Source organism: Ascidia mentula, chromosome 1 (assembly GCF_947561715.1).
Source record: "Ascidia mentula chromosome 1, kaAscMent1.1, whole genome shotgun sequence".
Lineage (NCBI taxonomy): Eukaryota > Metazoa > Chordata > Ascidiacea > Phlebobranchia > Ascidiidae > Ascidia > Ascidia mentula.
In genome coordinates, this window is record NC_138566.1 from 3,877,508 (window position 1) to 3,940,431 (window position 62,924).

General features: G+C 38.5%; 7 protein-coding genes across 8 annotated transcripts; 2 read left to right on the top strand and 5 right to left on the bottom strand.

The window, feature by feature from the left end:
* Positions 1–6,228: 6,228 nt before the first annotated feature.
* LOC145893776 (protein C3orf33-like) lies at positions 6,229–8,399 on the bottom strand. The gene is made up of 5 exons (XM_082982117.1): positions 8,266–8,399; positions 7,997–8,056; positions 7,331–7,490; positions 7,079–7,260; positions 6,229–6,882 (listed from the first exon to the last, which is right to left on the bottom strand). The coding sequence occupies exons 1-5, from the start codon at positions 8,389–8,391 to the stop codon at positions 6,568–6,570; spliced, it is 843 nt and encodes a 280-aa protein (XP_082838243.1). The 5' UTR covers positions 8,392–8,399; the 3' UTR covers positions 6,229–6,567.
* A 235-nt stretch (positions 8,400–8,634) lies between these two features.
* On the top strand, positions 8,635–15,211 carry LOC145893762 (DNA (cytosine-5)-methyltransferase 1-like). Its single transcript, XM_082982108.1, has 10 exons — positions 8,635–8,841; positions 8,952–9,179; positions 9,405–9,588; positions 9,670–9,846; positions 10,190–10,467; positions 10,986–11,135; positions 11,211–11,317; positions 11,493–11,764; positions 11,868–12,255; positions 12,501–15,211. The coding sequence occupies exons 1-10, from the start codon at positions 8,635–8,637 to the stop codon at positions 14,743–14,745; spliced, it is 4,236 nt and encodes a 1,411-aa protein (XP_082838234.1). The 3' UTR covers positions 14,746–15,211.
* A 440-nt stretch (positions 15,212–15,651) lies between these two features.
* On the bottom strand, positions 15,652–18,543 carry LOC145907800 (uncharacterized). 2 transcript variants are annotated; one of them, XM_082994938.1, is made up of 10 exons: positions 18,422–18,543; positions 18,151–18,365; positions 17,826–17,978; positions 17,623–17,701; positions 17,396–17,520; positions 16,930–17,125; positions 16,606–16,743; positions 16,394–16,528; positions 16,174–16,337; positions 15,652–16,012 (listed from the first exon to the last, which is right to left on the bottom strand). In XM_082994938.1, the coding sequence occupies exons 2-10, from the start codon at positions 18,337–18,339 to the stop codon at positions 15,908–15,910; spliced, it is 1,284 nt and encodes a 427-aa protein (XP_082851064.1). In that variant the 5' UTR covers positions 18,340–18,365; positions 18,422–18,543; the 3' UTR covers positions 15,652–15,907. The 2 variants fall into 2 exon arrangements, with proteins under 2 accessions (XP_082851064.1, XP_082851062.1); XM_082994936.1 differs by having other exon boundaries at positions 16,394–16,555.
* A 5,466-nt stretch (positions 18,544–24,009) lies between these two features.
* Positions 24,010–28,723, bottom strand: LOC145902100 (uncharacterized). The gene is made up of 9 exons (XM_082989963.1): positions 28,541–28,723; positions 28,437–28,481; positions 27,851–27,886; positions 27,685–27,795; positions 25,639–25,802; positions 25,187–25,328; positions 24,988–25,118; positions 24,767–24,887; positions 24,010–24,708 (listed from the first exon to the last, which is right to left on the bottom strand). Exons 1-9 carry the CDS (start codon positions 28,715–28,717, stop codon positions 24,559–24,561), a joined length of 1,077 nt encoding a protein of 358 aa, XP_082846089.1. The 5' UTR covers positions 28,718–28,723; the 3' UTR covers positions 24,010–24,558.
* Positions 28,724–39,669: 10,946 nt separating this feature from the next.
* LOC145887686 (protein mono-ADP-ribosyltransferase PARP15-like) lies at positions 39,670–40,738 on the top strand. Its single transcript, XM_082978861.1, has 4 exons — positions 39,670–39,806; positions 39,899–40,020; positions 40,155–40,326; positions 40,467–40,738. Exons 1-4 carry the CDS (start codon positions 39,722–39,724, stop codon positions 40,736–40,738), a joined length of 651 nt encoding a protein of 216 aa, XP_082834987.1. The 5' UTR covers positions 39,670–39,721.
* A 2,413-nt stretch (positions 40,739–43,151) lies between these two features.
* Positions 43,152–44,801, bottom strand: LOC145910552 (barrier-to-autointegration factor-like). Its single transcript, XM_082997720.1, has 2 exons — positions 44,608–44,801; positions 43,152–44,550 (listed from the first exon to the last, which is right to left on the bottom strand). The coding sequence occupies exons 1-2, from the start codon at positions 44,731–44,733 to the stop codon at positions 44,407–44,409; spliced, it is 270 nt and encodes an 89-aa protein (XP_082853846.1). The 5' UTR covers positions 44,734–44,801; the 3' UTR covers positions 43,152–44,406.
* A 5,749-nt stretch (positions 44,802–50,550) lies between these two features.
* Positions 50,551–52,847, bottom strand: LOC145913410 (uncharacterized). Its single transcript, XM_083001063.1, has 6 exons — positions 52,762–52,847; positions 52,668–52,706; positions 51,621–51,665; positions 51,480–51,515; positions 51,322–51,423; positions 50,551–50,791 (listed from the first exon to the last, which is right to left on the bottom strand). Exons 1-6 carry the CDS (start codon positions 52,825–52,827, stop codon positions 50,600–50,602), a joined length of 480 nt encoding a protein of 159 aa, XP_082857189.1. The 5' UTR covers positions 52,828–52,847; the 3' UTR covers positions 50,551–50,599.
* Between the last annotated feature and the right edge of the window lie 10,077 nt (positions 52,848–62,924).

Genomic DNA, 62,924 nt, shown 5'->3' on the forward strand with positions numbered 1-62,924 from the left:
ACCAAAATATATTTTTTAATGTCGGGTAAAGAGCGGTAGAGCTCTGTGTAGCTAGGAAAAAACATATTTTCTGTTGACAACATCGGACAGGCGCTTGACCAAAATACCAAGAAGAAAAAATCGTAGCTAGGATGGCTTTGGGATGCCCGGTGTGGTAAAAATGCATTGCAAAGTGTATTTCACTACTATAATGAGTTTGCGTTGACAATGCTGGCACTTTAATTTAAGTTGATATACGTATCGCAACCGAATAATGGAATTTAGAATAAGTTTAAGACATAATTGCCTTCAAATTTCCTTTGAAATTACAAATTTTATGTTATTGTCAATCAATTTAGTTTTATTTCGGTAGCCTGACAACTCTACCGTGACATAGTACAAATATTTTTTGGTCTTGCAGTGCAAAACTAAAAACGTTAAGAGTTTTAAACCAAAGTATGTTTCTTTATCGTTTTCAATTTTAATTAAAAAGTCGCAAAGGCCGTTCTTGGCAGATGTTTTTAATATAGGAGTCAGTTTAACGGCGTGTTCTCTCTGCAAACCCGGTCCCTGCATATTACAGGCAAGAAAACAAACTTTGAGTAATGTATAGGCTACTCCTCTGCGTCATACTCATATGTCTATTAACAGGAGTTTGTCCCCACACATGCTTTACGTAACGTTCTAACTTAATAAAAAACTAAATCTTTCCAAATCCACTGCGAAATCTAAACCCCAATGTCCTTTTGATGTTGGTAACTATGACTGCTCACATGGTATGCTTATTTGATATTTCAGTCATTGACCACCACTTTCCGCCAGACTAATGACTGACGTATTTGTTTTTCGTCACACTCTCTGTCTTTTTTCTGCAGAAAAAAATCAGGATAGGTACTCAATGTAACGCATCACGTCTTAATTAAAATACCATTTTTGTCGTAATGCAAAACTGCTTCACACTTTAGCTTATTTAGGTCAAAACATACTGTTTAAAGCAGCTGACTTGTATGCGAACTCTGGCACATATTCCTTATACAAACCCACATCTTGGTAAAAACCCTTTGCATCGACAGATTGTTGCCCCACGCCTACATCTCGGTACACAGTCTCGTGTTTCATTGACTTCCAGACAAGTTTTGGTCTCGTGAAACTGGCGTAGCCTGTCGCCATATTGTGTTTCAAAAATAGCATGTTTAACCAAAGCTTAGCGAGACCCATGAAAATAGAGTTGGAGCTCGGAATACAAAGCATGAAATGCGCAATTAAATGTAGTAAGCAAAATAATTTTGTGTAGTTCAACTAAACAATATCGCTTGAACCAGTGGGTTCACAGTGTTTATAACGCCAGCACAGCACAGACATGGGGTATTCCAATAGAACCAAACATTTGGAAAACAGAGACAATATAACATATGTGCAAAAAGCCATAATAAGAAACAATATAAATAAACAAACATTAACAACCGGTTTATGAAGATAGAGTAACCATGCTGTAATTAACACGTCAACAATAATATCAATTTCCAAATTACCATAAACTTACTATTAAAAAGGTAGGTTTCAAAACTGCGTTTCAACATAGCATTAATGCATAAACGAACGAGAAAGGTGCATGTAATCCACTTGCACAGTAACAAAAGATCCCTTGTTATCCATAAAAGCGATTTACGGAGTCTGCTGGGTAACTGAGGGCAATCATTTAATACACATTACTTACGCGCGTCAAAAAAATTAAAAAAACTGCTGTTTACTGTGCAAAAACCCTGCTGCAGTTATAACATAGCCCAAAAAATTAATTGCCCTAACCAGTTTAGCCCACCCTAAGTACTCGACCTGTGTCATTTGCGTCGCTTTCATATTACGGGACAATGCATGGCTGATACTCCAAGCAACACACCATGTTCTTAAATACCCTTCTTGTCGTCAGAAATGTTCAACACCTGTACACTTACAGTTGCGACCAGCTTCAGTGTGCTGTAGTTGTGATCATACTAAAGCACGAGCTACTTTCATAACTAGTTTAATGTGCCAGTTCTGGTACGTATTTCCCATAAACCTTTGCACATTGTGAATACGCCTTTTGGCATCTGCAGATTCTTACCCTGCATTTCTAGACCGCCCGACCGATAGGCAGTTCAGGCGCAGTAAAGCGCCTCGTTTTACTACGTCACTTCCGTTTTCCGGGCTTCGGGCTTCGGGCCGAGTACTACGTCTGAAAAGTGGCCATGGAACGTGAACCCGGCGTAGCGCTTATATCATGTTTCAAAAGAACTGCACGTTAGTCAAAGCCTCACGATGCCCGCACCAACTATTCAATAGCAGAAGTATGTAAGAGTGGGAACATAACTCCCGGTTTTAAAAATCTTCAAGACAAACAATATAGCCCATGTAACTGCTACGAAATTCATTTTGCAGTCGTTCACATTGTAACTACAATCATTCATCGGCACCGCTACGACTTTTTAATATATAACACTCTTTTGGTTGTCATGCAATTTGTTATTTTTTAATGTTTCTGCATTTTACACAGTACATTACATTTGTTTTTACCCCTTTTAAGCTTTAGTTTTTATCGCATGACCACAGACAATTCTCTGTTCCGCCTCTTATCTCAACTATAGCGCTCTTTAAATCGTTTTCATTCAAATAAGTGCAAGAAGTAGACAATGCATTAACAAACTTAACCAATGCTGTATCACATAAAAAGAGGATCAAAAAACAGTGTAGGTTAAATTCTTGAATAAATATTCTTACCACTCAGCAGGGACTCGTACATTTACCATGCTAAATAAAGTGTTTGGAATTGTTGCTGTATTACAGGCAAGAAAACAAACTTTGAGTAATGTATAGGCTACTCCTCTGCGTCATGCTTATATGTCTATTTACAGGAGTTTGTCCCCGCACATGCTTTACGTAACGTTCTAACGATAGGCATCATAATGACGTCAAGTGCGAAAACAACAGTAAATTATAATGACAGATAAACTCAGACGTGGTTCAGCACAAGTAAGTTCGCTATACACACATGTTACCCTATAAGTTACATGTTGGTACAACAGGTTACAAAAACATTGGATGACGCTTGTAGTTGTAAATTTTATCCTGCGATAAAACATAGGAAATTCATGGACAGATTTAGACACACGAAGTTTGTCTAAGATTACTGTTATTTGCCAAGAAAAGACAACGAACGACAGCGTTTTTTTAATTCGAAATACAGACCAAAACATTTTTGTACAAACTAGGGATAAGTATTTTTTAAAAGCATACTTATGCCAACGTTCTGACCTTGAACATATACCATGCTACCTATAGATCATTAACCAAGATCACTACTTCAAAAACAGTGAGGTATACGATAAAAAGTGTAAAATGTTATTTGTATGTAGAAACTAAATCTTTTCAAATTGCGTAATCTAAACCCCAATGTCCTTCTGAAGTTGGTAACTATGACTGCTCACATGGTATGCTTATTTGATATTTCAGTCATTGACCACCTTTTTCCGCCCGACTAATGACTGACGTATTTGTATTTTGTGGGCAATCATTTAATACACATTACTTACGCGCGTCAAAAAAATTAAAAAAACTGCTGTTTACTGTGCAAAAACCCTGCTGCAGTTATAACATAGCCCAAAAAATTAATTGCCCTAACCAGTTTAGCCCACCCTAAGTACTCGACCTGTGTCATTTGCGTCGCTTTCATATTACGGGACAATGCATGGCTGATACTCCAAGCAACACACCATGTTCTTAAATACCCTTCTTGTCGTCAGAAATGTTCAACACCTGTACACTTACAGTTGCGACCAGCTTCAGTGTGCTGTAGTTGTGATCATACTAAAGCACGAGCTACTTTCATAACTAGTTTAATGTGCCAGTTCTGGTACGTATTTCCCATAAACCTTTGCACATTGTGAATACGCCTTTTGGCATCTGCAGATTCTTACCCTGCATTTCTAGACCGCCCGACCGCCCGACCGATAGGCAGTTCAGGCGCAGTAAAGCGCCTCGTTTTACTACGTCACTTCCGTTTTTCGGGCTTCGGGCTTCGGGCCGAGTACTACGTCTGAAAAGTGGCCATGGAACGTGAACCCGGCGTAGCGCTTATATCATGTTTCAAAAGAACTGCACGTTAGTCAAAGCCTCACGATGCCCGCACCAACTATTCAATAGCAGAAGTATGTAAGAGTGGGAACATAACTCCCGGTTTTAAAAATCTTCAAGACAAACAATATAGCCCATGTAACTGCTACGAAATTCATTTTGCAGTCGTTCACATTGTAACTACAATCATTCATCGGCACCGCTACGACTTTTTAATATATAACACTCTTTTGGTTGTCATGCAATTTGTTATTTTTTAATGTTTCTGCATTTTACACAGTACATTACATTTGTTTTTACCCCTTTTAAGCTTTAGTTTTTATCGCATGACCACAGACAATTCTCTGTTCCGCCTCTTATCTCAACTATAGCGCTCTTTAAATCGTTTTCATTCAAATAAGTGCAAGAAGTAGACAATGCATTAACAAACTTAACCAATGCTGTATCACATAAAAAGCGGATCAAAAAACAGTGTAGGTTAAATTCTTGAATAAATATTCTTACCACTCAGCAGGGACTCGTACATTTACCATGCTAAATAAAGTGTTTGGAATTGTTGCTGTATTACAGGCAAGAAAACAAACTTTGAGTAATGTATAGGCTACTCCCCTGCGTCATGCTTATATGTCTATTTACAGGAGTTTGTCCCCGCACATGCTTTACGTAACGTTCTAACGATAGGCATCATAATGACGTCAAGTGCGAAAACAACAGTAAATTATAATGACAGATAAACTCAGACGTGGTTCAGCACAAGTAAGTTCGCTATACACACATGTTACCCTATAAGTTACATGTTGGTACAACAGGTTACAAAAACATTGGATGACGCTTGTAGTTGTAAATTTTATCCTGCGATAAAACATAGGAAATTCATGGACAGATTTAGACACACGAAGTTTGTCTAAGATTACTGTTATTTGCCAAGAAAAGACAACGAACGACAGCGTTTTTTTAATTCGAAATACAGACCAAAACATTTTTGTACAAACTAGGGATAAGTATTTTTTAAAAGCATACTTATGCCAACGTTCTGACCTTGAACATATACCATGCTACCTATAGATCATTAACCAAGATCACTACTTCAAAAACAGTGAGGTATACGATAAAAAGTGTAAAATGTTATTTGTATGTAGAAACTAAATCTTTTCAAATTGCGTAATCTAAACCCCAATGTCCTTCTGAAGTTGGTAACTATGACTGCTCACATGGTATGCTTATTTGATATTTCAGTCATTGACCACCTTTTTCCGCCCGACTAATGACTGACGTATTTGTATTTTGTCACACTCCCCGTCATTACAGTTCACGAGTGTGCCAACATATAGTTATGTTCAGTTGCTTCTAGATTCAAATTTTTGGCAAGGAATAAAACGGTCGTGTTCCTAAGACGCTTTCGTTGAAACAAATTGCGTTGACATTCATAACAATGGTTAACCCCAGAGTCAAATCTTGCCGTCACACATTTTTTGCATGACCTCCCTATTACAACCGATGGGGTTTGCTGAACCTAAATTGCCAAAAAAACTTTTGTCATGTACAAAGATAAAAAAAATTGTCATTTCTCATGTATGTATAATGCAATATATTTTCCGATAATTCTATATTTAGACAAACAATACAAACCTTAACAACTAATCGGTAATGTTATATTTCGCACATTTCTGACTCGGCAGCTTTATCGTTCTTAAACCTACATATATATTCCTTTCAAAAATCATGAAATGTAACTTCTAGTACAGCAGAAAGCTGCAATGTGGTGAAAGAACTAAATCATATTTATACTTCGGGTAGCTTTTTTTGGAAGGGGAGGGGGGTCTTTTTTCTGCAGAAAAAAATCAGGATAGGTACTCAATGTAACGCATCACGTCTTAATTAAAATACCATTTTTGTCGTAATACAAAACTGCTTCACACTTTAGCTTATTCAGGTCAAAACATACTGTTAAAAGTAGCTGACTTGTATGCGACCTCTGGCACATATTCCTTGTACAAACCCACATCTTGGTAAAAACCCTTTGCATTAACGGATTGTTGCCCCACACCTACATCTCGGTACACAGTCTCGTCTTTCGTTGATTTCCAGACAAGTTTTGGTCTGGTGAAACTGGCGTAGCCTGTCGCCATATTGTGTTTCAAAAATAGCATGTTTGACCAAAGCTTAGCGAGACCCATGAAAATAGAGTTGGAGCTCGGAATACAAAGCATGAAAGGCGCAATTAAATGTAGTAAGCAAAATAATTTTGTGTAGTTTAACTAAACAATATCGCTTGAACCAGTGGGTTCACAGTGTTTATAACGCCAGCACAGCACAGACATGGGGTATTCCAATAGAACCAAACATTTGGAAAACAGACACAATATAATATATGTGCAAAAAAGCCATAATAAGAAACAATATAAACAAACAAACATTATGATAAATTGATGAAAAAAACAACAAAACATCATCAAGCATATTGTAGTAATATGGATTCGGTCAAGGCTTCGGTTTACCTTTAAACTTGCTCATAATGTAACTGTATAGCAATCGCAAATTGGAAGAAATGCTCTTACCCAATTGCTTGGGTTGAATCTGAGCATAGCCTTCCCTAGTAGACGCGACGTAGCCCGCTAACTTGGTCGGCCCGTGCCACATGCCACGCCTCTTGCTCATTGCATAGTTTTGTGCTTTCACCATTCGGCGGGCAAGCGCAAGACCACGTTTCTGTTCAGTTAAAACTTGTGACAGTGGTTCGTACTCTACCATCCCATCTCTTAACAAGTCCATGTTGACGCATCGGTTGAAGGGCCACTAAACATAAGAAAATGCTTTGACTTTCAGGTAATCAAATAATGCAGTGTTTAACCATCCATTTTATTTTGGGCAGTGTATTTGATACAGCATCAACAATATGTCTTCTGAATACAATTTAACCTTTTCTGAAGTTGTTTAAATCCATGTCAAATACAAGCAGCAGCCACAAACAAACAAACAAACAGTAATTTACCTTGGGCGTTGACACCAGACAGTACAAACTACCATCATCCTGTTCTTCTTGGTCAACATGCCAAAGCTGAAACCACACCACAGCATTTTGCAACTTTTCCAGTTCTCTTTGTAGCTTAGTCTGCTCTGTGTCAGGCATTCTTAAACCAATCAACTTGATGGGAATAGCATTTAGGGTGTTACCTGCCATGCATTATTAGTAAATTATTATGAAGTGCCTTTAAATACACATGCATCGAATTATATAACGAACCTTCATTGACAATTGTTCGCAACCTCTGAAGTCGAATAATGGGGACATGTCTGATATAGATGGTTCCATCATGTGAAATTCTTGTGACACAACCTCGCAGAGAGATGTGTCTATTCAAGAATGAAGTGGGGATGTCAGCAATTGTTTTAAATTGTGTAAGCTAAAGAACAAGAAACATTACTTCAATACAGGAAAGTGTTTAAACTGTAAAATTGAAAAAAAAAGCATTTAAATGTAATTCAGTAACATAATTATGTTTAAATAAGTTGCTGATGCTGCCAGGTATATTTTATTGCTGGCAATGCCAGAAGGGCAGTATATAGCAATAATTATGTTTGTTGTACACTGTTTGTTGGTTTATTTACAGCTAATGGTTCTGACAGTACACAAATGACTAATGTATAATATCTCTTATGTCGAAAGGCCTTCTCTAGTCATCAAACAAGTCTTTGTTGTCAACATCTGATTACACAAACTGCAAATTATAGTTGTTATGCTTCGATGTGAACAAACAAGTAAATGTCAAGTCACATTTTGTCAAAAATTGTTTTTTTTAAAAAAAGTGCGAGAAGTAGCTAATCCAATAACAAACTTAACCAATGCTGTATCACATAAAAAGAGGTGTAAAAAACAGTGTAGGTTAAATTCTCGGATAATAGTTCTTACCACTCTTAGCTTTCTTCCAATGATTAAACATCCAACACCAAGTAGAACATATGGTGCTCTCTACAACAAAACAAAAGGAAGTTTTAAGTTTAAATGAAATGCAAAAGGTCTGTAGAATACAGCTACAACAAAATTACTTTAAATAGTCATTATTCACTTCTCCATCAAAATAGGACCTGTTTTTGTAAAGGAAATCGTATATTAGGTTAAATGAAAACGACACACACGAAGTTGATTGTAAAAAGGTTGGTATTGCAATGGTGTATTACCCTAAACCACTGCAAATTGTTGTCAATGACCGTTGTGAAATTATTATAGGAACGACTATATGGCGTTGAATCATTTCTTTCTAGTTGCAACAGTTGAAGGCTTTTACTGCGGTCCTTGTCAACCATCTTGTCAATTGAGTTTTAGGGGCAGATATTTTGCAGCAATGGTTACTGCCCATCACGATTTCTGTGCAAAGTAAACGATTTCAGGTTTTGTAACTGTACAACATTAAGTTCATTGTATTGCAACAACAACAATGGTTTTAAACTTGCTGGACGCGTTTTTAGTTATTGCTCATCGCAAAATTATTTTCTTTCTTTTTACGTCATAACATGCTTGAGTAACTGCGATGTTTTTGATATGCATCGATGCCTTTAACCCCGGATCTGGTTTGGCGGGAAATCTCTCTCTCATTTCCCGGGCAATTGCGTGGGCGTTTTTGTGAAAGTACATTGCGGCCCAGTCAGGTTTCTTTCTATGATAAGGAAATCGAGATGTCAGTCAGAGAATGCCAGGCTCTGTTTTCTCCTGGAGCATCTAAGAAAAAAAAGATTTCTTCGCCACCAGGCAAACAGGTGACTTTTGTAACATGCAACAACTATTTATACAATTGAATACGTTGCAACTTGCAATTGCTTAAGTGTTGTATCAGCAACTTGCTGCAAGGTCTTTTTCACTTTTGAAGGTGAGCATCATGGATATGTTTAATCGGAAGCCCAAAAGAAAGGCATCCCTTGATGCCTTAGAAGGAATATGTAAATCCAAAGGTAAACCACAAAATGGTGAAATAAACAGAGAGGAAAAACGCCCAAGAGTAGAGAAAGCTGCACACAGCAGCAGTGAAGAGTCAACTAACACTGACAAAGAAAACATCCAACCTGCTGCTAACCCCCTAAAAAATAACCACACTGAGGTAAGCTAATGTATAAATTTAAACCCAAAACTCTACCAACATGCATTTTTGTAACATTTTAATGACCACTACCTCCTTTGTTCTTTGAAGAACAATTAACATATTTTGTATCAAATCATGTTTACATTAAGTTTAGTATTTTTCAGGTAATTTCAATGTTGGTAGATGCCTTGCTTAGTTTTTTCTGAAACGTCAATAAATCTGTGATGTTGTAATGTTTACTAGCAAAAAGAAATTAAGAAGAATGAAACCACCAAATGTCGGGAGTGTCGACAACATTTAAATGATATAAAGTTGTTCCCTGGTGATCCTCCAGGAGCAGAAGAAGAGTTTGTTGTTCTTACCCATGAGTCTCTGGCATTGTTTGTGGGTAATGATGAAACTGGAAGACCACAACACAAGATTACAGGTTTTATTTTTAACACTTGATTTGAAAAAGGTTGCACTGAGTGTTTTTGTACTTAAATCCATGTTTGTTGTGTTTGTTTAGATTTTACTGTCTATGACAAAAGCACCCATGTTTGCTCATTTGACTCTGGATTAATTGAAAGAAATGTGGAGCTATTTTTTAGTGGAGTTATTAAGCCAGTGTTTGATGAAGACTCTAGCACTGATAATGGTGTTTGTGGAAAGAGACTGGGACCAATTAATGAGTGGTGGACTGCAGGTAAGCTTAAAATAACTCACATAACTTCACTGGTAAAACATATGATGCTTACTTACATGCCTTTAAGACACAATTGATTTGTTTTATTACGAATAAAAAAAAAATCATTTATTCATGTGATACAATTCGTGTTATTTTGATCTGTGACCAATTTTTTCAATGGAGTTCTATTATATAGTAATGTAAGATAATAATACCTTTTGTCACACAGCTGCTTGTATGTTTTAGAATAGTTGGTCATTTTATTCTTTGTTTTTTTATTTGTTATATAAACCTTATAAAAGCATGTACACATTTCAAATAAATAGTTGCCTGGTGTGCATAAAATATCAATGTTTTTCAGGGTTTGATGGTGGTGAAAGAGCATTGGTTGGTTTCTCAACTGCTTTTGCGGAGTATTACCTTATGGAGCCCTCGGTGTTGTACCGTGAGCATTGGTCTAGCGTACAGGAAAAAATATACATGAGTAAAAATGTCATTGAGTTCCTGTCTGAAAACCCAGCAGCCGCCTATGAGGACCTGGTAAATCGAATACAAACCACAGTACCACCTCCAGCTTTGGGACTTAACAAGTTTACAGAAGACTCACTGCTAAGACATGCACAATTTGTTGTTGAACAGGTAATCTAATCCAGTGTTTCCCAACCTGTGGGTTGTGACCAAAAGTTTTTTTCAGTCAATTGTTGCAAGTTTGACAAATTATGAGTCATGATTTGACTCTATCAGTGTTTTGTAGTTTTTTTTATTGTTTGTTATGTCAAAGCCACTATGTGACTTTTATGCTTGGGACATGAGAATATATACTAGTTAAAATAGAAATAGAGTTTAGAAATTAACCTAATGTTTTGTTGCAAAATGTTGGTAACATTATATAACCACATATTGAGTCACACAAAAGTCCCCGGATTAAAAATTGGTGGTTTAAACCTGATTGCATGATTGATCCCGCATGTACTTAGGAATCTTATATTTGCATGTTCTGCTCTCAACACGCATTGACAGTTTCCCAAACTTTGCAATATAATCTAAAGTTAAATATTATTCACTGGTGACAATAGTTGCGTGTGTCTGATTTTCTTTGCACATAAAACGTCTTCTCGTGGCGTCCGTGGGCTGCAAGTTTACACAATATGTCTTAGGTCGAGTCGTACGATTCGGCGAGAAGTGAAGACGAAGACTCGTTGCTTGGCACACCATGTATGCGGGATCTGATACACTTGGCCGGTGTAACTTTGGGTAAACGTAGAGCTGCTAGAAACAACGTCATAAAGGAGAAAAAGCATGTCAAGGTAATTACCAAGTCCTGTTTCTTTGTGTAATACCATTGCAAACAACAGTATTTGAGCATTTGATTTATTTTCTAGGCGTCTTCAACAAAAGCAACAACCACTGACTTGGTTGCCGAAATAATGGAGCAATTCTTCCAAGGAACCGTTGATGCATCCACAGGCAGCAAACTGAGAAGACGAAGGTACCAAGATTAGATTTTCCTAATTTTTGTGTGTTTTTTCCAGTTTGTTCAACGCACAATGCAACAAATTACAAAATAACCCATAAACAAAATTGCCTTTCAAGTAGGTATACATCTTGTCTACGTAAACTGACAGGTTTTGTTCTGTGTCGCAAACTGTTTTTCCCGCCTTTAGATGTGGGGTGTGTGAGGCTTGCCTTCGTCCAGAATGTGGCAAATGTGCAGCCTGTCGTGACATGGTGAAGTTTGGCGGCTCCGGCAAAGCGAAGCAAACATGCGTCCAGCGCAAGTGTCCAAATATGGGCATCGAGTTGGACGATGAAGTTGAAACTGACCTCGATGAGCCGGCGGCCCCTGAGCCCAAAGTATCCCCACACAAGGGCCACAAAGCGACCAAGAAAACCAAGGCCAAAGTTAGTTGGCCTGAAGAGTCTGTTATGTCGAAAGGTAAATTATGAATCGTTGCTTGTTATTGTGTGTTATTAGCAAGGCAATCTTACAATATTGCGTTGTATTTAACATAGAAAAATGTGATGTTTTTCCATGTCAGACAAGCGCGAGTACTTCGCGTCCGTTATGCTTGGCGATGAAACGTACGAAGTCGGCGACTGCGTCTCCATGTTGAGCGACAGCTCGGAAAAGAAACCGTTTATCGGTCGCCTGATCTTCCTCTACGAAGACCGCAGCGATGGAGAGAAAAAAGCGCACGTGAATTGGTTTCTCCGCGCATCTGAATCCGTGCTTCAGGAGGTTGCGGATCCCGCGGAACTGCTCTTGGTGGACGACTGCGATGACGATGTTGGTGTCGAGTGCATCCACGGGAAGGTGGAGGTTTTTCACCGAACTCCGCATCCGGATTGGCGAAATTTGGGAGGGGTCATGGACGACCGCAAGTTCCCCAAATGCGACGGGAATTCAACGTTTTTTTACCAAAAGTGGTGAGTACAGGTTTTATTGATAATTATAAATAGGATTATTACGCCAATGACCTATTCTGTATAGGTCTCTTTGCGATAGCATAAAACCATCGATGTTGTTTGGAAAACAATGTAGATCTTATAACCAATTTTTAACCATACTATTTCATTGAAACAAAAAAATACGTCACTACCCAGCATCAGCATATCATTTGTTTATCACCAACATGCATTTGCAAATATTATAATATTTTGTATGTGCTCAGGTACGACACTACCTGCGCTAGATTTCTTGATCCTCCCACGATCCCAATCCCTGATGATCCAGATTTCTGCGAGGCTTGCGAGCGGGAGTGGACGCAGCGTCGCAAACCAGTTCCAGTGGCAAAAGAGGAAATCCGCTCGGAAGGCGACAAAGTCTTCTACAAGAAAGCAACGAAGGACGGTGTTGAATATTCCATCGGAGACTCGGCCTACTTACCCGTGGAAGCATTCTCGTTCGAAAAACGGAAAACTTCGCAGAAGAAGCAGACGCCCAAGTCGGTCGATGACGTAGACGAAGATGAGTACCCGGAATATTACAGAAAAAGCAGCTACGTCAAGGGCAGCAACGACACTGTAGCCGAGCCATTCCGCATTGGAAGGATCACTTCGATTTTCTGCGATAACATCAAGAAACCGGGGTCCAAGATAAAAATGAAGGTGACCAAGTTCTACAGACCCGAAAACACCCACAAAATCCTAAAGTCGACGTACTTCTGCGACCTGAACATGCTCTACTGGAGCGACGAGGAAACGACCTTAAACTTCGAGATGGTTCAAGGAAAATGCCGGGTGGAGTGCGAATACGACCTCACGGTCGCCCCGTCCGAGTATTCGCGCAAGGGGGTCGACCGTTTCTACTTTAGCGAAGCCTACAACGCGAAGGAACGGGAGTTTTACAATCCTCCCACGCGTTCAAGACGTGCTGGTGTTAAACAGATGATCCAGGAGGTGACCGGAGACAAACCGAAACTTTCCAAACTCACAAAGATGACGAAAATCACCAAGGAAACAGCAAAGGAAAGCGAGATGGTGGAAGAGCCCGAACTTCCGTACAAAAAGCTTCGCACGCTCGACGTCTTTTCAGGCTGCGGCGGCTTATCGGAGGGATTTCACCAGGCGGGAATTTCCGAAGCGTCATACGCGGTCGAGCTTTGGGAGCCGGCGGCCCAAGCATTCCGACTCAACAATCCTGGCACGACGGTGTTCACCGAAGACTGCAACGTCCTCCTGGACATGGTGATGTCGGGCCACGAAAAAAGCCAGTGCGGCCAGAGGTTGCCCCAAAAAGGAGATGTCGATCTTCTATGCGGTGGCCCACCCTGTCAAGGCTTCAGTGGCATGAACCGATTCAACTCGCGAGAGTATTCCCGCTTCAAGAACTCTCTGGTTGTCTCCTACCTCTCCTTCTGCGACTACTACCGGCCTAGGTTCTTTCTTCTCGAAAACGTGCGAAATTTTGTTTCCTACAAAAACTGCATGGTGTTAAAGCTCGCACTGGCGTCTCTGCTGAAGATGGGATACCAGTGCACGTTCGGCATCTTGCAGGCCGGGCATTACGGCGTGGCACAAACCCGACGAAGGGCGATAATACTTGCAGCGGCACCGGGCGAGAAGCTACCTCTCTATCCTGAGCCGTTACACACATTTTCAACACGAGGTGGCAGCCTTTCTGCACAGATCGGTGACCAGCGTTACTCCAGCAACATTAAGCGACTTACATCGGCGCCGTTTCGTACAATATCAGTACGCGATACCATGTCAGACCTTCCCAAGATACCCAACGGTCACTCCAAGCTTGAGATCTCTTATCGCGGAGAGAGCGAAAGCCACTTCCAGCGTTCCATCCGTGCCGGCGGGTATCAGGCGGTGCTGCGCGACCACGTGTGCAAAGAGATGAGCCCGCTTGTCGAGGCGCGCATGAACCTCATACCCCGCATCCCGGGGTCTGATTGGCGAGATCTCCCCAACAAAATCGTCAAACTTTCGGACGGCACTTCCACCAAGCTTTTACGCTACGACTACAAGGACAAAAAGCAGGGCCGGAGTTCTACTGGTGCATTGCGGGGCGTGTGCTCATGCGCTGAAGGCAAGCAATGCGACCCCCTGGATCGACAGTTCAACACTCTTATCCCCTGGTGCTTGCCGCACACTGGTAATCGCCACAACCACTGGTCTGGTCTTTACGGCCGTTTGGAGTGGGATGGCTTTTTCAGTACCACCGTCACCAACCCCGAACCGATGGGCAAGCAAGGTCGCGTGCTGCACCCTGAACAAGATCGTGTGGTGAGTGTGCGGGAGTGTGCACGTTCACAAGGCTTTCCGGACTCGTACAGATTTTTCGGCAGCATCCTGGATAAACACAGGGAAGTGGGTAATGCTGTACCGCCACCTATGGCAAAAGCAATCGGCCTCGAGATCAAGAAATGTTTGCAGTGGAAAGAGGCTCAATTGGAGTTGAAAGCCTAAGTTTGAGACGTTACCGCTTGTCGAGCTAAATATGTTTCTACGTTTTGTGTTTGTTGCGTTGATTTCTGCCACAACTCTTCGCAGGGCAGCTTGGCTCGAAACAGCATCGCCCATTTCGCGTGTTAACAGTTTATTGTTGTAAAAAAACGATCCCACTCATCTTTTTTTTGTAATTCTACTAAGGGTGTGTTTGACAAAAGGCACTTCGCGATTCTAAACCCCTTTTTCTGTCATAGTACAGTTTTCGCACGATTGTTGGTACATGATATCGTATTTTCCTAAAAATTAAATTCTCAACGCGAGTTTTCGATTAGAGCTTCAATTCCTTGAAAGCACTTCTCTTATTTAAATGTTTCTGTCGAGTTTATTATGACGTTTTGTGTACAAACGTGCGCTTCGTAGCACATATTGAAACTCACGGTTTGGCTTCTGGCGAACACATTTCATTTGTCCCCTTACGTGTATCGCATTCACTGACATTTCCTTCCAAGTAGGATTATTAAAAATGGACATTTAGCAGAATGGTTTCATTGTTGTAAAGGTAACACATGTATTTTGGGGTATAGAAAACGAGTCTGCAGCTGCCTGTTTTCTACGTCATATGAAGAGGATTTCTTTGATATTTCGCATGTTGCCTAACAGTAGAAAAGCACAGTCTTAAATGCATGTTGGGTTTTGAAATAAAGCGTCTGCGGCAGGTGAAGTTATGCACACATGTTTTTTAACCTAAATCAGCTCAAAGACGCAAATGGAACGAGGGGTGCAGACGGGGGCCTCCTGATATTGCAACGTGTCTTTCTATTTCATAAAGTATGTTTGCACACGGACAATGAGACTGTTTTTACCTCGAGTATTTCTATTGTTTGCTCACCAAATCACATTAGTTTGTTACAATTCGAACACGCAAAGCAGACTTAATTAGCAGCATCTAAGCAAAAAACATTGAAACGCTGGAGTAGGCATTTTTACCAACTATCAGTGACGCTAATATAGCAAAGATACAAGAATGTCGAAATGCGAGTGGATTAAAAGAAACGCCCACTACCATCGAAAGATTCCAGACAGCGGCACGAAGATTAAGATGGAAAAAGGAAATATTGCACCGTAAATCAGCTGCTGTTTTGTTGACTTTTCAGAATTTTCTTAAAAGTATGGCGGAATTTCATTCATCTGATTCTTCTTCTGATGTTGTAGAAGCATATTCTATAAAACCATGGATTATTCTGTCCTTTTTTGAGATTTCTTCTTCAGTTTCCGAAGATTCGTCCTGAATCATAAGAAAATAAATTTCCTAAAATATGATGGCATAGTATTCTTATAGCCTATATCATGCACATTAAAGACAGCATGATCAGGGAAGTTCTACCACGTTAAGTAGTAATTTCTGTCATGATCTAAAAAAAACATTTTGCCCGAAAAACATATCACCGTATCACATCTTGTCCACGTCAAAGCAAGGTAGTTTGGAAAACTAAGAACCCAAGTCGCACATCGCTGTATCGTTACTCTTGTCGCTGTAGTTTCCTTTTCCATTTTACTCTCTTTCAGGTTGCAAACATGTATTTCTGCTGAGCTTGTTTTCGCCGCATCGACTGCGCAGATTTAATAATATTTGAACACTTTTTTACACAATTTTACACGTACAAACCTATATATATTTTGTCGCGTAAAGGTACAGCCATACGGATGTTCTTTAAACCCTTGTCTGTCGTGTATACGTGCGACCATTGGCCATCACGAATTGAATACCTGTCAAGCGACGTGGGCAAATTACCGGATCGACCTATACCACCAACAGCATATAAAGAACCTACGAACAAGATACAAGAACAAGCAAACAAGTGCTGAAAATCGTTCTACCTTTGTATGCAACAAGACTAAAATTTGATCTGCAACTGTCCATGGCAGTGAGCAACGTCCATTGACCGTTCGTATAACTTTCCATGCTGTTTAACCGTTGTTTATTATAACCAATGCCACCAGCAACGTATATGGTATCTGCAAACCGAAACATAATAAAATTATTGAAAACAGCTATCTTTTTAAGGATCGTACGTCTTAAGTTATGGAGATGTTTGTCTAAATTCGAAAACATCCATGTGCTATAAGTTAACTCTACAGCATGAAATGAAGAATAGATAGACAAAAACTTATTTCAAAAAACTTTTGAACAGTTGTCGTAACTGTAATAAAATGATGCTCCAGCCTTTTGACGTTTAATGTTCATCGGAGGTTCGTTTGTCCATCCGCCACCGGGTTCGTATGATAACACCTGGTTTGTCGAACAAATAGGATTCGAGTCGCGTCCACCCAAAATGTACAGCTTTCCGAAAGCGAAAAGGCAAGAGAAGTCGAATAGTCCTATTGAAAGATGTTCGCTCTGTAGGCACAGAAATCTGATGATAAACTTGTCTAGAAACTTTAACAAGTCGCACCCAACAATCAGCAAGCGACCAAAAAAGTTCACATACATGTTAATTATAAGGCAGAAAACTTTTGTTCCACTTTTTTGTGTTTCTGCCATGTTGCACTTATTACCGGTAGCATATGCTACCTCTGACAAATGCCTGCTTCGCTTCTCGCTTTAAAATTTATTTCGTACAGATCCACAGAATTACACGATATCACGCAAGATTAAACTTAATTTTACCTTATTGTATTCACTACAACGGGGAGTGTTGTTGGTTTCAGGCTTCGATCGAGTAAACGCAGACAATTCGCACTTGTATACGGAATAGTCATTGTTTATTACATACACAGTCCCAAGGTCCAATTCTGATCAAAACAAAGTTATAGAGCTATTTAATTCTGGAATATCTCATTATATTATTGCCTCTACACACACAACAATTTGAATAAAATAAACAAAGATCCAACCTGTATCCTGGTATGGCAAATACGGACTAAGAAAAGATATGACAACTTTGGATGCTTTCTTGCTGCTAATGACGAGATTCTACAACAAAAATTAACAAACACATCAGTGGATTCCTTTCATGTCAGTTTGGTTTGTTAAGATTTCTCTAAGACTTTTGAGTTTTCGAGATCCGTTTACAACAAAACTCGCTATCACTGCTTACTTCCTCTTTGTGGAGTCTTCTCAACGACGTGTCAGTAAATGAATCTTCATCCATCATTTCAAGTAACGAATCAAACTTTTCTTTTCTATCCTCAACATTGCATTTGGCCCATTCGATTATAAGTTTCATAAATTCATCAGATGAAATACGTCCCTAAACAGTATAGAGTTACGTTATAAGTGCAATACATGTAACCGCACAAATTTAAGCGGTTGCCGGTTAAAATATCAACGATATAAGTTTTGGCATAAAACGACAGCAGAAATAATACAATGCCACAAACTGTTCTTTTTTGAATGCAAAAGAATACAGGATTTCGGTATACCTGTATAAGTTTCATGAACTCTTCAATATAAGCTTTCTCAACTTTAACAACTTCGTCTGTTGAAATTGCCGAATATATATACCCGCTCCGTATTTTTTCTTCAGCTGTTCGCTTTAAAGATTCTTCTTCATATTTTTGACCGAAGAGCCACATTTCCACTCTGTTTTTGTTCGACACCAAACTGATCATGCTTCTTGCGATTTGACTTTTAAGTGCTAAATAAGACACAAGTTCAAAAACATATTTACAACAATTTGTGACGTAACTTTACCTTGTAAGCTTGGTATACACAAATAATCAGCTGTGGGAAGGAGATCAAGAAACTAACTGTCTTCCACCCACATTTCCTTCGTATAAATGAAATCGAGCACTAACGACATCATATCGTCCTTAATTCCAGTCACTGGACACACATTAGTGTACTTTTCTTTCATCTGCATAAAGATACAGTAAATTTCATACACGTTCCTTTAAGGTGGTAACAGAAAATAAATTTATAGGTCGAATAGTACAAAATTACTTTACTCATACCTCCGTGGTAAACACTTTTTGAAAAAACTCTGAGTGAACAGCGACCACGCATTTGTGAATGGTGAAATCCCTTGTACCGGTGGATATTATTGCGTCACAATGCGGCTTGTTTTCCAACCTATCCCTGCCGAAAGTTTATTCTCAGGTTAAAAAAACAACTTTTATCATTATGAAGGTATTGTGTTTCCTTTTCCTTATTGACTTGCATTTGGCGCTTGGTTCAATCAAATAAAAATACTGACGTCATACACAATGAAAAGGAAACAGTCGTGCACACCTTACTCAGCGGTGCACAACCTGCGGACGCTATTTTTTGTGGCCGGCACATTTATACCAAAATACATGCATTGGCGGCAGACGTTGCTCGTGAAACTGTTTTTTGAAAGGGTCTCAGGAGTTAAGCTTTCAATTAAGCCCATTTCCGTGTTTATACACATTCGTTCGCTGTAGCGAGTACTAACTGGTGCAGCCACCGCAACCGAGACAAAGCGCAACAATACGGATGGTGACGTCATAAAACATTAAAGCATATCGGTGAATTGCCATGTACGCATGTACAGTTGTCAAAAAGCTAAACAGTGGAATCATTCAGTCATGTCGCTAAAACCCAAAAGGTTGTTAAAACAAGAGAAAAGGGCGTTTAATCCCAAATGGGAAGTGGATTATTTTATGATGGAGACGTGACGTGCAAGAACAAGGCAGCCATTGAATACTTCGACATTTCATTAGATTGTAATATACGTAATTTGGCAAATGTAAATAATAAATAGTGCACATTTTTCAGGTATGGAATCATTTCCATTCCTTTCAAATAATGCTCACGTCAACTTGTCGTAATTATCAGGAGTATATCGTTGGAAAAGCAGTATATTCAGTGGCGGCCGTTAGACACAGTGGTGTGTGTGTTGCGGCCGGCAATAGTAAAAAGGTTGTACACCCCTGCCTTACGTCCTCTTTTAAAAGACTGAACAATTTCTTTGTAACTTACTATTTGTTTAATTGTGGCTCACCTGTTCAGTCGTTGACGAACAAAATATTCCAATTCAGTTTTGTTAGTTGTGTTTTGCAACTCGATCCCTTTAAAAAATGTCGCAGTATAAACGCAGTTGGTTCAGTTTTAATTCGACTTTACCTGTTTCTATGATGGTGTTTGGCCCGCAAAAGGGCATTTTCTCTGGCTTTCCTTTGTACAAATTGCTTACAAAACCCGATACCTCGCTATACGTTCCCGAAGGAAGGGAAATTGCGTTTTTGCTTTCTGACTACATAATTTAATCTGTAATCCAAAATAAACAAGTGTGTGTCCTTTAAAAAGGCAACTCACCTTTTCTAGAATGTTACGGAAGTAGTCAGTCGTTGTACCCAAAAGACATTTATGCGCCTTTGAAGATCCTGATCTTAATCCACAGTTTGTCGAATCGAGAGAAATTGTGAGATCGCAGAGATTGTTTGCCGTGTTTCTGTCACTAATAAATAAATTACGCACACTTGAAACTTCTACATAGACAACATTCCGAAGCAGAATCAAGAAACTACAACCCATTAAGTATGCAAATTTAGAAACGTGATTAGGTTCGCTATATTCGATAACATAATAACAACCAGTTGCGTTACATATGACAAAACGCGAGACCGTGTAACTGTTAAGTAGCAAATATCTGTGCTACGTGACGTGAAACGCTACGCGATGTGACAACTTTACTTTTCTAGTAGGTCCAGGAGGTTGTATTGAGTTCCTTCTGCTTGAACAAGTGTCTGCTGCCTACAAAACAATACTTTTAGCATGCAATACTAGGGAGCAACGATTAACAAAACATTTTCTTAACTGACCTCCTGACTATTTTATTCGAGGCACAAATGTGTACCTCGGATTTTTTTATCCGAGGTACACAATTTATTCTTCCAAACATTGCAACACGCAAAAAACACAACAATGTTAGACTCCAAGAGAGTTCAAATCAGTTTCAGCAATCGCAGCAGTAACATGAAATCTGCAGCTATACTACGTTACGTCCGATAAGCCAGGCTGTCCCAAAAAGTAGAAAGCGTTTGTGTAACGAAGAATTCCGCTGATTTTTTTGCCGTGCTGGAGCCCAGTACTTCCGACCCTGCGCAACAACTGTGGTACACAGCAGGAGAGTGAACCGACGACAACACCTACAGGACCGCTTTGTCACGACGGTATATCGTGTTCGTGTTCATGTCCAGGTGTGCGTGAAACCATTGCCGTTGTTTCTTTCTCGAAAAAGACTTTGGTGTTAAATCAAGCGTTCAGAGTTATGTTGTGAAGAGCGCGCAAAGTTCCGAAAACCATCGGTGGTGATTATTTGACTGCAATAACTTTTATCGCCATGTAACTCATAGCACACGTATAGGCGATGGGAAAACGCAATAACTACAGTTATTTAAACATTGCGTTCTGCAATTTAAAAGTACAAACTTGATACACGTCAATATGAAGTCAAATATTTTTTTCACTCATTTTTGTTGGAAAGCCTTTAGCTTAGTTTATTGTGTTCTTGGCATTTATTATGTGTTCTTGGCATTATATTAGTTGGAAACATTCAAATTAAAAAAACAATTACTTTAAAATGATTGTCATCACCGTGTTTCGTAAAGTAAATTTACTTACGATCAGCAGTTTGTCGGATGAAAGCGAAGGTTTTTGCAAACCCTTCGTGGCCGAGGACGGCACCAAATTCAATCAAGCGTGAAACCCGAAACATACTTTGGTTGTGCACTCACAAGCATAAGAATTGTAGGGTCTGGTGTACTTTTAGCACCACACCTAATATCTCAGCTATCCCTAGCACTACAAACCTGAAACTTCACACGAATGTTAAATGACACCTTACGAGTTACCATGCCAAAAATGACGTCATCACCTATGACGTAACGAAATTTACAACACTTCGAAGTTTACCTCTCTATACGCGCTACGCCCGTCAACGAACTGCAATAGCATACACCCAAAGGTACAACACCCACAAAACAAAAATATTGTTTGATGAAAATTTAAAACTCTCTCAAGTAACCTGCTTGCGTTGTGTGACTATTACTGATTTGTTAAATGCCTTCTTAAGCAAACACGCCAAAGAAGACCGTGGTTATTACGAAAAAACACAACAAACAACATGTACTATTTTTACCACGACAAATTGTCAGGCTCATAGAGCAAAAACCACTGGTCCAATAGTGTCCATTGTGGCATCATCAGAAAGGTCTGATCCCATACTTTACACCAAAGTTAGGTTTAAAGACATATTTCGATTGTGCGACACCTAGTGTCGTTTAGAACAAGGACGATTTACGAAACATTGTGACGTCACAAGCAAACTACTTATCGAATCGAAATTTGGAGCGATCGAAAGACATGTCCTTTGTGACAAAGCGTACCAAATTTCAGCTTGCAGCAGCCTTCACTTTTGAGTTGGGACCCCATCAAAGACCCCCAGTTATTTCGCTCGTATACACGCAAAAAGGCCGAAACCGAGCATGTGTACTTTTAGCACCACATATTCGATGGGTCGTAGCGTGGAAAGTAGAGACCCCATAGGGTCGGTTGATGCATCGTGTGGAAGGTCTATCTTTCTACTTTACCGTCCACCGAAATTCAAGTACCTACTGTGTTTGTGCGACACCTAGTGTCGTTTAGAACAAGGACGATTTACGAAACATTGTGACGTCACAAGCAAACTACTTATCGAATCGAAATTTGGAGCGATCGAAAGACATGTCCTTTGTGACAAAGCGTACCAAATTTCAGCTTGCAGCAGCCTTCACTTTTGAGTTGGGACCCCATCAAAAACCCCCAGTTATTTCGCTCGTATACACGCAAAAAGGCCGAAACCGAGCATGTGTACTTTTAGCACCACATATTCGATGGGTCGTAGCGTGAAAAGTAGAGACCCCATAGGGTCGGTTGATGCATCGTGTGGAAGGTCTATCTTTCTACTTTACCGTCCACCGAAATTCAAGTACCTACTGTGTTTGTGCGACACCTAGTGTCGTTTAGAACAAGGACGATTTACGAAACATTGTGACGTCACAAGCAAACTACTTATCGAATCGAAATTTGGAGCGATCGAAAGACATGTCCTTTGTGACAAAGCGTACCAAATTTCAGCTTGCAGCAGCCTTCACTTTTGAGTTGGGACCCCATCAAAGACCCCCAGTTATTTCGCTCGTATACACGCAAAAAGGCCGAAACCGACCATGTGTACTTTTAGCACCACATATTCGATGGGTCGTAGCGTGGAAAGTAGAGACCCCATAGGGTCGGTTGATGCATCGTGTGGAAGGTCTATCTTTCTACCGTCTCTTTAAAGACTACGTCAACATACGACGTAATTGAACAAAGCCACGATTTAATAAAGCAACACATCCACACCCTCTTAACGGTTTTCGCGTAAGAGCAATTGGTACCTCAAACCAACGAAATGACGCAACAGAAACATACCAACGGAACAACCAAAAATGCTTCTATGCATGGTTTAATGTCATATCGTAATACTTGTCATCATAAGACAGACTAGTTCAAACGGCAACGCTAGGTCGTTAGACGCCATCCAACGTGGGATGTATGTAGTCCATGCAGTCAACTCGTTATTACATTGGAGTTGACTGACACTTCTGTTGAATTAACATATTTCTAAAAAAATAGTCGATGATATTGGCTTACTTCAAACCAAACCTTAAATATTCGTAGTTCGTCAAAATTTATGTTTAAATCTTCACTGGCAGTTAAACAAATGCATGTCAGCCTTTCTATCACGTTGTAATTGCAACCTCTGTTGCAAATCATATTCGTTTCAGCTTACCCGGAAGCGTATCATTAATTTTCTTTCGGGTTTTATAATGAGGTAAATTACTGAGTCTAATTCGCAGCAAAGTATCGAATATTTTTATTATGATGGTTATGCTACGTACTCACAATAAACTATTACGTTGGCAATTTTCTACAGAGAGATATGATGTGTAGTTGATTGTGTAATTAAAGGTGACACCAAATCCTGTGACATCATTTGATGTAGAAATGTACGTAGTGGTTAGGTCTCATCATGTTTTGTGTTCATAACGTTTTCTTAACCTCACATGCCATCTTATGAAAAATGTTGTGCATTAAAAAAATATTTATTAAGCCTTGCAGTGCAAAACGTTTGTGAGGCTGGTGATAATCTTTGCAAATGAACAACCTCGAATAAATTTGACCTACGCCGTCCCTACGCACGAAACAATATTTTTCCTTAAAACCATTTTTAAGCATGAGCCTTGGGGTAAGAATTTGGTTATCTCCTTTCTTCAGGTTTCGAACTAATCAATCTTCCAATCTTTATTTACAGTTTTATTCTTACCAAGTGCCAATATAAAGACACAAGGCAGGCAATGTTAACTTCAATCCTTTTCACATAAGCAGTTTACGGCACAGCACTTGCAAACGCAAACGAACTTGGAGAGAAAATGGCCGCACCAATCAGGTGTGTGAAACAACGGTGTACAACATACATTGAAGACAAAGCACACTGGCGTTGATATGGTCAGACTTGGGCCAACGCCAGCAAACTGGACATAACACACAACACAACGACCAATTTGGGTTTCGTGACACAACAATATGACCTTTATGCATCAATTAGTTTTGTTTTGCAGCGCCAGTGTCGCAACAGTAATTTTCTGAATACATCAGTTAACAAATGAAGTTTAAGTGCATCAGTTAGAAACCAAAATAACATATAACAGTTCAAACACTATAGCTATCCAGTATGTAACTTAAAACGATAAAAGTATAGCATTACAGTATAAACCCTTGGTAAAACGTTTGAAAATACTACGTATTCCTAACACAACTACAGCAAACCAAGTGGGTGTTACAAAGTTTTACACTGGTCCATGATATTTGTACCAATTCCCTAAACTTTTATAAATTTGCGACGAATCTTCATCAGAAATTTTTAGTCCAATCATAAATTGTACAAAGCTTTCTCTGTCGCAGTTGTCCATCAGAAAGCGGCCTAACAGTTGTGTCGCCTGTAAATATAAAAGATAGCTAAGGAATCTTTCCTGGTCGGAAAATAGGATTGCTTACAAATTTGTACTTCTTGCCATCAAGTTTGGTAGCTGTTTCGGGTGAAATTCCCGGCATATCTTTAACAAGAACACCATTCAGCCTACTTTGTACAAATGTCTCCTCTTCAGATACACGCCTTCTGCGTGTGAATGTAAATAAAACACAGTGACATATTTTACAAACTTTACTATGTTATATTTTTCATCCGTATTTCCATTGTACTCCATTAAAATACGTACTTAAAATTTCTCCTCCACTCTTCAAAAGCCTTGCGAATTTTTTGTGCGGACGTTTTTTTAATACCACACTTGTCCAACAATTCTTCAAACTTTTGCTCCAACTGCTCAAATTTTTCAAACAGTTTCTCAGCCTGAAAATACAAATACACGGCAGTTGGTGAAATGAAAATCACCTAGAAACAGAAGCAAGCTTGCGTACCGTGTCAATCCCTGCATCTCTTAACTTCGCTCCCTTTTTATCGCCAATTTTCGGTACCTCTTCAATAGGACGTCCCGCCATTGGACGTCTGACAAAATCGTTGTACTGGTCGTTTTCGTCATTATTTAATGGTCCCATTTTTCTGAAACGTGCAAACAATGAAATAAATTGCAAAAACTACTACTGTTGTAATTTTCGAGCTTTCAGTAAGGAATTACATCAATGCAAAAAATGTCTTGCAAATAATAGGCTATATCGTACTAACATTGATCAAATAGGTTGTTTATTTACTAAATAACAATTCAAATGTGACACACAATAGAGTAAGTTCATTTATTGCTTTTGAGATTCTTAATACGTTGCTCAAGACACTTGGCCTTGTATAGTCCAGAACGCACACAAATGCAGATTTATACCAGACGCTGAATCAAGTAGAAAATTTAAATCTTTACGTTTTTTTGCCTCTGTGTAAGTTGAAATATATCTCGAAGGCCCAAAAGGTTTCATCGGCCCAGAACGGGTTTTTGAGATTCTGGTAGATTTTCCTACACTCAGTAATGAAGGTTTTTCGATTTCCACCCGATCCAAGATAATAATAATCAAAAAGTTCTTCAATCTGATGCAAAAGTTTGCAAAAATCAAGTCTACAATTGTATCAATTCAGAATGATATTTTAATTCTGTGAGCTGCAGACAGATTTGACTTTTAATGTCTCATCAAATTCAGCTTGGTGTGACTCTGTAGATATTCTTGCCGGCCATATGGCCTGCCAAAGACTTAAAAAAGACAAAGACCACTTTGTGGTGACTATGCAATCACCGTCGTCCGTTGGGCACCAAACTAAGTGCAATTTTAATATTTACCATTCAGCTCGATATTTAAAATAACACAAGAGTGTGATATGTGTTTGAACTTAAATTGTATGTGGCACGTAAAACTAAAGATGCATCCACCACAAACATATTTTTTTATAAGTTTTTCGCTCCTCCGTCAACTTATTAAAGTCGTAACTACACTGAAAGTTTTTGACTTAATTTAGCACACAACTGGAACGCAGGCAGAACGAAGGATTCAGACGGAGTTAGGCCTTTCTGCAGATCTCCCACAGCCTTTCGGCATCCGGCACGACGACAAACCTTTTTCATCGTTACTTGTTAAATACGTGTTAAGCGTTCGCACTTTACTGTGCAACCCAAAGACTCTGCCATTCAACTGGACCCGACATTTACAAACCAACTGACAAGCGCTTACGTACACAGAAGTGGAAGTTACTCGCCCAGTCACTTACGCGCCTCTTCGGTAATTTAAAGTTTCGCCGCGTGATATTGATAAATAAGTCTGCTCACGGAGTCCATTTAGTAGTCAACAGCTTGAACACGCATAGCAGACTTAGTTTCAGTTATGACAGCGGAGGGAAGTCGCGTCAAAAAAAGTATAGTTTAAAATATGGGAGAATGCCACAAAAAAAGTACAACAGCAACAACATTTCTCTCTACTTCTCTACTTCGGGGATGGTACGTTTCTTAGCTCGCTGACTTCGCATGACGTCATTGTGGGTGTGATGACATAACTTTAACCCCATCTTTGTGTTGACGTAATCCCATGTTTCTAACATATCTAGTTGAGAACTATATTGCAAAAAATATTTTATTGGTTGATTGTGGCTGATTTTTGTGTAATAATGAACTTGAACGATAACTAGTGATGTATACCGTATCGTTTAAGTAGGTTTAATTCAGATGAATTTATTGGATCATTTATAATGCAATGCGAACCCGTTGCGGTTACGCTACTGCCAGAAAAAATTAGTGGTATGACAGAATAATTGTCCATTACTATTCGAGTTTTTATGGTTTAAAGGTTGTTCTCAGCGGTCGTTGCCAGCCTGAGAAATGAATTATCTTTTGCGGGAGTGTACAAAATGACAATGCTTCAATGCATACTAATTGTGGAGCGAAGTCAACCCAACACGGGTCTGTGTCCAGCTCGAATAAACCGTTAGAATCTGGTTGTTGCCTTTGTTTACTTGATGTGCTCCTGTTGAATGCAAAGCGCCTAAAGCGGTTTTACAATGTTTTCCATTTCTACACGTAAGTCTAGTTGGCAGCTCTCGACGACTAAAGCGCCTTCTATGACGTCACGCAACAATAACCTCGGTTTCTCACGATTTCGTTCGAAACGGTTTATACGTAACTTTAATCAGCTGTATCTCAGAAACCTGTGGCCGTATCACACTATTTTTTCGCCTAAAATTATTAAAAGTTATGATCATTTCATAATTGAATTATTTTCATTTCGATTTTCCATGTCATATGCACTTTAGAAGTAATTTAACTTAATTTCGTCGTATTGTTATTTACAATAAAATGATCTACATCATATACGTGGTAGCAAAGTAATCTTTTGCTCATTGCGATTTCCATGTAAAAGGTTCATTATTCAGCGATGCTAGAACCAGTACGACAAAAAGAAACAACGTTGCTTTGAACACAAAATACCTTAATTTTTCTTTCTTTAAGTTCAACTGCATACTTTGCACCTATGCCGGGAACGTTTTCCCATATCATATCTGCCAAATCTGTTCTGAGAAATTTATCCCTCTGTAGATTCTAAAAAAAAGCTTCTTCGCCAAATACGAGCTTGAGGATAATCATAAATACCTACCATATCTTCGAATCGAGATGACAGGAGATCCAAATTCTACAAAAAAAAATTGCGTCAGATGTAGAAGTAAACTTGGTTGGACTTCGGCAGAAAAGTCCCTCAAATTACCATTTGGAAAAAAATATTTTTCTACACTGTAACCCACCCTATTTTGAAAATGCAAACCCACCCTATTTTGAAAATGCAACCCACCCTATTTTGAAAATGCAACCCACCCTATTTTGAAAATGCAACGCACCCTATTTGGTTGGTTTGACGTGCCCTATTTATTAGTAAAAACCGTTAAATTGTTGGATCTCTTGTTTTTGTGTTTCGTCGAAGCGTCATTGATTGAATTACAAACAGAACGGTTGGGACGAGAAATTAGTTTCACCCAAAACAATTAATCCACCCAAAACCTGATCAGTGACGCTATAAAGCGGTGGTTTTCAAACTGCGCTTGCTGACGCTATGTTGTAAAGTTTACAAGGACGTCACGTAACAAACTAAACTAACATAATTTAAAATATTTTTTTACTCTTTTGAAAGTCTAAGAGTGTTCATCAAATAGTTTAAAATATAAGATTTTTCCAAAGACCGAACTTACCTTTGGTAGTTGGTTTGAATTATCTGGTGAACTGGTGCCAGTCACCTGACAAATTGCATTTTTTATTGTTTTAATCGATGATTTGTGTCATAAATTAAACGTGCCTCATTTTTTTGGTTTAAGTTGCTGCTCTTCGCGTCGTTGCCAGTTCCAGAAGAAGCTGAAGATGCCATGGTTCTTGATAAGGGAATTACCTTGCTAGACAGTGGATTTTTTAATTTCAACTCTAATGTTGAGTGAGGTTGGATAATTATTATGAACAGCCAGGATCTAAAAATCATTTAAAGTTGCCTGTAAACGCAAGTTCAGATTGTGGTAAACAGTGAAGTCAAAATGTAAACAAGCGTTTTACCAAAACATCATGGGGTTGAACATAAACCTAAATCGTCACACAATCATCGTTTGGGGAATTTTAAGTAAAAAATATTACATAAAGTAATAACATTCTCTGACGCTCCGCTGCAATCCCGTTTGACCAAATGACTCTGCCCCGAGAACAGATCGCTATAGTTTGTTAGACGCGGCATGTTTTGTCGAAGCCATTGATCGAGAAATTATTGTGACTTTACCCTACTATCAGTTCGCAACATGACAATAAACGCTGGAACGCTGGGTCTAATAACTTAGTAAAAATACATCGCCACATTTGTTGCTAACCAGCACCACACCAACAAGGGCAATGCACCAAAAAAGAGAACGCAATAATGTAACAAAAGTTTGATGTAAAGGTCATTATTTAACAACTTAAATGCAAGGCGCCCTTTGATGTGATGGGGAGTAATTTGATTTATGGATTGGTTACCTCTGTGTTGTAGTACATAAGTATGACTTAATTGAACAAAGCTTTGCGGTATTAAAGAAACACATCCTCTTCCTTTCAACAGTTTTTGCGTGATTGCAATTTATACTAAGCCAACGAAATGAAGAAACAGAAACCAATCTAGACAGCAACCAAAAATGCTTCTACAGGGTTTCATGTCATAATGAAAATACATGACATCGTAATACTGGCTAGTCCAGTGGCATCCTGTCTTGAACTAACCTTACTCGTTATTAGATCATCAGAGCAAACAAGATTTTCGTTGTGAGTAGCTAGAGGTAGAGTTATCAACCCACAAATAAAAAAAATAAACAGGTTGACAAATGTACAAACGCATACGATTTTACAGCATCTATTCGTATAGGCTGTCAGAAAAAACACAGTGATACATAAAACTTCAAAACAAATTTATCTGACGCGATATTGTTTAGTGATAAAAATGACTCAAACTCGCGACTTATATATAGAAGTGATAACAAAGCTAATTCAACTGATTGTTTGTTAAACGCGTTATGTGTGTTGTTCCGGTAAAGCGTCACTGATCATATTGCAAACAGATCGTTGGGTCGAGAAACGAGTTTCACCCCAAACACAATAAACTTCCGTTTGCAACGGGATCGTTAACACCTCGAAAATGGTAGAAAAATTCGAACCAATCATTGTTACATTGTTGTCCTAAACGGTTTTCTTTGCTTTGTCAAGCGTCACACTGCTGGTCGTATTACATACAGAACCGTCCACCGCCAGTTTATCAGATGCTATTTTGTTGCAGACATGTACGACTTTCGCCCCTACACAATTCAGAACCGTTTGGAAGAGAAATGAGTTTCACCACAACGTAACTTGATCAGTAATTCCGTTTACATAACAAATTATAGCGAATTTGAATGCGCTTCGCTTAATCGCTCCTCTCGTTTTTTTGCGCAAGAGCTCAATCGCTCTCGCGGTCTATCCGATAGAAGGAGGTGTATTGAATTTGCTTCAATTTTACACCATTTCGAAAATAGATAAACAAAAGGGGTTGCAGGTGTGCGCTTTTGAATTTGTCGCATTGCATCAGGTAAACGACAAAATTATAAAAGATAAGTGCTTAACACTCGATTTAAAGTTGCTGTAACCGTTTACTTTTCATGCTATGTTGAGGAATCCAGCAGAGTAAAACGTTTTAGTCTAATTCTTCTCTTGTGTTGCCTGATATACTTCAAGACAACGACGCACACTTTTAGATGTTTGCCTATTTTATAACGTTTATCAGTGAGTAAAAACAACGAAAATCACACATGAAAACACATGCGAGTTGAAAATTAGATTGAAAGGTTTTAATTCGTCCTGAACACGACTGAAATGGGCTTAGACGAAAACGCACAAAAAATGCAAGAACATTCAAAATGTCGCAGCTGGCTGAACGAGAAAACGAATTTCACATCCTTGTATAAACCAAACCAGTGTGAAAAGGAACATCTGTTATTAAAATTTAGATTCAAACCAATCACCGTTACATTTTTGGACGCCATGTTTTGTGTTTCGTCGAAGCGTCATTGATCGTATTACTAACAGAACGGTTGGGACGGGAAATTGGGACAAAAAACCCTTAGTTAGTTATTAAATAAGTACGAAAAATAGCAGCGCTTGTAAAATTATTGGACGCAACTCGAGACGACATTTGTTATCGCTACAAAAAAATTTCGGTTATCTTAAACTCGGCTTTTCCTTTGCCAGCAAACTGGAAATAACACACAACACAATGACAAATTTGGCTTTCGTGACATAGAGAGGTCTGAGACAAAATGGCCGCGCCAGACAGCCGTGTGAAACAACGTTGTACAACATTCATTGAAGGCAAAGCACACTGGCGTTGACATGGTCAGACTTGGGCCAACGCCGGTCGCCATCAAACTGGAAATAACACACAACACAATGACCAATTTGGCTTTCGTGACATAGCAATATGGCCTTTAAGCATCAATTAGTTTAGTTAATTATGAATTTGTTGCAGTACCGTCCGAATCCGGACAACCCAAAGGTGGTTGCTGAACCGCCTATCCGAGTGGTAGCGCTTAGTTTAGGCATAGAGTTCCCAGGTGAACCTCACTTTAGAGTTTAGGGTCCTTGACCTTTAAAAGGCATTAGCCTTGAGGCTAGAATTTGGTAATCTCCTTTCTTCTGGTTTCGAACTAATCAATCTTCCAATTTGTACATACAATTTTATTCTTACCAAGTGCCAGTATGAAGACACAAGGCAGGCAATGTTAACTTCAATCTTTTTCACATAAGCAGTTTACTTGGCAAACGATAGAGTATAGAATAGAATGCCAGGCACAGCACTTGCAAACGCAAACGATGGTCAGAGACAAAATGGCCGCGCCAGACAGCCGTATGAAACAACGTTGTACAACATACATTAAAGGCAAAGCACACTGGCGTTGACATGGTCAGATTTGGGCCAACGCCAGTCGCCATCAAACTGGAAATAACACACAACACAATGACCAATTTGGCTTTCGTGACATAGCAATATGACCTTTATGCATCAATTAGTTTTGTTAATTATGGATTTGTTGCAGTACCGTCCGAATCTGGACAACCCAAAGGTGGTTGCTGAACCGCCTATCCGAGTGGTAGCGTTTAGTTTAGGCATAGAGTTCCTAGGTGAACCTCACTTTAGAGTTTAGGGTGCTTGAACTTTAAAAGGCATCAGCCTTGAGGCTAGAATTTGGCAATCTCCTTTCTTCTGGTTTCGAACTAATCAATCTTCCAATTTGTACATACAATTTTATTCTTACCAAGTGCCAGTATGAAGACACAAGGCAGGCAATGTTAACTTCAATCCTTTTCACATAAGCAGTTTACTTGGCAAACGATAGAGTATAGAATAGAATGCCAGGCACAGCACTTGGAAACGCAAACGATGGTCAGAGACAAAATGGCCGCGCCAGACAGCCGTGTGAATCAACGTTGTACAACATACATTGAAGGCAAAGCACACTGGCGTTGACATGGTCAGACTTGGGCCAACGCCAGTCTCCATCAAACTGGAAATAACACACAACACAATGACCAATTTGGCTTTCGTGACATAGCAATATGACCTTTATACATTAATAGGTTTTGGTAATTATGAATTTGTTGCAGTACCGTCCGAATCCGGACAACCCAAAGGTGGTTGCTGAACCGCCTATCCGAGTGGTAGCGTTTAGTTTAGGTATAGAGTTCCCAGGTGAACCTCACTTTAGAGTTTAGGGTTCTTGACCTTTAAAAGGCATTAGCCTTGAGGCTAGAATTTGGCAATCTCCTTTCTTCTGGTTTCGAACTAATCAATCTTCCAATTTGTATTTACAGTTTTATTCTTACCAAGTGCCAACATGAAGACACAAGGCAGGCAATGTTAACTTCAATCCTTTTCACATAAGCAGTTTACTTGGCAAACGATAGAGTATAGTATAGTATAGAATGCCAGGCACAGCACTTGCAAACGCAAACGATGGTCAGACAAAATGGCCGCGCCAGACAGCCGTATGAAACAACGTTGTACAACATACATTGAAGGCAAAGCACACTGGCGTTGACATGGTCAGACTTGGGCCAACGCCAGTCGCCATCAAACTGGAAATAACACACAACACAATGACCAATTTGGCTTTCGTGACATAGCAATGTGACCTTTTTGCATCAATTAGTTTTGTTAATTATGAATTTGTTGCAGTACCGTCCGAATCCGGACAACCCAAAGGTGGTTGCTGAACCGCCTATCCGAGTGGTAGCGTTTAGTTTAGGCATAGAGTTCCTAGGTGAACCTCACTTTAGAGTTTAAGGTCCTTGACCTTTAAAAGGCATTAGCCTTGAGGCTAGAATTTGGCAATCTCCTTTCTTCTGGTTTCGAACTAATCAATCTTCCAATTTGTACATACAATTTTATTCTTACCAAGTGCCAGTATGAAGACACAAGGCAGGCAATGTTAACTTCAATCCTTTTCACATAAGCAGTTTACTTGGCAAACGATAGAGTATAGAATAGAATTCCAGGCACAGCACTTGCAAACGCAAACGATGGTCAGAGACAAAATGGCCGCGCCAGACAGCCGTGTGAAACAACGTTGTACAACATACATTGAAAGCAAAGCACACTGGCGTTGACATGGTCAGACTTGGGCCAACGCCAGTCGCCATCAAACTGGAAATAACACACAACACAATGACCAATTTGGCTTTCGTGGCGTAGCAATATGACCTTTTTGCATCAATTAGTTTTGTTAATTATGAATTTGTTGCAGTACCGTCCGAATCCGGACAACCCAAAGGTGGTTGCTGAACCGCCTATCCGAGTGGTAGCGTTTAGTTTAGGTATAGAGTTCCCAGGTGAACCTCACTTTAGAGTTTAGGGTTCTTGACCTTTAAAAGGCATTAGCCTTGAGGCTAGAATTTGGCAATCTCCTTTCTTCTGGTTTCGAACTAATCAATCTTCCAATTTGTATTTACAGTTTTATTCTTACCAAGTGCCAACATGAAGACACAAGGCAGGCAATGTTAACTTCAATCCTTTTCACATAAGCAGTTTACTTGGCAAACGATAGAGTATAGTATAGTATAGAATGCCAGGCACAGCACTTGCAAACGCAAACGATGGTCAGACAAAATGGCCGCGCCAGACAGCCGTATGAAACAACGTTGTACAACATACATTGAAGGCAAAGCACACTGGCGTTGACATGGTCAGACTTGGGCCAACGCCAGTCGCCATCAAACTGGAAATAACACACAACACAATGACCAATTTGGCTTTCGTGACATAGCAATGTGACCTTTTTGCATCAATTAGTTTTGTTAATTATGAATTTGTTGCAGTACCGTCCGAATCCGGACAACCCAAAGGTGGTTGCTGAACCGCCTATCCGAGTGGTAGCGTTTAGTTTAGGCATAGAGTTCCTAGGTGAACCTCACTTTAGAGTTTAAGGTCCTTGACCTTTAAAAGGCATTAGCCTTGAGGCTAGAATTTGGCAATCTCCTTTCTTCTGGTTTCGAACTAATCAATCTTCCAATTTGTACATACAATTTTATTCTTACCAAGTGCCAGTATGAAGACACAAGGCAGGCAATGTTAACTTCAATCCTTTTCACATAAGCAGTTTACTTGGCAAACGATAGAGTATAGAATAGAATTCCAGGCACAGCACTTGCAAACGCAAACGATGGTCAGAGACAAAATGGCCGCGCCAGACAGCCGTGTGAAACAACGTTGTACAACATACATTGAAAGCAAAGCACACTGGCGTTGACATGGTCAGACTTGGGCCAACGCCAGTCGCCATCAAACTGGAAATAACACACAACACAATGACCAATTTGGCTTTCGTGGCGTAGCAATATGACCTTTTTGCATCAATTAGTTTTGTTAATTATGAATTTGTTGCAGTACCGTCCGAATCCGGACAACCCAAAGGTGGTTGCTGAACCGCCTATCCGAGTGGTAGCGTTTAGTTTAGGCATAGAGTTCCTAGGTGAACCTCACTTTAGAGTTTAGGGTGCTTGAACTTTAAAAGGCATCAGCCTTGAGGCTAGAATTTGGCAATCTCCTTTCTTCTGGTTTCGAACTAATCATGTAACAGCGAAAAGTTGCCCCTTAACGTTTATTTCATATTTTTTGCCAATAGAAATCTTGCATGTTTTAACACAAGATTTAAACGATCCGTTTGGCCCGTCGTATGTGTCAAACTAGTAACAATTTGTATCTGTTTTAAGTAGCAATAATCCTTATTATTTTCTATTTGAATTAAAGGAATTAGGAGTTAAATTAACCGAACAATTTATAACACGCGGTGAAGTTTCTTAAAGTCACAAGTATTCGGTGAGTGTTTACAATGGCGTCTCATTGCTTCAGTTAGTAACTCTTTTTCTGTTTCTTGTGGAAAACGCATGTATGCATATGTATCTACACATGTATCTGTGCTCTCAAGTCGATCAATATATCCTTGATGATAGTACATGTTGTTTGAGATTCTTATAGTTGACTAGTTTTCGCCGCCAAGACAGCAGTGAATATGCTGTTAAACACAGTGACTGTTTTAAACAAAAATACGGCAGTCACAAATCAATCTTCCAATTTGTATTTACAATTTTATTCTTACCAAGTGCCAACATGAAGACACAAGGCAGGCAATGTTAACTTCAATCCTTTTCACATAAGCAGTTTACTTGGCAAACGATAAAGTATAGAATAGAATTCCAGGCACAGCACTTGCAAACGCAAATGATGGTCGGAGACAAAATGGCCGCGCCAGACAGCCTTGTGAAACAACGTTGTACAACATACATTGAAGGCCGCATCTCACAATTAAATCCTAAAATTTGAGTTTTACAAGTCATTTGTCATTGTGCACCTGGTTACAGTTTTCTCTTGTGGTGTACAAACAGCCCCGGGGCGGCCCCAAGACAGTTACAAGACATCTAATTCTTAATGAATTGTGTAGAGGAGGGTTGGTGGCTTCACTTAATCGCAAATGGAGGGTACTTTCTGTGATTCATTTTTTCACAAAACAAACCTACACTTTTTTCTGCTTTTTAGGCCAAAATAATGGCCAACAGAGGGGCAAAATGCCCCCGGGGGAGCAGTTAAAGTAGTTATTTCGATTATAAATTTGGCCAGAATTCCTAGGCAAGGGTCGGCACTAACAGAAAATCACAAATTGACCATACTTTCTGTGATTCATTTTTTCACAAAATCAACCTCAATATTTGGGTAGTTTTTTAGCTACATGTTCAACAGCACCCTCTACCAATTTACTGCCTGACTAATAACCCTGAAAACCATAGTAAAACTGCCCCAAACACGCTGAAAATCGCCCTGGCAACAGCCTGTGCATCTGCGCTCATTCAAACAAAACACTGGCGCCCATGCATGACCCATTGCATTGTTACACATAATTTTACTCTGTTACGCAGGAGTTCGAGAAGGCCATTTCCCAACCGGGAAAGTCTTTTCTATAGAAATACAGAGATGCGGCCTGAAGGCAAAGCACACTGGCGTTGACATGGTCAATCTTGGGCCAACGCCAGTCGCCATCAAACTGGAAATAACACACAACACAATGACCAATTTGGCTTTCGTGACATAGCAATATGAACTTTATGCATCAATTAGTTTTGTTAATTATGAATTTGTTGCAGTACCGTCCGAATCTGGGCAACCCAAAGGTGGTTGCTGAACCGCTCGAGACGACATTTGGGGTCGCTATGAAAAATTCTCGGCTTTTCGTTTGTTTGCTTGAAAAGGCGGTTTGGTGTTTGACACGCTCCGTTGCAACCCACGTGAGCAGCGCATGTGGTGGAACTAATTTCACGACCCAACGGTTTTCTGAAGGTCATACACAACATATCCCTGGGGGAAAATCACCTCTTGGCCTGATTGTAAAAAACGACTTCTGCTGATATGAAAATCTTGTCTTACAACTTGTCGCATGTCATCTCAAGTAAAATAGAACACGAAAACATGGTGTCATTTCATCAACATCATGGGGGTGTAAAATATAGTTACAGCAGTTGAATAGTTACTGTTCTTGTTGATCATGTTTAGTTTGAGATAAAATGAAGTGAAATTAAGCTCCTTGTGTTGTAAATGTTTTCACTGCTTATTTAGTTTAACAAATTTTCACCTCAGCTTGTTTTCATTGTTTTCAGGTAACGATATAACATTTCTAAGGCAAAGATAAGATGTATGACCTTTAGGAAACAATTGGATCGAGAAATTAGTTTCACTCAACGCGTTAGCCAGCAACGTAGCATTAATAGTGAAACTACAAAGTCTGCAGTGCCTTGACATGTTGAAAATACATGATTTAAATATAAACCAGCTTTACTGTTAAAGCCACGTTACTGCTTGATACGCTCTGTTGCAACACAAGTAAGCAACACGTTGGGTGAAAGTAATTTCTTGACTCAAAAGGAAAAAAATGTGATAGTTGCTGACGGAAGCTGTAACAGATCGAGAAAAACCCCAAATTACATCACAACATAAATCGCTTGATGGACTCAAGCAAAATATACGTCGCAATGACGTTTCCACAAATACGCCCACTTTAACCCTTACGCTCTACCATACGCTGTCACTTATAACCTGAATTAGAAAAAACCTCAACCTGAATTGTCTTCGTTGCATGTTTTTAGTGTTTTACCACCTGCTGTGGTCGGAGGTCGGACTAGCACGAAAACAAGTATTGCACAATTTTATCGTCATATCTCTTTATCGCCTCTAACGGTTACCTGCGATTTCTATGACAGCTCGTTAGTGTGGCCAAGCGACATTACATATGCGTGGCTGTCACACGAAAGACTGGCTGAAGGACTTACTTTTTATCACTCTTACGGATTTTGATAAAGGTAAGTGGTTTCGCCTCTCACGCCATCGTTCACTTTTGATTGGCTGTGTGGAGTAAATGACGTATGCCACTACATAATTTGGGTGCTTTGAAACTGAAAACAGCAAATTATTATCCCAATACGAACGTACAAGTGTCCCCTTATCAATGCATGTCAGCCGACAAAGCAGAATGCTACACTGCAAATAAAATATTCCTATATCAACCAAAATGTTTTGATAGAATATTCCAAGCTAGAATGTAAACACCCAAACGGCTAAAAAGCACCAATTTTTTGTGAAAAGGAAATAAAATTTCCGCCGCACTTAAATTGTTTTAAATGTATTATTTAATACATCAACAGCTACCAATACAAGGGTTTAAACACAAGCATTTTGACAGAAAGTAGCTTAGAGAAACGCTTACCATTGGCACAAACTGCACATCCTTTTACTAACACCTAGAGAGTCGGATATAAAAAGTTTTGCCTCCTAGGGCGCGGTATGGAACTATTTGGAAATTTCATTACCCAAGTCTTGTTTTGCCACAATTATTCAAAGCGCTTGAGGGGATAGATAAGTGTGCTGTAGTTTATAAAATATTCCAGCGCTTCTGACATTGTTGGACGCGACTCGAGACGACATTTGGTGTCGCCAATGACAACTTTTTGGCTGTTTAACTATAATTGGCTTTAAATGGTCTTGTGGGGATTATATTTTTAAAAAGCAATGACATGAGAAACTATCAACGACAATGTCAATCAACTTTATCATGTTCATCTACATGGTGGTTGCTTATTTTCTTATATACAAGCGAAGCAACCGCATGAAAGGATGCAGAAGCACTGATGTTAGCACCAGGAGGCAGAAGAGAATCACCAGGTTGATTTTGACCGATTTTTGTTGCTGGATTCCAACATATGTCTTAAGTCTAGGAGGAGTGAAGATGCCAGGAGACCCTATTGAATGATCCTTGGTATATCCTGACCCAAGATCTGAACATTTTGTGCATAGTTACGTTACAATGTAGACGAGTTTTCAAAACTTAAACAAACCGAAAAATGCTTTGAGATTCTGAAATTACAAAATTTGTTCCTCGGTGTTTTGTTCAATAGTTTCTATGGCATAATGTTTTCCTTTCGCAATTTACGCTTGTCCTACTGCAACAATATCAAACAATGCGCATTTATATGACATGATTATGCAAACATATGAACTCTTGCCGTTACACTGTCAACTAGGTACAGAAGCGGTCCAACATCAGTCTCGCTTGTGTTGCATACGTATTCCATCTTCAATACAGATATGACAATGCAGCTGATTGTTGTGATTGGGTTGACATGTCTTACGTAACTTCCTGGTACGTAAGTTGAAGCACGTGGGCGAAATCACTACGCCAAACGATCCAAAGTATTCGTCATGTAATACAGGTGTTATTCAAAGTGGTGCTTATTGTTGAGAATTAGTTGCAATTATCAAAGTTTCGGAGGACAACACTTTTCGGCATTTAGTGAGGTGTAGTATTTATAGTTGGCGTGCAGACGAAATATTTGTGATTTTATTCATAATTTTGTTACCAAAAAGTGATGTAACAAGAATATAGCAATAACAATTATGCGTTAACCACAGAGGAGGCTTACTGAAAAAAAAAGAAGTACTAAGCTTTGCAATTGGCAGAAATGAAACCGGACATAGACGTTGCTACAAATTCCTAATGTACAACACTTTGTTCTGTTGATAAAGTGATAGTTAGCGAAATCAATCGGCGAAGTACTCTTCCAACATTTATGGGTTATTGTACTTAATCGTGCAATAACAGACACTGACAAACTACGGCCTGCAAACCAAATCTTGACTGCCCGTAGTTGGTATAAATTAGTGTCACTTAAGAAAACTGTAGTTTAAATGCAATTTTGTTGTTTTGCTACTTGGTGGTTAGTGTTAATTATTGCTATTAATATTATACGGTAAATTCATAAATTACACTGCAAACGCTTATTAACAACTTATCCTGGTGTTCCCATTCGCTCGCCGGTCACATTTTTATTATTTTGTGGCTAGCGGGTTTGTCCTTTTAGTGTAAACAAACTTTGTGCAAATTTGTTTTGCGAGCCAAACATGCGCGGAATCAATGCGTTGCATCATTTTGCAAAGATTAAAGTTCCACAACTTGTGACTTTCAACATGCGTCATGCGCATAAAGGTATTTGGAATAAAATATATATTTATGGCTTTTATATTGGTGTGAAAATGTAACAATGTGACTGGTTTTTGTCAAAATTTTTTTACATTTAGCTTCACTTTGGGATGACATGAAGGGAAAAAATACAAGAAAAGTAAACGTTTCACCAACTTCTCAAGAATATCACAAAGTTCTTTACAAGTTTACTCAAACTTTGAAATTAAATGCAGTTACGGTAAAAATCTATTATTGATGTTTTTTCAAGATAAGCAAAGTTTAGTTACAGTTGACGCAAAACAAATACCAATGATATGAAAGAGTTATAATCACACAAAATTACCTTACCAATACATTTAATTTTATTTGTAGCTGGCCAGAATACAAAACATTACTCTGTGGAACCAGTTTCAAGAACAGAAAAAGAAGATTGCGAAAAAAGTACCAAACCAACCTGTAACCCGCGAACTCTTCCATGGAACTGATGCTGCTACCAGTGAAATAATTTTGAAAGACATTTTTGACAGAAGTCATGCAAAAATTGGTAGGATTCGAGGTCAAAAGTACAGTTCGTGTGTTTTTACATAAAATAACCGGTAGAGGCACTCATTTCTAATTATTCATAAAATAGTTTTAAATAGTATTCAAATTGTATATTCAAGTTTCAAAACAAATTGCTTGTAGGAAAGTTTGGAAAAGGAGTTTACTTTGCTACGACCGCAAAATATTCAAACGAGTTTACAAATGAAGATTCACAAGGGAACAGATGCATGTTCTTGGCTGAAGTAATTACTGGAACTTACTGCCCAGGTAGTAGAGATTCAAGTACAGTCCCGATACAAGAAGACAATCGCCCATTCGACAGTGTTGTATACCGAATTAATAATCCCACCAGTTTTGCAATTTTTCGTGATTTCTCTGCTTATCCTTTGTATTTGCTTACTTATAAAGTATAACTTTGCAACGCTGCACGTTAGTCTTTGTATCAAAAACTGGTCTGTTAATGTTGCTTTTCACTATCATAATTTCATTCATTGATCATGAAAGCTGAAAGTCGCAGAATATCGTTTGCAAATTCTGTACGATTTTTGTAGAACTGTATTATCCCTGTTATAGGTTAGTAGGACACACAGACAAACGATTGTTAATTTTCGCAAATTGTGTAGTTGAAAACTTATTGTTTTGGAATATGTTGGATAATTTTAAACAGAGAAGCCAAAGCTATTATGCTGTTAAGCATTCTGAGCAGACTTTTCGAACACAACTGCGTTCATCATCAGTGCGTTGTAGGAATAAGCTACAACCAAGAAAGCACTGAGGTAGGCAGGTAACTGAACGGACAAAAACAACGCAACAACACTCCTGTGCCATATTACGTGACATCAGTTACACCAGGAGGTCTCGGCAGTGACGTCATCATTTCGGATGATTTTGTAGCCTATACCTAAATTGCACTGATGATGAAAGTAATTGTGTACGAAACGGTTGCTCAGAATGCTAAACAGTATAATAGTAACCGTGACCAAAGTGATTAACGAAAGCGCCTCCTTGAAGTTATTATATATGCGCTGTTTTGCAAAGCGCCAGTTAAAAACTAATCTTACTCATCACATGACCACCTATGAAACCAATAAAATGAAGTGACGTAATAATGTCAACAACGACAGTTGATTAAAAACACAGCACACAACGCCAAAGTGACACAAATGTAATTTATCAACAACATGAGAGCGTAAAATTTATTCACAGAATTTTAAATAGTTACTGAAATGAAGTCAATTGAAATAATGCACCCTATGCTCTAAATATTTTCGCTGTTCTTTTTTCACATACTAGTTTTAAATGTCAGAAAAACAAACAATGCAAGCATAAGTTGTATGATCTTTATGAAACTGTTGAGTCGAGAAATTAGTTTCACCTAACGAGCAGCTCACTTCTGTGGCAACCGAGCGTGTGAAACAGAAACGTAGAATTAATACAGAGAAGCTAGTTCAACTGCAAAGTCAGTGGTGGGTTGACATGAAAAAACTTGATTTAAATTGACCATCTTAGCTGTAAATCGCCGTAGCTGCTAGTTTTAGAGACGCTACGTGGATGACACATTCGTGGTCGCGCAACGGAATGACGTGCAGTCGCTGCTCCAGCATGAAAACTGTATCGAACCGAACACATAGTTTACAATGGAGCGGTAGTAGGGGGGGGGGGGGCGAGTTATCCTTTTTAGATGTTCATGTTCGAAGAGAAGAGCAGGGGACTCTATTAACAAGGGTGCACCGCAAGCCCACACACTCCAACAGGTATCTTTCGTTTCGTTCCGCGCACCCGATCGCACACATGAGGGCGGTATGACGCTCATTGTATACTCCGGCCAAATTGCTAATAACAGGTGACGCTGAAGAACAACAAGAGGTGGGTTTCGTTGGTGAAGCGTTATCCCCGCTCCTTTCTCCGGCTAAATCGTGGCTTAAGGCGGTGTTGTGGTGAGGGGCAACTATAGGATAGGGTTTTCTTACGGTGATTTTGGAACGCGAGTCCAACAGGTACAAGAGGATGTTTTTTTTAAATGCGTTTGCGTTGTCACTCAGTGACAAAAAACAAACCCTGTTTCCCCCAGTGTACACACACTTGTTATAGGCAATTCTGCCCTTGCACCTCGTGCACTCCAAAAACAATGATAATCCGTATTGGTTACTGTTAATTGTAGTGTAGATGTGTCCGCCCAGCCTCTCCTTATTGTTCTTCATTTCTTTCTTTTTACTGTGGCGTTTTTTCTCAGTTTGTGCGCCTCAAAATTGTCCACGTTGTATTGTTCACATTTTCTGCAGGAGGCATGACAACCGAAACGTGAGCCATATTGCAGCAAAAAAATGGCTGGCTGTGTCAGTATTGATTTAGTTTGCATTCATGTCTCCCCACCTCATCATTACGTGTTGTAATCGAGATGAAAGTTAGACAAAAATATGTTTTCAAAATCCTTGCAGACTTTATTGTGATGTCTAAAACTTCTCGATCAAGTATATATGGATTAAATTTGTATTTTCCTGGAAATTCGAAAATGATTATTTTTAGGGTTGGCAACTGCATGGCCAAACTTGAGTCTACGCGATCAGAAATGGGTTTACTGGAAACTACACACATTAACACAAGGGCAGGCATAGCACCAGTGACGAACAATGTGACCTTTTTGCGACCTTATATTACTAATTAAAAAAATCTGAAATTGACACAGCTTCGAGACACAAAACCAGTCTTGGTGACTATAACAGAAATACAAGTCGCCATCAAGTCGTTATCTTTCTTAATTTTTCCTTACCCCAAAGCCAACTGAAACGATGATATTTAAAAACAAACGGGTCTGATGAGTCTATTTCTGGATGTACAATTATCGCTATTACCTTTAAAAAAGAGCTGTCTTTTGAAAAGAAACTGCAAGTTTCAAAAAACTTGTATACATGACACTGCAACGATCAACGTAGTACGCGACGCTTCACTTTCTGCGAATTATGAGTCGTAAAACCTAACAAGCATGTGTTATTGAGTGCCAGGTCCAGTACTTGCAAAGCACGTTAGAAAAGGAAATGCATAACTAGCGGAGTGTGTAAACATCTTTTGGTTCAAACAACTTGGAAAATTCATAAAGTCCGGTAATGTTTGTTTGCAGCGACTTCTTCCTGCCACTTGTCACAAGTTACTGGCGTAGATCAAGTAGTGACGTAGATCAAGCTCCAAACTGACAACGGCGCTGTACAAAAGTTCAAAACCGGCCAATCTTCGTATTTGGCAAAAGTTCCGTGGTTTGGCAGTTGACATCAGACTGGACCCACAATTTTTTATTGTCTCCATGTCCTCTTTCTTCCGCTTCTGTTGTATTATGAAAGTGCACCTTCCACACTGATAGCATCTTAGTTCACTCGCGGCACCAATTTGCAACATCGGATTTTCTTAAATTATGACTGATGAGGACCGAGACAGGAAACGTTAAAAAAACTATGATCTTTTTAAGTTTAACATAGAATCGTTGACGTGGAGGCATGTAAAATATATACAGCAGTAAAACAGTAGAAAGATAGTGCCATTGCCAGCGAAGTGTGGAAACTGAACTTAAAAACACAACAGTTTACGAAAGCGTTAGCACGGTCGTCGCCAGTGACGAAACATTACAGTTATTTTGCTCCCGTTTATGATAGTCCCTACCGTATTAACTCGATTGTAAGCCGCCCTCGGTTATGAGCCGCACGTAAATGTTAAAGGCAAAGTTAGGTGCCCTACAATAACAATTGTCGTTTAAAATTGTTAGGTACGCTGATAACTGTGTGTGATAAAATGTATTGGCAAGGCAGAGCGTATTAAAGGTGAATTTCATTGAAATTCAGAGCCGCAGACAAATTATCGGCGTGACATTAAATAATTCACGCCGCCCTTGAATATTAGCCGCCCTCGAATATTAGCCGCACAAACGGTAGGATAAAAAACTTTATAAGCCGCGGGATACAATCGAGTAAATACGGTTCTCAGTTTGAACTATAAAATGAAGAAGAAACAGGCATAATAGCATTCTTCAAATGAGTTTAAATATATATGAAAAGGATTTTTTTCGGATTATCAGCATGGACTAAAGCTACATTTACAAATGACACGACACCCATTTCGCCAAACCGTTGTAAATTGCCACTGCGTAGCAATTTGCAATCTGTAGAGATTTCATGTGGGAAACGAAAGCGTTCATATCTTCATTATGTAGTAAATAATACCCGAGTAACTGCGATGCCTGAGTAGAAGATATGTCTTGATTATATTTTTCAATGAATACACTCATATAACTCACCTTTGTGTATCCGCCACTCGCTAACAGACCGGCATTAACAGGACCGACTCCAGGTAAACTGAGTACGGAAGCTCCCATTATTGGTCTTTGAACAAAAGTGGTGTGAACGCGACTGTTCGTTGCCATTTATATTCTGTTCCAAGTCAATATATATCAGTGAAATATTTGGTTGAGTTAAAGAGGCATCATCATGCTTCTGCCTTTAAAAAGAAATAGTTAGCTTTATTTCAGGGAAAGCAGTGATAAAGAAAAAGGGAAACCGCGTCATAATATGTCGCAAAAATGTACTAATACAAAATATAGTCAAAGTACATTTCTTAACGGTCAACAACACACGCGTTCTTGTAAAGCCCATCTAAGAGGAATTGTTTCCCAAATATAGGCCTAAACCGTTTTTTATTTCAAGTATGGCTAAATGTAATGTCTTGGCATACAAAGTAAAAATTCAGTTCAGTGAACGTCATTGTTTAAAAGTATAAGGGAAATATTTGTTGTAGACAAAACGTGATCGCTTGTGTTGTTATGTGAAAAATGTATCACAAAGTCATTTTCACGTTGCTAATACCAAATCCTTATCCAGTAAAACGACAAACGTCCTGGATGATGTGTAACAACAAGATTGGTTGAAAATTTCCAGAATTAATGATTGACCAACGAACGGCAAGATCACAAAACGTCTCCGATCAACACCGTTATTTAATCGGGTTGGTGGAGGGCCAGAGGTTGGATTGCAACACGGCAATAAATCACAGCGTGCCTGGACAACAAACTCTCTGTACCCATAGAGTCTGTTTGAAAAACATCCGCAACAAGAAATTAACATTATTAACCTTCCAAATTACATATTCTGACCATATTGCACAGTCAAAACTTAAATTTATTTTGAAAAAAGTCATTTCTTCCTGCTATAGCTGCTGCAACCAACCTCTCAATTGCGATGACGAGTTGGTCGGTATCATAGCAATTAATTTTTTGCGCCATGTTGTCCGACAAAACTTGCAATGACCCATACACTGGGGAACAACACGTTAAAAACATATCCTGGCAACGCTTCACTGAAGGCAGTTTGTCACTTTTGTTCTGGCGCGCTTTGATTTATTGCATATAGTGTTGCAATTTAACATACGCCCTCCACAAAGTGATCGGTGCCGTTTTAATAACTCGATGTTTGTTGGTTAATCATTAATTCTGAAACATTGGAAAACAACATGTTGCAATAAATAGTGCAACACTTCGCTTGTTTTGAAAACTTGAAAGTACCATGAGTTTCACAGCTCATTTGGACTGTCCTATTTCGTTTACGCCAAACTTCACAAGTCATTTCAAGTTTTTGAATGAATTTACATAGTGTCGTAATATCAGCATTTTCACGCGATGTGTGCTGGTTAGGTGAAGATTCCAGGACAAATGTTCGTTAAAACACAGCTTTTGGTTCTAAACGTTTTTCGTTCTTGACCCAAAAAAAGCCACTGTAATGATTGCAGTGGTATAAGAAGCAGGCGCTTCAAAATTACTACCGTGTTTTCTAATTTTACACAAAATTACGAAACTTTTATCAAAACCATTGGTGAACACTCGCGGCACTACTGACACAGTTAAAGAAACCTTGGTCTATTGTGCGTAGTTACTGATTGAATATAAAGTTACAAAACGTTTGTTAAACTATAGCAAAAAGGGCCACAAAACACACGTGAGAATAAACGTAATAAACCACCAGAGAATTGCTTTTTTACATATTGCCCGCATCCAAGTCCTGTGTTTATCTTCAATTTAATTCTAAACGTTTACATATCAGTAAATTACTTAAACTCCTTATTAAAATATGCTGACACAAATATTACGTTGTTATTGCTGCCATACGTGACAATTTTGCAACGTACTGATATATCCTAGTTCAATAGTAAACGAACCTTCGGTAAACATAAGTCCACGTTTAACTGTGCCAATTTTTTTGCAAATTTAGCGCAACAATCGATACATCACTCAAACCAAATGCAGATCACCAATATTGGTGTGTCACTACACTGTTCCTTATCTATTTAGTAACGAAAAGTGTTTGGTCCGCGCAAGAATTTAAAGCTAGATACAAAATATGAGAGACAAAACCACTGCGCACAACACCTTACCGTAAGGAAAAGTTGGACCAACTGTGGGCAACGGCGGTTGGTTTTCAACAATAACCTTCTTTAGCAACGACGTTATGATGAATGCGGATCACTTGGTTAAAAGACTCGGACAAAAGGTTCGTGGCGTCAAAGACAGGTGGTATGTTGACATAAGCCCGGCTCTACCTTTGCGGTATTTAGAATCTATTTAGACAAGTCCATACCTGAGCAGCGTTTGCAAGAGATATCTCCACCCTGCCATTGGTATTCATCGTATGTTGTTTTTATTTCGTGAGAAGAGTGACACGCGAAACTCGCAACTTTCTAGCGTTCGGAAAAATATTTCCACCCTACCATTGGTATTCATCGTATGTTGTTTTTATTTCGTGAGAAGAGTGACACGCGAAACTTGCAACTATCTAGCGTTCGGAAAAATATTTCCACCCTACCATTGGTATTCATCGTATGTTGCTTTCATATCGTGAGAAGAGTGACACGCGAAACTCGCAACGAACAAATAATCCTTGTTTTAACGTTGAATAACTTTTATACCTGTATAACTTTTATACATGTATAACACTTATACATGTCTCAAATTCGAAATGTTTTAATATACATGAAATATGAAATTGGGAAATTAATGTTCATACTGACATCATTGGGACGTTTAGGTTGAAAACATTCGTGTGTAAGAAACATGGCATGTTGGACACGCTCCGTTGCAACCCATGTAAGTTGCGCATGGGGTGACAATTATTTCTCGACCCAATGGTTTTCTGAAGGTCATAAGGGCCACAATATACCCACCTATAGAGAAAACCTCATCTCTCGGCCTGATCGCAAAAAACGCCTACTGCTGATATGAAAATCTTGTCTCAAAACTTGTCGCATGTCATCTCAAGTAAAACAGAACACGAAAAAATGGTGTAATTTTATCAACATCATGGGGGTGTAAAATATAGTTACAGCAGTTGAATAGTTACTGTTCTTGTTGATCATGTTTAATTTGAGATAAAATGAATTGAAATAATGCTCCTTGTGTTGTAAATGTTTTCACTGCTTATTTAGTTAATTTTTTTTTTAAGTGAGACAAAATTTTCACCTCAGCTTGTTTTTATTGTTTTCAGGTCACGAAAAAAAAATTTCTAATGCAAAGATAAGATGTATGGCCTTTAGGAAACAATTTAATCGAGAAATTAGTTTAACTCAACGTTAGCCAGCAACGTAGAATTAATAGTGAAACTAAAAAGTCTGCGATGCCTTGACATGTTGAAAATACATGATTTAAATATAAACCAACTTTACTGTTAAAGCCACGTTACTGCTTGACACGCTCTGTTGCAACACAAGTAAGCAACACGTTGGGTGAAAGTAATTTCTTGACTCAAAAGGAAAAAAAATGTCACAGTTGCTGATGGAAGCTGTAACAGATCGAGAAACCCCCAAAATTACGTCACAACATAAATCGCTTGGAGTCACGCAAAAAATACGTCGCAGTGACGTTTCCACAAATACGCCCACTGTAACCCTTACGCTCTACCATACGCTGTCACGTATAACCTGAATGAGAAAAAACCTTAACCTGAATTGTCTTCGTTGCATGTTTCTCTTTATCGCCTCTAACGGTTACCTGCGATCTCTATGACAGCTCGTTGGTGTGGCCAAGCGACATTACATATGCGTGGCTGTCACGCGAAAGACTGGCTGAAGGACTTACTTTTTATCACTCTTACGGATTTTGATAAAGATAAGTGGTTTCGCCTCTCACGCCATCGTTCACTGTTGATTGGCTATGTGGAGTAAATGACGTATGCCACTACATAACAGAGAGATAGTCCGTTGAAGTGTGCACACGTAACAATATAATTTTGGGTGCTTTGAAACTGAAAACAGCAAATTATTATCCCAATACGAACGTACAAGTGTCCCCTTATCCATGTATGCCAGCCGCCAAAGCAGAATGCTACACTGCAAATAAAATATTCCTATATCAACCAAAATGTTTTGATAGAATATTCCAAGCTAGAATGTAAACACCCAAACGGCTATAAAGCACTAAATTTTTGTGAAAAGGAAATAAAATTTCCGCCGCACTTAAATTGTTTTAAATGTATTATTTAATACATCAACAGCTACCAATACAAGGGTTTAAACACAAGCATTTTGACAGAAAGTAGCTTAGAGAAACGCTTACCATTGGCACAAACTGCATATCCTTTTATCAACACCTAGAGAGTCGGATATAAACAGTTTTGCCCCCTAGGGCGCGGTATGGAACTATTTGCAAATTTCATTACCCAAATCTTGTTTTGCCACAATTATTCAAAGCGCTTGAGGAGATAGATAAGTATGCTGTAGTTTTTAAAATATTCCAGCGCTTCTGACATTGTTGGACGCGACTCGAGACGACATTTGGTGTCGCCAATGACAACTATTGGGCTGTTTAACTATAATTGGCTTTAAATGGCCTTGTAGGGATTGCATTTTTTAATATAAAAATTAAGTTTGACAAGGGACACTGTACGCTCGTATTGGGACAATAATTTGATGTTTTCAGTTTCAAAGCGCCCAAATTTGTGTTGTTATGTGTGCACCCTTCAAGAGACCATCTCTCTTTTCCCACGATGCATTTTGTTTGCCAAACAACAAAACAAAAGATGTAAGCCAAACCAACGGACTTTGTTCTGAAATCCAGAGATTCTCTAACTCGCAACGGCCTGGTTCCTCTTTTTAAGTTTCCAGGAGTGTATAGTGCAACAATTAAAAAAATGTTTGAAAAAATGACGACAAATAACATGCAAAGTCAGGCTTCGTTTACCAAAAATTGCAAAAAACTTGGTTGTGTGCATAAAATATCAAGGCGTTACGTACATTTACCGAAATAAGGTTCACTAGCATCGCAATCCTACATGGCTATGCGAAAGCAAGGTATCACTTCTGCGTTTTACCGAAGGTATTATGTTTCCTGCTTTGGTCAAATTAAATTAAATGTTCGATGTGTTACAAGGGTAATGTTTCAATGTTTTATCTTTGCAAGATTATCGACGCACCAAAATCCAAAATTTACCAACAGAAAACTTGCAATTTTTATTTCATATTATCTGGTTGTGTTGGTAACGTAAGTCAAGGCTCTCGACCAGTATACACCAAGTTCAAAACCTGTTCAGGCTTCCATTTTCTTGTAATTCTACTCATGTGATCTGTTTCGATAAGCCCAAAGCTCTCATTTACTTCTAAGTACGTTTAGTTACAAAGAATATGAACTTATACTACCGTTCATAAATATTGACACTTTACGTCCGTTCTGAGACTATAAGAGCGCATTTTGATATTTCTCTACTGAAGGCTTAGCTTGTGACATAAGAAATAAAAAAAAAACTAGTGAGAATGTTTCTGAGCCTCGATTTCAAACGCATGTCACAAGTGGTGCCAACAACAAATTAATCCTTAAAAGTTCATTGATATCATCGCCACACATATCGGGATTTATGCTCGGAATAACTGGATTCTAATCTCAGCGGGTTGAAAAAACATTTCCGAAGTTCTATATGCGGGTTTCGAGCCCAGGATGTCCTTATAGTTAAAATCCCTGTAAATGAAAAGAATATGTACGCATTTTTACGAGCTTTCGCGGGTACCTCTCATTTCATCAAATGAAAAGGGTCACACCTCATAAAACTAGAGGTACTCGCGAAAGCTTGTGTTTTTGGAAAATAAAAGCCAGTCTTCTCAGAAGAATGGCAAATCAGGATAATTCAGTTCATAAACACATGACTATTACGACACATTTCATAACACATTTATTACAGGCATCGGTCATGTTATAAACACACAGGTCAGGCAACTACTAATAAGTACACTTCTATACATATCCCTCATAATTTAGTTTAATCACTTGTCGACTTTTTATGTGTCGATGTTTTGCCACCATTTACACTGAAATAAATCTCGAAACCCCAAAAGGTTTCATCGGCCCAATGAGGGTTGACCTTCAAAACATGATATGTTTCCATGAATTCCTTTACAACATCTTCGCGATATCCTCCATGTTTTATGTATATGTCGAAAAGATCTTCAATCTGACGCAAAAATATCGGGCATCAATAAACTTCATCACATCAACTTTGAGCTAATGTTTACTGGGTATTTTTAACAAATTATCAGGTACAACAGAACAAGGCCAACTAAGTCTCCTTTCATATTTAGCACGATTTTAGTACATGGTTCTATAAATGAATGTTTTTAAATAGTAAAAATTTTTCCTGACTTTCTTATTGATGGGAACCTGTGCCAGATTAACCTTAAGGATTATGCCTTGCGACAGCCAAAAACGCTGCCACTTACAAGTTCTGAATTAAAGAGGCTGAACGTTCAACAGGGTTTTTTTAACCGCATTCTTGGTAAGCGCTATGTTCAGGCGGTTTGTCATAAATTGCCTCGGGTCCAACAGAGTATAAAAAAGATAATTTTCAAAAACTTTTAAAGGGTTCGGGTTTTTTTACACATTTTTACATTTTTTTAAAAGTAGAGTATTTTTTGAGATTCATCATTTGTCAACATGGTCAATATCTCCCATAACAGAAAGAACATCGCATAAAACTTTCAATACCGTTTTCCCGGCCTCTGTTAGATGTGCATCACGTATACCGGGGAAATCCTTCTTTTTCATATCCTTAATATCTTTGTAGAGATATTCATCCCTCTTAATTCCCTGCGAAAAATTAATCGAATCGTTTTATCGCAAGCATGTAAATTACCAATACTTACTAAGTAGCCGACGCGTTGATATAAGGGATCCAAGTCCTGCAAAAATTCTTTGCTTTATTGCTGTTTCGATTTTCATGGAAATATTAAGCTTGTTTTATTTTGTTTATATACTTGTGTGTGTGCCCCGAAAAAAAAACTTACTTCGTATGTTTTAATTGAGTCATCTTTTGGTTCATCCTTGATCGCCTGTTAAAATATTTTTTAATGACTGACTTAATGAATTATAAAAAACACGTTTATATTTTCTTATACTTTCGGGCCAATAAGATATTTGACGGCTTTACTTAAATACTCTACACAAATTTGATCTGGAATGCGCACTTCTTACGTGATCTTTACAGTAGTTGTTAGGAAAAGGCGGGCTTTTCTTACGATAAGTAAACTTCGTAATATGGCGGAAATATCTGCGAATGACTGCAAAAACGTGTGAAAATTCAAAACACTTTTTGTGGACCAGCGAAATTTAAACTAAAGTAAAATAAACAGAATATGCTAACTTTTTGACCCAACAATATGAGCTTTGTGCCTTATTTTATGTTAAAAGATAAAATCCTTGCACTCTCCCGTCTAGTGTTTGCCCGAACCCAATTGTACGTGTTTTGCGAAAGTGGGGTTAATGGACAAAAATAAATGAACTGTATACCATGACGACCTCTCCAATGATTTTCAGCCTCCGCCTAGAATAATCTTATGGCGCTTTACCGCAAACAAGCCTTTAGCACAAGCCTAAATCCTCACACAATCATCGTTTGGGGTCTCTTACGTAATCATTAATTTTTTTACATAGTTCAATAGACTATGTATAGATATAACTGTATTTTGTTCAGCGATGAATGGTAAGTGAGTTTTAGTTATTAAGGAAATGCATTTACCAAATATTGCAACGAAAAGCCCTTATTGTAATAAAACATTTTATTGCAAAGCAAATGTTCTTCAATGTTATGATTCAATGTTATGATAGAAATGTCAATATGTGCAAATGTTATTTACTTTTTTCTTTATTGCTGAGTTTGGAGGAAATATTTAATAAAAAACTTAATTTGCTTGGTGTCTTTGAGCTTGGTCGACTGTTAAATTTTTTTTTTTTACTGCATAACGAATTTTTAAAAACATTATATAGTTTTATACAATTTCGTTTCAGTAACATATACATTGCTAACTTATTGATATCGATGGTATGCTTCTTACCATTTTATTAAGATCGTCTGAGAGGGAATTATCCGCATCCTGCAAAATCAAAGTTTAAAATGTTGTTGACAAACTAAGTTGTTTAATTACTTACAGTCTTGTGAGATGAAGTTGAACTATTAGGGTCTTTTGGCTGTAGTTTTGGTTTTTGAGATGACATTTCAGTGTTTATCCTAAAGCTTATCTATACGAAACAAAACCAATAAATAGTAACATTTAGCTTTTTCTGTTTACGAAATAGATATGGTTGAAAACGTAGTTGGAAATTATTACAGCAGTTTTAAGGAAATTATTACAGCGGGTTTGGTGAAATATCTGCGAAATTGTAATCGATCAAATCTAGTGTTGTCAGACGTGGTGTCTCTTGTTTCCTTGAAGCATCGCTGATCATGTGCAACGACACCGTATGGTCGAGTTACTAGTTTCTCCTCAATACAATACATCAGTTCGCAACATGACCATTGACGCAAAAAAAACAAATGTTCGCTGCGTCTAACAAGGAATAATACGTCACAACATTGTTACTAACCAGATTCAAACCCACAAAAAAGGGCAATTCCTCAAAAAAGAGACTGCAATAGTGTAACGAACGATTTGGTTTTGAATTGTAACAACCTGCAACACTAAACGGTAGATAAATTGAAAATTATTATCCGCCTGCGAACACACCAAGTGTCGCTGTTCACAGTTAAGTGTCTATGTCTTCTGGATATAATCACATATTGTACAATATGCAGGCGAGACATATCGATGTTGCTTATATATGCATGTCAGTAGCCGCAGTAGAACGCTTGACTACCAATAAAACATTCCTATCTCAAATTCAAAGTTTTTAATTAAAAATGTTTATGCTTGAGAAAATTTAATAGATTGGTTGCCACTGTGTCACCGTACATAGATATGTTCAAGAAATGTACGTATTGGTCATTGTCTCATCAAGACTTCGTTAATATGACGTAATTGAACAAAGCCACGCGATATTAATGACACGACTTCTTCCTTCAATAGCTTTCGCGTAGGAGAAACTAACAATGAAGCAACAGCAGCACAACAAGACTGTAACCAAAAATGCTTCGGATTTTCGTGTCATAATGGTAATGCATGATTTCGTAATACTGGCTAGTCAAGTGGCATCCTGTCTTTAAATTGCGCGAACTAAAAGAACAGCACATGGTGCATCATCGTTAACCTTATTCGTTCTTAGATTAGAGCAAACGAGATAGCTAATTTCCTTTGCGGGTCGCTAGGCGGGTGGGATTATCAGCCAACAAATAAACAGGTTAACACACGAACAAACTCATCCGATTTCACAGCATCAATTATAACATAGACTGTCAAATACACAAGATCATTACAAAAAACTCCAAACAAATTTATCTGACGCTATGTTGGAGTGCGAAAAATGACTCAGCCCAGCGACTTATACATATAACTGATAACAAAGCTAATACAACTGCTGGTTTGTTAGACGCGGTATGTGTTGTTCCCGTAAAGCGTCACTGATCATATTGCAAACAGATCTTTGGGTCGAGAACCGAGTTTCGCCCCAAACACAATAAACTTCCGTTCGCAACATGATCGTTAACACTTCGAAAATGGTTGAGAATATTCAAACCAATCATTGTTACATTGTTGACCTAAACGGTTTTCTTTGCTTATCGAAGCGTCACACTGGTCGTATTACATACAGAACCGTTCACCGCCAGTTTATCAGATGCTATTTTGTTGCAGACGTGTACGACCTTCGCCCCAACACAATTCAGAACCGTTTGGACGAGAAATGAGTTTCACCCCAACTTAACTTGAATTGTAATTCCGTTTACATAACAAATCATAGCGAATTCGAATGCGCTTTCCTCAATCACTCCTCCCGTTTTTTTCGCAAGAGGAGCTCCAGAACTCTTAATCGCTCTCGCGGTCAATCCATTCGAAGGAGGTGTATTGAATTCGCTTCACTTTTACAACATTTCGAAAACAGATAAACAGAAGGGGTTGCAGGTGTGCGCTTTTGAATTTGTCGCATTGCATCAGGTAACGACAAAATAACAAAAGATTTGTGCTTAACACTCGATTTAAAGTTGCTGTAACCGTTTACTTTTCGTGCTATGTTGAGGAATCCAGCAGACTAAAACGTTTTAGTGCAATTCTTCTCTTGTCTTCCTGACATAGTTCAAGAGAACGTCACAGATTTTTAGATGTTTGCCTATTGTACAACGTTCATCAGTAAATATTAACAACGAAAATCACTCATGAAAAATACATTCGAGTTGTAAATTAGATTGAAATGTTTCAATTCGTCTTGAACACGGCTAAAATGGGCTTACGCCAAAACACACACAAATGCAAGAACATTTTAAAATGTCGCAGCTACCTAAACGAGATTAAAACGAATATTACATCCTTGTATAAACCAGACCAATGTGGAAAATAACATATATTTGTAAAATTTGGATTCAAACCAATCACCGTTACATTGTTGGACGCCATGTTTTTTCGCTTCGTCGAAGCGGCATCTATCGTATTACAAACAGAACGGTTTGGACGAGAAATTAGTTTCACCCGACACAATTATTCAACCAAAACCTGATCGGTGTCGCTAGAATGCGGTGACTTTCAAACTGCGCTTGGTGACGCTATGGTGTGTCAGTTTAAGTTTACAAGGACGTCACGCAACAAATTAAACAAACATAAGTTACTTTTTTGAACCATATTAGGGGAAAGGTAAAGTCAGCATTCTGCGACTAAATTTTGGTTGACTGATGAGAGAAAACGTGATATTTACCGAGGAAATATTTCATCCAAAATGCGGTAAATTTAAAGCAGGTAATCGTTGTTGTATCAAACATTCCATGCACTGTTTTGCAGAATAACTTCAAGCGAAAAACGCACATCAAAATATAAACCTCGATTACGATGCACAAAAACTTCTGAAAACCATATTATTAAGAACATGATACCACACCGGGATTTGAACCCACGATGTTCAGGGCACTAATCTGATCTGGTTTTCTGCTTCATATTGCCCGATGCTGCCACTCGCCCGCCTTCTTGGGTTGATTTCGTTCTGGGCACAAACTACACATCATTTTAACGCCACCTAGAGAGCATGCCATTAAAAGATTTTATACCCCTAGGTAGCGGAGTGGTACGTTTTGGGTATCTCATAGTCCGCACCGCACTCGACGAGGAAGATTGCAGAGTAAAACATTGGTACAAAAACCTTTAGTTAGTTATTAACTGAGTATAAAAAATACGAGCGCTTGTGAAACTGTTGGACGCGACTGGAGACGAAATTTTCTGGTATCCTAAATTTGGCTTTCCGTTTGTTTGTTTGTTTGTTTGTTTGTTTACATGAAAAGGCGGTTTGTTATCAGCAATAACCAGGTTTGGCAACGATGCTATGTTGAATGGAGTTGTGTATGCACTCGTATGTGCTTGAATCAGCTATTTCATACATGAGCAACGTAGTGAAAAGAAAATATCAACCATTATATCAGATGGGTGGTGCCAAGCGAAACTTATTTCTTTTATTTCTTTGCATTGCTCCCTGAAGGTGGAATCATTATTAAAATGCACATACAGTCGCTTGAAAGATTACTAGTGTGCTAAAAGATTATTTTATGCTTCTTTTTAAAATTTGTTGTTCAAATAGTGGCTCAGATATTGTTTCAAAGAAACCAAAGTACATCGCGTGACAGCTCGACAAGCGAAGAGCCGCCTCTGTTTGCTCAAATATATTTACTTTACACAGAGCAAATTAATAGGTTAACTATAAACAGGTTGGGTAAAAGCTTGATAGTTCAAAGGTTAGCGATAAATCAATTTTCCTATGCAATGTCTTTATAAATTGCTGCAACCAGTGGAAATAAAGAAAATCAAAGAAAGAAAAAAAAAAGGTTAAATTGTTCGAAGCGCGTTAGTGGCGAGTAACTTCTACCGCGTGCCAGTTGTTAGTTAAGTGGCCGAGACTATAGTTGGGTGGCAAAAGCATAATACAGAGGATAATGAAAGCGAATATTGACAACGAATTCCAGAGTAAAGTGCGAACAGATATTTAACAAGTTACAACGAAAAAAAGGTTTGTCGTCGAGCCGGATGCCTGAAGACTGCGAGTTTCGCCGGAAAGCCTAACACCGTCTGCAGCCTTCGGTGTTCTAATTGTGTGAAGAATTGAGTAGGGAAACATGCGTGTTGCTGCAAGGTATATTAGTCTATCATTAAATCATAACCACACAAAAATATTTTTTCATTTTTTTTCCTTTGCTGGATATGGATGATCTTACAAAGGGATTATCTTCATTGGTTCTACAAATATGTACTTGGTTAATATTTTGCCTTACTGTACATTACAGCAATATATTTCAGAAAAACAAACGTCATTTGTAATTTTTTTTTTTCGCCTGGAATTAGTCTAATCAAATAGAACTGGACCTTACTTACCAATAAAGGGAATCGCTTTGTAAGATCATCCATATCCAGCAAATTTAAATACACAATTAAGCAACAAACATTTTGTGCACTTTTTCGTAATTACTGAAAGAAAAACCAGACCGAAGTAAGGCAACTTTTCTATTTTTGGACCGCCCAGAGAGTAAATGCAATTACATGTTGTTTGCCAAGTACCTGCCAAGTACCTGCGAAGTACGGACAGAAAACCAACTTATATTAACTGCCGTGCTAGAATATGATCAATAAACACATCATTTTCGTCCATTATACCAACGAACTTTATATAAGATCTAAGTTACATTTTTTTTACATACAACGAAAGTGTGACATACTTTAGTTAACATAAACGGAGTAATCCAAAACATTTTCATTCATAGGATTCATCATCACATTATGTTTACACTATCAACGTGCAAGTGTAAGAGCTACTCAACTGTGATTACTCCAAAAAACAACAGCGTATGCGAAGACTGAAGGGACTAACACAAACTATAGCGCATCGTTGAAGTGTAAACCTCTGTAATTATGATTATCTCTAACCTCAAGAGCAACATTTTGAGATTTGGTCAATGAGTTCGACGCCACAGGTAAGTGATTATCTTGCGCCAATACAAATATTGTTCGTGTTTGACAAATATTTACAAGGCAAACAAAAAAACATCAACACTGTTATTTAATCGCAACTTACACAACTGATTTACCCTTTGGCCCCTTGCACTGTACGGTAAACGCTGGCGACAAAACGACCACTACCAAAGACAAAGTAATGAACAAAGTAATGTTGTGCTGATTAAGCTGAATGATTTATAACGGATGTGGTGACTTGCATTAAATGTATCGGTGAAACCACTCATCTTAACTATTGTTTTAAAAGGAAACAAGTCCACGGCATGCAACCACTAATATATATGATGTTATTCAAATTAGCCTACATACTAATCAAACTTGTCTTGGCTAAACTACCTATCCGCAAAATTTTTGATACAAAAATCTTTTCTGTTTTGTATGATTTTAAATAAATTTTATTTGCAATTACAACGATAGAATAATGCACAGAAAAGTCTAACATCAATAGTTGTCATAAATCGTTGCAGTTTTGCAGAAAAAAGACGCCATTTTTGTGGGTCAATCTTGACAATGACATTTTGCAATTATATTTCACTTTGTTTATTAGAGTAAATACCCCGAGCAGAATCGAAATTTTATTGTTCAGTTTACTTTTGGAGGTCTGTGAACACATGACGAAATAAGTCTATGTCGCCGAGAAAGTTTGGGATATCTTTACGTGAAGAAAAATATACCGTATTGAAAGTAGTAAACTGGTAAGAAGGGAAAATATAGCTGTAGGGCTAATTATATTTCCAATTTAACTTTGGATGAACAATTATCTCCACCATCTTGATTTTGTTGGCGATGTTCAGTAAAAGCCTGATAGGTTTGTTCAGCCCAGTAAGCATTCTTTTTTGAATTTTGGCAATTCTTCTTCCAAAAGTTTACAAATTCCTCTCGATTCATGTCAACCACCTTATTATACATTTCTTGCACCTTAAACAGTAAAAAAAAGAAAACCGTTTCAAAATGCCGAGGATTAAATTGTATAGCCTTTCGAACTCAGTAAGTTGATTTATTTTTCTCCTGAAGCCTGTGCAAGCAGCCAAATTTTATCAAAAAAATCATCAACATTTTTATTCGTCTATGACGTCATAATAATGTTTAGAAAACAAGACAACTTGTTCCTGCTGTGCAGTAGACAGTATATAAACAAAGTGAGCCAATAATAAGATTTTAGTGAGCTGTATACAGGTGGCCATCACTACTTCGACCTATGAGGTCTCAACAGTGCAGCTTGGTGTGATTCTTCTGGACGACTCTGCCGACCAAACAGTTTGCATAGTCACCACTAAGTGGAAGCCTGGCCGTTTGGTCGGCAAAGTCGTCCACAAGAGTAGGCATTAAAAATTAGGCCGTAAACAAATAAATTTTGTCTGAAACACCGTACCGTAAAACCACTGTCGGCCATAAATGTTGAGTATGCCTTATCCATGCCCGGTACATCAGTCCATTCCATATCCGCAAGAGGTTTCTTGAGAAACTTATCTTTTTTAAGATTCTGCAAATATGTACTTGGTTAATATTTTGCCTTACTGTACATTACAGCAATATATTTCAGAAAAAACGTCACTTGTCGTTCATTTTGTTTCGCCTGGAATTAGTCTCATCAAATAGAACTGGACCTTACACACCAGCAATGAAGAAAAGCTCTTTGTAAGATCATCCATATCCAGCAAATTTAAATACAGAATATTAAGTGCAATTTTTCCGTAATTACTGAAAAAAAAACAGACAAAAAAACAACTTTTCTGTATGGGAACGCCCAGAGAGTAAATGCAATTACGTGTTGTTTGTTTATTGAACATATTCTACCCAGAGAGTAAATGCAATTACAAGTACCTGCGAAGTACGGACAAAAAGATTAACATAAACTACAGCGCATCGTTGAAGTGTAAACCCCTGTAATTATGCATTATATCTAACCTCAAGAGCAAAAGTTTGAGATTTGGTCAATGAGTTCGACGCCACAGCTGAGTGATTATCTTACGCCATTACAAATATGGTTCGTGTTTGACAAATATTTGCAAGGCAAACAGAAAAACATCAACACTGTTATTTATTCGGGTTTGTAGAGTGGCGGAGGTTGGATTGCAACACGGCAATAAATCGCAGTGTGTCTGCGGACAACAAATTCTCTGTACTCATAGCGTTAACATAATTAACCTCCCAAATTACTTGCATGTATACTATACTGACCATATTGCAGAGTCAAAACTTAAAAATATTTTTAAAAAGGCAATTCTTCCTCCTGGTTGCTGCAACAACCTCTCATTTGCAATGATGACTTGGTTGGTATGTCATGCATAAAAATTAATTTTATTTACAACATGTTGGCAAACAAAGTTAAACTTAAAATGGCCAACGCTGGAAAACAACATGTTGGATCATATCGTGGCAAAGCTTCGCTAAAGGCAAGTTGTCACGCGAAATAAATACGCCCATTGTTAAGCAAATATATTTCAGAAAATTTAGGCGACTCCCCGCTTGAAAATTGTCACGCGATGCACTTTTATTTCAGAAACCTAAAAAAGTATGTGTATAGGCAACAACAAAAAACTAAATAATCTCTTAGCATTGACTTGTGAAGCTTGCAAAACAATTCACAGACAGCAAACAAACAGGGAAGCATGTGTAGAAACGCATACGATTGCACAGTGTCTGTTATATAAGTTGTTAGAAATACACATTATTGTACAAAACTTCAAACAAATTTCTACAACGCTTAGTTGAAATGTTAAACATGACTCTTGTCCCGGGTCTTATATATATTCGATGATATTGACTTACTTCAAAACAAACCTCAAATATTCGTAGTTTGTTAAAATTTATGTTTAAATCTTCACTGGCAGTTAAACAAATGCTTTCTATCGCGTTGCAAATTCAACCTCTGTTGCACATTATATTCGTTTCAGCTTACCCGGAAGCGTATCATTAATTTTCTTTCGGGTTTTATAATTTGATTTTGATGGTTATGCTACGTATTCACAATAAACTATTACGCTCGCATTTTGCTACAGAAAGATATAATGTTCTGTAAGTTCTGTAACATCTTGTCTTTGTATTGCGCAAAGTCAAAGAACAGCACATGGTGCATCATCTTTAACCACATTTGTTCTTGGATAAGAGCGAACCACATTTCCTGGGGCAGTCGCTACGCAATTCACAGCCAGCAAACAAACAGGCAAGCATGTGTAGAAACGCATACGATTGCACAGTGTCTGTTATATAAGTTGTTACAAACACACATTATTGTACAAAACTTCAAGCAAATTTCTACAACGCTTAGCTGAAATGCTAAACATGACTCTGTGCCGGGTCTTATATATACAACTTATAACAAAGCTAATATAATCGATGGTTTGTTAGACCCGGTATGTGTTGTTCCCGTAAAGCGTCACTGATCATATTGCAAACCGTTCGTTGGGTCGACAAACAAGTTTCGCTCCAAACACAATAAACTTCCGTTTGCAACGGGAAGGCTTCAAAAATGGTTGAGAATATTCGAACCAATCATTGTTACATTGTTGACCTAAACGGTTTTCTTTGCTTTGTCATGCAGCCAGCTCGTTATTACATTGGAGTTGACTGACACCTCCGTTAAATTAACATATTTCTAACAAAATAGTCGATGATATTGGCTTACTTCAAACCAAACCTTAAATATTCGTAGTTTGTTAAAATTTCTGTTTAAATTTTCACTGGCAGTTAAACAAATGCTTTCTATCGCGTTGCAAATTCAAACTCTGTTGCACATCATATTCGTTTCAGCTTACCCGGAAGCGTATCATTAATTTTCTTTCGGGTTTTTATAATGAGGTAAATGACGGAGTCTAATTCGCAGCAAAGCATCGGATATTTTGATTTTAATGGTTATGCTACGTATTCACAATAAACTATTACACTCGCATTTCGCTACAGAAAGATATGATGTGTCGTTGATTGTGTGATTAAAGGTGAAACAAAATCCTGTGACATTATTTTGTGTAGAAATGTACGTAGTGGTTAGGTCTCATCATGTTTTGTGCTCATAACGTTTTCGTAACCTCACATGCCATCTTATGATAAATGTTGTACATTAAAAAAAATTATATTTTCAAGTCTTGCAGTGCAAAACGAAAATCGTTAAGAGGGTGTCACCGCCTCATCAAAGACTACGTTAACGTATGACGTAATTGAACAAAGGCACGCTTTGTTTAAGCAACACATCCACACCCTCTTAACGGTTTTCGTGTAAGAGCAATTGGTACCTCAAAGCAACGAAATAACGCAACAGCAACATACCAACGCAACAACCAAAAATGCTTCATGCATGGTTTAATGTCATAATCGTAATACTTGACAACATAGGACAGACTAGTTCTGTAACATCTTGTCTTTGTATTGCGCAAAGTCAAAGAACAGCACATGGTGCATCATCGTTAACCATTTTTGTTCTTGGATAACAGCGAACCACATTTCCTGGGGCAGTCGCTACGCAATTCACAGCCAGCAAACAAACAGGCAAGCATGTGTAGAAACGCATATGTCTGTTATATAAGTTGTTAGAAACACACATTATTGTACAAAACTTCAAACAAATTTCTACAACGCTTAGCTGAAATGCTAAACATGACTCTGTGCCGGGTCTTATATATACAACTGATAACAAAGCTAATATAATCGATGGTTTGTTAGACGCGGTCTGTGTTGTTCCCGTAAAGCGTCACTGATCATATTGCAAACAGTTCGTTGCGTAAAGAAACGAGTTTCGCCCAAACACAATAAACTTTCGTTTGCAACGGGATCGTTAACACTTCTAAAATGGTTGAGAATATTCGAACCAATCATTGTTACATTGTTGACCTAAACGGTTTTCTCTGCTTTGTCATGCAGCCAGCTCGTTATTACATTGGAGTTGACTGACACTTCCGTTGAATTAACATATTTCTAACAAAATAGTTGATGATATTGGCTTACTTCAAACCAAACCTTAAATATTCGTAGTTTGTTAAAATTTCTGTTTAAATTTTCACTGGCAGTTAAACAAATGCTTTCTATCACGTTGTCATTCCACCTCTGTTGCACATTATATTCGTTTCAGCTTACCCGGAAGCGTACCATTAATTTTCTTTCGGATTTTATAATGAGGTAAATAACTGAGTCTAATTCGCAACAAAGCATCGGATGATTTGATTTAGATGGTTATGCTACGTATTC

Excerpts from the sequence above, each read along its gene's own strand:
- LOC145913410 (XM_083001063.1), bottom strand. The coding sequence starts at position 52,827 with ATGTCATCTCAAAAACCAAAACTACAGCCAAAAGACCCTAATAGTTCA. Across the intron at positions 51,666-52,667 it reads CAGACGATCTTAATAAAATG|GCGATCAAGGATGAACCAAA; the intron begins GTAAGAAGCATA and ends ATATTTTAACAG. Across the intron at positions 51,424-51,479 it reads ATCAACGCGTCGGCTACTTA|GGAATTAAGAGGGATGAATA; the intron begins GTAAGTATTGGT and ends AATTTTTCGCAG.
- LOC145887686 (XM_082978861.1), top strand. The coding sequence starts at position 39,722 with ATGCGCGGAATCAATGCGTTGCATCATTTTGCAAAGATTAAAGTTCCA. Across the intron at positions 40,021-40,154 it reads TGAAATTAAATGCAGTTACG|CTGGCCAGAATACAAAACAT; the intron begins GTAAAAATCTAT and ends TTTTATTTGTAG. Across the intron at positions 40,327-40,466 it reads CAGAAGTCATGCAAAAATTG|GAAAGTTTGGAAAAGGAGTT; the intron begins GTAGGATTCGAG and ends AATTGCTTGTAG.
- LOC145893762 (XM_082982108.1), top strand. The coding sequence starts at position 8,635 with ATGCCTTTAACCCCGGATCTGGTTTGGCGGGAAATCTCTCTCTCATTT. Across the intron at positions 8,842-8,951 it reads CTTCGCCACCAGGCAAACAG|GTGAGCATCATGGATATGTT; the intron begins GTGACTTTTGTA and ends TCACTTTTGAAG. Across the intron at positions 11,318-11,492 it reads AGCAAACTGAGAAGACGAAG|ATGTGGGGTGTGTGAGGCTT; the intron begins GTACCAAGATTA and ends TCCCGCCTTTAG.
- LOC145907800 (XM_082994936.1), bottom strand. The coding sequence starts at position 18,339 with ATGATCAGTTTGGTGTCGAACAAAAACAGAGTGGAAATGTGGCTCTTC. Across the intron at positions 17,979-18,150 it reads AGTTCATGAAACTTATACAG|GGACGTATTTCATCTGATGA; the intron begins GTATACCGAAAT and ends TATACTGTTTAG. Across the intron at positions 17,126-17,395 it reads GTTGTAGTGAATACAATAAG|AGCGAACATCTTTCAATAGG; the intron begins GTAAAATTAAGT and ends CTGTGCCTACAG.
- LOC145910552 (XM_082997720.1), bottom strand. The coding sequence starts at position 44,733 with ATGGCAACGAACAGTCGCGTTCACACCACTTTTGTTCAAAGACCAATA. Across the intron at positions 44,551-44,607 it reads CGAGTGGCGGATACACAAAG|GCATCGCAGTTACTCGGGTA; the intron begins GTGAGTTATATG and ends TCTTCTACTCAG.
- LOC145893776 (XM_082982117.1), bottom strand. The coding sequence starts at position 8,391 with ATGGTTGACAAGGACCGCAGTAAAAGCCTTCAACTGTTGCAACTAGAA. Across the intron at positions 8,057-8,265 it reads ACAATTTGCAGTGGTTTAGG|AGAGCACCATATGTTCTACT; the intron begins GTAATACACCAT and ends GTTTTGTTGTAG. Across the intron at positions 7,491-7,996 it reads TTGGAAGAAAGCTAAGAGTG|CTTACACAATTTAAAACAAT; the intron begins GTAAGAACTATT and ends CTTGTTCTTTAG.
- LOC145902100 (XM_082989963.1), bottom strand. The coding sequence starts at position 28,717 with ATGATTTTTAGATCCTGGCTGTTCATAATAATTATCCAACCTCACTCA. Across the intron at positions 25,329-25,638 it reads TTACACAGAGGCAAAAAAAC|AAAAATGGGACCATTAAATA; the intron begins GTAAAGATTTAA and ends TGCACGTTTCAG. Across the intron at positions 24,888-24,987 it reads GAGTGGAGGAGAAATTTTAA|AAGGCGTGTATCTGAAGAGG; the intron begins GTACGTATTTTA and ends ATTCACACGCAG.